Source organism: Semicossyphus pulcher, unplaced genomic scaffold (genome assembly GCF_022749685.1).
Source record: "Semicossyphus pulcher isolate SPU_LCO1_2020_fin unplaced genomic scaffold, fSemPul1.0.p SCAF_21, whole genome shotgun sequence".
NCBI classification, from domain to species: Eukaryota; Metazoa; Chordata; class Actinopteri; order Labriformes; family Labridae; genus Semicossyphus; species Semicossyphus pulcher.
The window spans coordinates 17,568,452-17,623,728 of NW_027211695.1; the positions used below are offsets into that span (position 1 = coordinate 17,568,452).

Here is a 55,277-nt window from a genome sequence, read left to right on the forward strand (position 1 = left end):
ACCTATTTTTACTAAACTTAAACCTTTTATCTCACTTTTCAGAGAGAAAAAAATAGGCTTTCATAAAACAGTAGACTACTGAAAGTGCTTTATCATGACTCTAAAGTACAGAACCAAGACAAATTTACTACTTCTTTTTAATACCCCCGCTTTTATATAAGCTACTCAAACAATTTTAAAAGCCTATTATACACCTTAAAGACGTTTGTTTTGTGCATTTTTCTACGCTAAACAAAAAAAGACCTTGAAACATTTCCCTTAAATCACGGTTCACTTCCTGGTTTCTAGGTTTCCATGGTAACTATGGAACCTGTCAACAAATCCGGAAAACGGAGACGAGAAGAGAGAAGCAAAATGAGGTAAATACTGTTACGAATATTTAAGCTAATATGTTTATTTTATGTTCCTTAAGACTAAATCTAAAGTATTATATATTAGCCACGGTAGCTTAGCGGCTTTATTTTGCTATATGGGCCATTTTGACCGTTACATTCACTCCAACGCAAATAAGCTGACACATAAGTTGTGTCTGATTTTGCGACATGCTAAATACAATTTCGTCGAACTAATTGACCTGTTAAGTCTTTTTAAAGTTAGCTTAAATCTTTTTTTGTGTCTTGTGGTATTAAAAGTGTAATTTTTAGTGTTAATTTGCTGCCGTTTTGTTTGGAAACTTACCCACAGAGCTGCTCCAGACGGGCTCATGTTTCCAGCTGTTGCTGTCGGGAGCTCAGAGAAGCTGGATGGCAGCGTGAACAGACAGGTAGTCTCCTTAACATTACATATAGCCTAGGCTACTATTATGCTGATAGATATAGTGTATGTAGGATAACTTCTACAGCATTTACTTGAAGGGATGTACCTACACATATTATACACAATTAAAGGGAAACAAGTCAGAAAAATGGGTTTTAAATAGCCTCGTTACTGAAAAGAAAGGGTAGCTTGATAAGAAGGGAAATAATCAAACACACTTTCCGCTAAAAATGAACTTAAAATACTTGATTATAGTTAATTTAAATATTATGCACCTGTCTTGACCTGTCATGGCTGGAAGCAAACAGGCAAAAGAAGTCAAGCCATGAGGATGAGAAAGCTTGTATAATACTTGAGGGACATCTTTAAAGAAAAAACATCCCATTCAAACCAGAGAACATCATTGAGAGGACTCTTTGTGCCTGTTTTTGGGTTTCATCCTCCAGGGGCTGTCAGAGCTCCACATGGCCTGCCTTTACGGCCAGCTGGCCACCGTTCAGCTCCTGCTGGACTCTAGGCCGGAGCGGATCAACAGCAGCGACCAGCAGGGTCGCCGGCCTGTCCACATGCTACTGTCCTCCCGGAGCTCCCCCAAAGCCTCCTCCTGTCTCAGATACCTCCTGGAGCACGGGGCTGACGTCAGCGTGTAGGAGCCTTGACTTGTTTATTATCACTTTGCGCAGATTTATTTTCCATTATGGGTGTTTTTAGGAATTCTGTCAGCTGGATCCAGTCGCTCCCAGCTGTTAATTTTTAACAAAATAAAAGCTTAGAAGATAAGCAGAGTGCAAAAGTAAAATCATGATTGCAATGAGATGCTGCTGCGAGGGATAATGATGGTAATGATGATGATTATGATGACAAAGATGATGGCGATGAAGCTGGGAGGACAGAGGTTTTTTTAAATCACTTTTGCTGTGATTACCAGGACCACAGATTCAGGGGCGACCCCGCTGCACCTGGCTGCCTCTGCGGGCCTCCTGGAGTGCACAGAGATCCTGGTGCAGGCTGGAGCAGATGTGTCGGCCCGGGACAGCATGGGACTCACCCCTCTGGATTTTGCACGCATCTGTTGTCACAGGGAGGTAGCAAGGTAACTGAATGAATGATCATCACCGTAGTTAAGGTTTTCACAGATTTTTCTAACGGTCTCTTGTCTTTTGATGTAGGTATTTGAAAAGCTGCATGTGGCAGGAGGATAAGAGGAAAGAAATGCAGGAGAGGAAGCAGGCTCAAGCTTTATACACCAATCTTGTGGAAATGGTCAGACTGAATGATTGTAATAAAAAGGTAAGTTTGCATGTTGTGGAAATTCTTCAAACATATCTAAGAAACACACTTTCCGTTTTCCTTTTCCAGACGATGGTGAACAGGAAAGGTTTCCCTCTCCTGAAGGATTTCACCCGCCGAGCCCAGGTTAGCAAGTACCACACCAAGTGCCTCTCATCAGATCTGAAACCTACCAAGCACCCACAGAAGAACCAAGAGGACGGGACTAGTAAACCTCCAGCCTCATCCTCCAGGCCCTGGACCATCTTCCTGGGCCACCAGCCTGAGAAACCCCCAGTGGGAGAGCCAGACCTCCGAGGCAGCGTCACACTGTGGAAGGACATCAGCAGGCCGCCTCAGTACTCCACTAAGTGGGACAGCACGCCTCGCCCTGCCCCTGACCTGCCTCTGGATGTCCTTGAGAGGGTGTTGTTCCCCAGAGAGTTCCCCTCCAGGATCGCCTCCCCTCGGGACTTTGAGCCGCAGGACATCGTGGAGGTCCAGCACAGAGGATACCCCCAAGGGCGGAGCACCTCCCCCTGGACAGAGGTGGCCATGCACCTGGTGGAGGTGCTGGAGTTCGGACACTACTGATGCTCGGATCCTGTACTGGAGGAGCTTGGTGAAGTAGGGTGTTGAAGACATTTATTAAAACTCATCTGGCATTCAAATATTTCAGGAAGCCATTTTCAGATTTATAATGATTCGTAGTTGTTATATTAAATTAACATGTAGGCATTATAATTATAGGGTTAGGAAAACATGTATAGATGTCAGGCAGTGTCCTCTGTACAATTAGAGATGTTCTGATGCCATTTGTACTTCCTGATTTCAATCCTGAGACCTGTACCTGAGTATCGGACTTCTCTAATACCAGAGTGATTAAAAAATATACTTATTACTGGTGGAAAAACACTTATTGCTGACATGTTACTCTTCTTACAATGTAATGGTGTTTCTTTGATAATTTACCTGAAGCCTATTAATTTATTTTCCTGGTAATTGCATTGGAACACTCGTACGTACAATCTAAAGGGAACTAACAGGCACACAAGCAGATGTTCCCTTACAAAACAACCTGCCAACACTCCACTTCACCTCAAAGTGACAGAATTAAAAATGTCACACACTCCAAAAACAAACGTTGAACGAAGGGGGTGACTGAAAGGTGAGAAAACCTGCGTGAACTGGGTCACCTGTCACACGTGTACCCCTACACTTCTACTGATCCCCCCCAGGGGGAACCGACTCGGGATCCAGGTGAGGGCTTGTCAACAGCAGGTGTGTGACTGCGAGCTGTGGCCTGTCAGCCGAAGGTGTGTGTGTGTGAGTGTGTCGGATTTGTCTTTTTCTTTTACTTCATGAAGCACTTCACACGTCAAAGGGGGTCAAAGGTCACACTAGTCTCCACCAGGTGCAGAGACACACACGATTTGAGATATAAAAATGCTGGACATTCTGGCACACACACATAAATCTTGATTAAAGGTACAAGTAGGATTTTTCCTGCATTTTGTCAACAACAGATTGAAACTGGGCCCCTCCTCCTCCTGGGCTCTTCATCACTAGAAGCTCACTCCCACTCTCTCGTGCGAGAACACGCCCACCCCGCTGAGCTAACACCATCACGGTTACCTTTGCGCTAGCATGCTAACCGCCGGTTAGCTTGTCCTACCCGGTTTGAGGCACCTACCTGTCCAACCAAAAGAAGGCCACCTCTGCATCGCTCTTTTGCCATGTTCGCCGGTCTGAATGGGGCTCGGTTGCTAATTTGAACCACTCCCACACTCACCTGTACATTGCGATTAGCTCAGGGAACCACAACCGCGCCCCTCCTGAAAACGTGCTGTGCAAAGCAAAACGACAGAATAGATGCAGAGGGAAGGGTCTCACAAGGGTCAGCACACACTCAACAACACACATGTATAGCTGCCTATAAGTGATGATTTATTTTATATTTGTAAAAGTCTATTTTATTTTTATTATACCTTTAAAGTTCAGGTTTAAGTCACACCGAACAGGTGATGTTTTATTTTGAAAAGACGAGGTCTTTGCATTTATTTCCTTGAACCAAAAGCTGAAAAGAACCATTTAATCGAAGTTATTTCAACAATCTTTTTATTATTATTACAGTTGTGTGCATATCAGCCTGCAACGAATCGCACTCAGTAATTGGTAAAAAGAATTTCAGCCTCTTTAGAAGAAGTACGTCTTTCATCAAACCACTCGGAGCAGCTTTTGTCCCCCCCGACACCTGTAAGCTTTCAGGAGTCGTTGCACAGGTTTGATCTTCAGAAGCGTTTTCGCTTTGATGTTTTTCTTTGATGTCGGGTTAAACAAACGATCAATGTAAAAAAACAAAAAAAAAACAGTTTATTTGTGGGATTTTAAAAACAGTCCAAAAAAACAGAGTGTGTTGCAGCTGGTGATGAATGAGTAGACGAAAGACGAAGAAAACACTAAAAGAGAAAAGGTGCGTTTTTGTGGCCAGGTGTAAATCATCCAGAGGATTCATTTATTTCAGAGTGTTTGAATTGAAGAGGTTATCCTATCTAAGTGTCTTTATTGCCGTCTTTTCATTCATGTGATGCTACAGGGTCGAGAGTACTGAGGGCACGTCTTACCTTGAAATATCTCCATAAAACAGAAGCTGTTGTCTTCATTTTAATTGATCTTAACGAGCGCTTCTGTGGCACAAATTGGCACCAAAATCCAAAATCTTAGACGTCTGGATTTAGCCAAAAAGTACCAAAAGCTTTCACATTTATCTTATATGAGCCTGTCATGTGAGGAGAAAGTGTTTAACTGTTGAATTTTTTTTATGCTACTTTTGTGTATTAAAAGTAGAAGTGTGAGACCTACAAAACACAGATATTAAGACGACAACTGATGGTGATTTATCCGCCAAAGTCCAACGTCACGTGTATTTGTTGGTTGTTAATGTCAGACTCTGCACACACACATTTTAATACCAAAGCTTAAAAAATGGAGGAGTCCAAGATGACGATAAGAAAGCGTTACGCTACGAAGAAGATCCTCTCAGTGAGGTTTCTAGTAGATGTTGTTGGCAGTCAGTACACACACAGACAGACAGGGAGACGAACGCGGCCTGTGTAAACTCATCCAGCACGAAGCTCTGTCCTGTTCATTGGTCCGTCCTCTTCCTGTGCTCTTCTTCTTCTTCAACTTTGGCCACGGCTTCGATTTAGTCCCATCCATGAACACATTTCATTTCACAGTCCTTCCTGCTTCCCATTAACGCACACACACTCACTCACTCACTCACGCACACGCGCATGATCCTCGAGGCTGCACCCCGGGTCCGAGCCCCTCAGTACATTTTCTGTCGGCTGGGCAGCACTGCCTCCTTTAAGAAAGAGAAGATGAGGAGGATCCCAGACCTCTTCCCCCTCTTGCCCTTCGTGAAGTAATTAGATACAACATCATCTAGAGGGGGAAAAGAAATGATTACTTATGGATAAAACATATGTGCTGTGCAAAGTGACAGGGAGTAAAAAAACGTGTAATCTGTGTTCAAAAGTTTTCAACAAAGGTACATTAAAGCTCCCAAAATGGGGCACAAATCAACGTCCCTGGAATATATTCAATCTAAGCTATATGCCAAACAAGAAATGTTCCTTTTAAGGACCACCCCTGTAACAGATATAGGACTGCAAAAATGTCAGAAGAGCAAACTAAAATTTGCAAAAATGTTGGTACTTGACTTGCCGGGTCGAGCGGCAGAAGAAATAAATGTAGCTTTAATTGAAAGTAAAAACATTTTTATCATGAATTTATGGCATATGCACTTGCCGTGTTGTTTCCACCCTTCAACACATCAAAGGCAGAAGAACGCTTATTTCTACTTCTACAAATTCTACGCCACTACTACGCTTGTAGTCCGAGTAATATCGACCAATCACGTATCAGCAGGCTGCAGGGTATGCAGGAAAAACAGTCCGTGCAGAGAGCAAAAGCAGGAGGAACGTGATCCGCTATAATGACATCCCGGCTCCCATCAGCGGCTATCTGACGACGATTTAGCTTCTTATTGATCTCCATAAACAGACATCTGCATGCTAACAGCTAATAATCTGTTCTAGATCTGAAATTCAACTTGAGATGAATTCCCTTGACGCTGTGTCATGAAAGCCGTTCAGCGTTTAGATTTCCCGACGTCCTCGAATGCATCAAATCTCCTTTCAACAAACGAGCATTTTAAAGGTAGTTCTCTTCTCCTCTTGAGGACAGACCTGACACAGCTTCATTTTTACATTTTACAAATCTGCATCATGATGATGAAATTTCTGCAAAGGTAAGACGCGTTAATTAAAGTCAATCACAAGAAAAACTGTATCTGTACACAATGCCGTACGCAGAAAAGGAAGTCTTATCTAGAAGTCGTTTATCGCTAACCGCTGGCTGCACGCCCGGCATGTTCTCAGGCGCCCCCAGAGGCTACATCGTCGTCAGACTACAGCTGATGGGATCCGAGGTTGGAAGAACGCATTCCCAACTTGAGAAATGGGACCAGCCGAGGAGCACGAGCACCAAATGACCATTAAACAATTGGTTATGAAAATCTTGACAGCCACCAAAAGCAACAGGAGATTAAAAAAGAGCTCACCTCCTTGCTGCATGGTGGACGGAAGCACATTTTCTCCCGCTGACAGTGACACGAAGAAGGCGAAGGGGATCACCCACAGGCAGATGGTGAAGTATGCCAACACCTTGATGTCAGTCAGGACAAAAAATGCAATTTTATAAGTGAAGTAAAGAATTTAAATGGAAGAAAAAACTACTTTACAAAAGCCTGAGATGAGATTACCTCTGAGAATGGATAATATTCTTGTGCAAAGTACTGGAAGGCCATATAATGGTTCACCACCACCAACACTGGAGAGACGAGACAAAGAAGGATTGATGTTTGAAACAGGTTTTGTTTGTTGTAAAGATTAAAGAAGCCAAAGCGAGCGTACTCACCACAGGAGAGGATGAAGTTTGGGGAGCTGAGCAGGATGTAGGGGAACGTCTGCAGGAGGCCGAAGTACACCAGGTTGGTGAAGAGGCCGACTCCCACCATCAACACTGGGAAGCCTTCAAACACATAGAGACCTGCCAGCACACCTGTGGAGAACTGGACACATTCACACAAACATCAGCGCTGTTAGGATCATATTTAACAGCAGTATGTTCTTAAAAAGAAAGACTCTTTACTCACCAGGATCATGTACTTTATTATTCGACTGGTGGCTACTGTGTATTCTTCTATTAGTTCTGCCAGGTAGTACAGGCCAGCAGCTGGGAGGAGACAGAGAGACAATTACAGCCAGATAATGTCAAAGATTTTCATTTAAATAAATGTCTGTTAAGTCATCAAATCTATCGCTGAATGAGGTAACACAATGGTGATTGAGCCTATGGCCCACTGATGAAAGCCTTTGCATTTGCAGTATTACAGACTGGATGTCTGTGGCAATATTTGCGGAAAAAAACACAAGCGGCGCCCAGTTAGTGATGCGTTTTCCATCACCCAGCAGTGGTTGGTCTGCCAGAGAGGGTAGGCGGAGCTAAGCGGCTGCTTTTCCGCTCTCTGTAAGTGTTGCGAGTAAACAGTAATCTACTATGGCTGAACAAACAAAGAAAAGATGGATGACTACAGATACAACTTCAACAATAAGTGAAAATCCAAAGTAAAGGAGGGGCTGAAAGCTAAGTAGCAGCTAATGTTATACCCCTTTCCCACTTAAATTCAGCGCGTTGATGCAGGTTTTTCAGACCTGGGAAGACCCACTTATAGATGCCGATTGTCTCTTTTCCCATTGCTAGTGGAATATTCTTCTTTCGCTCTCTTTTCTGCTGCGTCACCGTCTGACGTCACAAACGTGCCCGAAACATGGTTAATAAACAGTGAAGATGTTACGGTGGTTAGGTCTTTATTGTATCTATTACTCATTCAGTCTGTGTATCAAACTCAGCGCCGACAAATTTTGAACGATGTTCGAGCGCTGCTCGGATGGAGACGGGCGGAATTTGTAGCTGAGATGATGAGGAGTCACAGAAGTTACAGACGGAGCATAGCATCGTACCGGGAAGGGGGCGGAGATTAGCGTGTCGACACAGGTTTTGTGATCCCATCAATGCCGATCGGAGTGCTACTACTACTCATTTAACCAGGGTCTGAATGCCGATTGTAACCGTTCCCACTAAGCAAAAAAGCTGAGTAGGTTTTCTGACCAGTGGGAAAGTGGCATTGGTTTTCAGGTTAGGATTCCTGCAGAGGTTTTTAACAGTAGGCGAATTTTCCACTCCAAAACGAATGCACCCAATAATCTAAACCAGTCAAAACACTAAATAAAGCAAATTCTAGTTGAAAAGCTGCGTCGCTTTAATCCTCTTCTGTGCAAACACGAGAGAGAGAGCACAGCAGCAGTTATTTTTTAAAGCTAACACAGTGGTATCAGATCGGTACTTAATAAAAAAAACCTCAATACACATCTATAAGTAACATATCAAAGAATAAGAAAAGAACATGACACCTGACCAGAAGGCGAGAAAACGTTCAGTATTTGACATTTTTATATTTCTGGTGCTAAAGACAAATTTCCGTCAGAACCCAAAAGGCATCGACATCCAATAGTTTGCTCTTATCAAAAGCCAGTGCAGCCAAATAATATCATAACAGTGGAGTAAGTTAGTAAAAAAGAAACAACGCAGACGTGACCAACAGCTATCGAGCTCATGAGGAATGAAGCCCAACGCGGCCTGAAAAGATCAAACCAGTCAAAACTCGAACGTCTGCGGGCTGAGCAAGGTGAGCAGAGGCTCTGAGAGCTTCATCATCGCACAGAGGCAATCTGTGCTTTCTAAAGACGCGGTCAAAAGAAACAGGGAGAAGAATGGTGGCTGCAGATTGCATCGCTCTTTTGACCTCTGCTATCAGACACACAAAGAGCCTAAACTTTGCTCCTCCTGTCAGCAGTGGACAGATGAGCACAATAAATAAAACGCCAATAACAAGAAAAAGGGCCTTTTTAAAAAAATCATTGCTGCTTGATGGATTTACCAGAGAAACCTAATAACAAGAACCTGCATTAAAGAGAAATGTTAGGATTAAAATAAAGAAGCAGTTTGTGTTTTAGCAACTTGTATCCTTGTTTGTATAAATTAGTAGGAGGTGGAAAGACACTGCGTATCGATCCTGAATAAGGAAAGTCGGGCTGAAGACTCTCACGGGTTACACATGCTCTTTCACCTACTTCTGGTTAGCATTGCAGTTACACAAAAGCAGCTTACAAGCAGCAACAAACCTCTATTATGTCCCCATTTCTAAGTGTTTATAAATGTATCTCTTGTCTTTATTATAGAGTTCATTAAAGTAAGTATTTACTAATGTTTTGCAGATCACTACTGGGCTGTGGTGGTGAAAAATCCTGCTGGCTCTTTCTTTTTGGTGATAACGTAGTAATAAATGTCAGTAATCCTTTGATAAATGCTCTCAAAAGTCTAAGAAGCACATTGTGCCGCAATAAATGTTAATAGGTTAATATAAGGGCACCTTACTGTGGAACAGCCTGCCAGAGGAAATTAAGCTAGCACCTAATTGCCTTTACCCTGACCTTATTATTTTAACCAACATTTGTTTTTAATCTATGTTTTTAGTTGTACCTGTACACCTCATATACATATAACACATGATTTGTTTGATTTGTGGTTGTATTTGTTTTATGGAAAGGTGCTATACAAATAAAGTTATTGTTATAAAAAGAATAAATATGTATGTAGCTAAAAAGAGATAGCAAATGTAATGCTGCTTAACCGTTCAACAGTCAAGTCAAGAGACTGTAGGACCTGATGAGTCAATATTTGTTCTTATGACTGGATTAAAAATTAAATATAATAATATAAATATAAATGCTTTTAAAGTCATGATTGACCATTTCTCCTCCTTGTCCCTACAGGATAATAAAAAGACTGTTTACTCGTTTCTCCTGCTACAATGCTGCTATAGAGAGTACAAAAGTAAACGTAACAAGTTTGACTGTCGTGTGAGTGACACTGACGGAGCCTGACAGCTGCAGCAGGTGTTACGTGGCCAGGTAACTAAAAGGCAACGTGGATAGGCACTTCGCCAAGTTTACAACAACAGTTTTAAAGCACACTCAATTCGTGTGAACTCTACTCTAGGTTAGCCTTACGACTTACCTACTGTATTGTCTAATGTAACAAACGACAATGCCCCAAAGATAACGGCAGCTACATTTGAAGTAATATTGGCTTGTTCGTATTAGCTTGAATGCTAACATTACCTTAAAGTACTGCTGCTAAATCTTACTAAATCTTGTATTTTCTGCTTGTCAGACATTTTAACACACTAACGGTATTAGCTGATTAATCGGCTGATTGATTACGTTGTGTCGATAAACCACAAAAGACTTAAAAACTAGAGAACGCTAGCTAAATGCTAACTACATGTTAGCAAACATTACATTCAGCAGATGTGTCTCATATGTCCTAAGTAAATAATTTAGAATTAAAATTCAATCAACAGTACAATATTTTTTGTTAATGGTGTACAGTCTTGACAAATGTTATTATTTTAATAGTCTTCGTTGCATATAACTTCCTTTGCTTTAAAGCTAGCTAGCTGTTCAGGTAGCTATCAGTTGCTCTGTGAATTAACACGGGTATCTTATGTATTCTTGAGGTTGAATTTCTGTTTGAATTTGCATTTTTATTATTAACCCATGCTCATTGTAAATCCGTGCCACATAAACTAAAAATGGTGTAACTTCACCTGCACACCCGGTCCGCTAGCATTAGAAAGCAGCTAGCAGCTCCGTTAGCACCTGCAGGGATTCCCAGCGTTCACTCACCTATTGCTAGAGTGACGAAGGATATCTGGATCACCAACGACAGCCAGCTGAGTAAATAAATAAACCACATCTCTCTGCATATGAAACAACACACAAAAAATATGAAAGGTGTACAGAAAACAGCTAGTTGGCTGCTGACTAGCAACTGGAGCGCCGGTCAAAGTTCCTCCCCTGTGTTCGCAGCGCAGGCTGAGGAGAGCAGAAGAGAGGGGCTTCACTCAGGGAGGGACGGGTTTGTTTTTGTTTTAGCGCCACGTGTGGTTGGAGGAGAAGTCTGACTGAAATATACAGGGTGTGTTGTAGCTACGACCTACTTATATGCGCTCTCATGTGCCATTACATATTCATACTGCTGTCCGTGACATCTGACCTTAAGTGTCTTTAAATTTATACTGGGATATGTGTCGTATGTGCTTGTCGTTGTACCACGCTGTAGTGTGTCTACTTTAACTGCTATTATACCATAGACTGTTTATGGTTCATACCGCAGGCTATGTATAATATTAAGGCAATATATCTTAGCAATTTTAAGCTTTAAGCTACACACAAAGACAACATTTTGTCATAATATCATCATAAATACAGCAATTATGAATTGGTATATGTTGTAATTTTGACCTAATATTGCATTTTTATTATTATTCTTTTTTGTCTTTCTTTTACTGGCAGAAATGGGCTCCCATATATCAGGCAAGCAAACCTTTTACGTAAGTATTATGTGTTGCACTTTACTTTACACATAGCTGTACCAGTTCAACAGCTAACAAATGCTATATGCTAAGTTTATCTCATGTTTAGACATCTTTCAGAGTCTGAGGCTTCCACTTTCATGATAAATATGCCCTAAACTCTATCTTCATTATAATTTTGTTTACTCCAAACTTCACTGTCGCTTCAAGGACTTAATTGGCAATGAGACCTGTGCGCTCAAAGCTCTCAGTCAATTACCTGACGGATGTTGAGAGTGCATCATCCCTTGTCCTTAAGATTTATCCGTATTTTATGAGATAATATTTGTGGAATCTAACAGCTAGGACCACTTTGTTTCTTCCCTTGTAGGATTTTAATTATTCCTATTAAGTAGTGTAGGGTTCAATACCTCAGGCATTTTCCACATCTCTTTGTAAACCAAGTTCATAGATAAAAACATAAGGTATGATTAGGATGGCTCCTGTCCAATTTCAGTGACCCACATTTGTGCTAACCCATTAGCCTCTTTGTATCAGTTTCAGACCCTCCTGTCTCTGTCATTATCTGTATGTCCCCATCTCTCTCTCTCTCTCTCACGCACACACACACACACACTGGCTCTTATGTGCATTGATTCAATAACACATTGAGGGCAGAATACATCACGGCATCCCAAAAGCTGACACCTTCTGAGATTGAGGAGGAAAACAATAAAAAATGCATGCTGGAGAGTGAAAAGGCCCGGACCTTCTCGTAAAGAGAGCTAAATAAAGTAAATATATAATGTGAAACAGTGTGAAGAAACTAAAATGGTGTCGGAGTCAAAGGTGGGAGTAATTTCATCCCCTCTTCAAACGCTTTTAACAAAGGCAGACGGGCGGGTGGACGGATGGCGTGGTGTGAGGGTGAGGTGCACGGGGTCGTTCATGCATGCATATATACAGTATCTGTGGCGAGGTGAGAAAACAAAAGGCGACCTGCCGCATTTAAAGATACTTTCAGGAGGAGGTGCGCAGATCACCTGAGGCTCTTAACTCAACAACACCTCTGAGAGCTTTAATGTGCCTAAAAAAACATGGCCGCCTCCGTCCTTCTGCTGGATCGAACTTTAAGAGGCGGACACCTAGGGGAGAGAAAAGGGCGAGGAGGGATCGTATAACCTAAGTGATTTTTTTCATCTATATTCTGTAGCTTAAAAAACCCTGCACTTAGATCATCTCAAACCCAGGCACCCAAATAGAACGATGTCAGGCGTTACACACGGCTGAATGAGTTTCATTTCCCTTCACACGCAACAAGTTCATGAAGCAGATCTGGGTTAAATGGTTCCTGAAGGAGCCTCTGAAGAAAAGCTCAAGTCAGTGTTTAACTGTCAAATAGAAACCAAGACAACATGACTGACATTTTATTGTAAAAAAAATACAAACAAAGCAATATAAATCACATAGTGCACATTTGAAGATATAATTGGTTCATTTGAAGTAAAAAAAAAAAAAAAGCTCCTTTCATCAAGTATCTTCAGGAAAAAACAGCAATGACGATTAGACGTCAGCGACGTATAAAAATGCACTTCAGTTTTCTTGGCTGATGATGAGCGCTGACGCTCTGATGCGAGAGTCTCTCTTCTCTCTGTTCTGTTTCAGCCTCCGGAGCACAGGGGCGCTGCCGGTCTCGCCTGCCCAGAGAACGTCTCCTCCTGCTGGGGCACTCTGTGGACCTGATTGGGGGTCTGTGCAAGAGATAACCAGATCAAGATTAGCTTGGAGCATTTCTGTTGCTATTTTTCACTCTTGTATCTTTTCCTTCTTTATATATTCAAAAGTATTTGCACCATCTTTTTAAAAGCCAAATGTCACATTGCATCACTACAGGACCAATCTGGCGACGATATCGACTCTGAGGACAACGGCGAACATGCCGGGCGTGTAGCCAGCGGTTAGCGATAAACAGTCAAGACTTCCTTTTCCGCGAGCTGCATTGTTTACAGAAAAAGAAACCGTTTTTCTTGTGGTGTACTTTGATTAACGGCTCTTTCCTTTGCAGAAATCGTCAAGAGAATTTATCTCAAGTTGAATTTTAGATCTAGAAGAGATTGTTAGCTGTTAGCATGCAGATGTCTGTTTACAGAGGTTAATAAGAAGCTAAATCGTTGTCAGATAGTTATTACGGGGCATTACGTTCGGCCTGCTTTTGCTCCCCACACAGACTGTTTTTCCTGCATACGCCGCAGCCTGCTGATACGTGATTGGTCAATATTACTCGGGCTACAAGCGTACTACAAACAGACACCAGAACTTGCCTTCCCTAAAGGGGGCGTCCCTGCGTACAGATTCTACATTCTTCAAGCATTCAAGTTACTCTACATTTCTATGTAGAATCTGTAAATAGAGATTACTACAGGACAAATATATATATGTATATCTTTAGTAAACATTAATGCGAGAGAATAAAAGATGACATGTTTTAACAAAGATGTAAGCAGCTGAAAAATGAAGCCAGCGTGGAGTGACTCCCCACAGAGAGTGAAAACTCCCAGCTCTACAGCAGGGATACAAATCCTCACAGCCTGGTGCAAAAAATTTTTTGTCTTTATAGCTTATTTCTTTTACTGTGGCCAAATTTTGTGACTGACCTGTTCATACTAAGGCTTACATTTGTGCATTACTCAGGTCATGTTGCTAGCTGTCTGTAAGGTGTCACCTCAGCTAATCTGATTCTCTGAAGTTGACGTCTGGGTTTTCCAACCTCTCATCTAAATATGGTCACTACTGGCACCAAAAAAAGGAGATGGCGACCGCAAGTATTAAGATAAGATAAGATAAGATAGACTTTATTGATTACAACAGCTCAAAGTAAAGGACAGGGTAAAACATCATTGGGTGGTGTTACAGTTTCTACTTCCACAATCCAAAACTTTCAAGCACCCAGACCAGTAACCTGTCAACACAGAGCAGTTACAGGACGCCTTACTGTGTGTTAAAGCGAGGGAGTCCCTGTTCTCTCCGATCGCCCTCCTCCTCCTCTGGAGCACCTGCAGCAGCTCTGCTTCACCAACTTGTCGGCCAACCCCTGTTCTGGACGACACCTTCCGAAGGGGCTGACGCTTCATGTTGTCCTGTGTGTGGGAAGATGTTTCAGAAGCACTGTTGCTTTATTTTATGAGCACATATAAGCATAGAAGTACATTACCAGCATCCCTTTCAGCTCCAGGACAGCTGACTTTCTGTTGTCACTCCTCTGGTCCTGACAGAGATTTGGGAACGTGTTAGAAATATGTATTACTGTGTCTTTATATTTAAAACAGGTATGAAAATAACTCACCTTCCACGCGCTGTCGTCTTCCTGTGAGCAAGGATCACATCATACATCATAAAATTCAATTTACATCCAATGGGCAATAAAACAAATGAAACAAACATAAAGTGTCTTGGTGAATAAGACTGGTCCACCTGTATTCTCCTCGTGGGCCGCAGGACGATTCCTTTCTTTATCCTCTCCATCATTTCATCCACCGCCTTCGCCTTCTTGTCCGACACGGCGGCTGCTTCTTAAACAGCAGAAACAGACTGAATATTTAAGACAGCATATTGTTGTGGTGCTCTGAAAAGTCACAGTAATATACGTTCAGGGAAATGTATAGTAAGAAATGCATTTAATCTATATGTAAATGGATTAAAATATGTTGTTTTTTGGACCTTCAAGATAAAACTCGGCTTCAGGTTCATAAGTCTGCTGTTGCAAATGAATGTGTGATACTCACTGCTTTGATCGGCTTTACTGGCTCCTTCTTTTCTCCTGCTTCTCAGGAGATCCAGCGAGCTTGGCACAGAGAGAGAGAGAGAGAGAGAGAGAGAGAGAGAGAGAGAGAGAGAGAGAGAGAGAGAGAGAGAGAGAGGTCACATGGGTCATACTGTTATTACCAGGCATCTGAAACTGTATTGAAACATTCATGTGAAACTGTCCACTAAACGTGAAACCAATTGTTTTATCAATAAAAGGAAGCGCTGGTTTCAGTTAAACATACTTGATGACAGTAGTGGGAGGTGGAGGAGGAGGAGGAGGAGGAGGTGGAGGAGGTGGTGGTGGTGGTGGTGGAGGCGGAGCTGGAATGGATTCTTTCTGTGGTTCCTCCGTTTTATTCCCGCCGTCCAATTTCTCTTGTAACTGTTTGGCTACAAAGGAAGATGGTAAAGGATTGCATCTGTTCATCACTTTAAACATCAAGGACACACAAAGCGTACTGATCAATATAAAATGTAAAAACTAGAACGAGACGCTCCTTCAGAGAGAAAGGTAACCGGCCCTGAGACAGCTGAAACAACAAGCTGCAGTGTAAGTAATGTAAGCAAGTGGCCGCCAACACCAGCAACCCTCCAAATATATGTAACCCCTTTAAAGCTCTCTAAGGAGCAGGGGCATAAAGCACCGTGCAGAGGGTCGGGATGTAAGGAGAGGATGACTCATCCTCATCATCATGGTGACAGTAGTTGTGAGAAGGTTGCAGTTTGATAGAGCGTCCAGAATATCATGTTTTGTGATTAAATAGTACGAACATTAGTGCTAAATTAGACACAGAACTTAAAAAGATGAAGAAGAAGTCAACAACAATTAATTTCAATCAAACTATCACGGCAATCTCAGATCCCATCGGCTATCGTGTGACGACGATATAGACTCTGGGGGCGACGGTGAACATGCCGGGCGTGCAGCCAGCGGTTAGCGATAAACAACTTCCTTTTCCGCGTGCCGCATTGTTCACAGAAAAAGAAACCGTTTTTCTTGTGATTGACTTTACTTAACGAGTCTAATTCAACATCGTGATGCAGATCAGTAAAAAGTCAAAATGAAGCTTTGTCAGGTCCGTCCTCAAGAGGAGAAGAAAACTGCTTTTAAAATGCTCGTTTGTTGAACGGCGGTCGGATCAATCTGATGCATTCAAGGACATCGGGAAATCTGAACGCTAAACAGCTTTCGTGAAACAGCGTCAAGCAAATTCATCTCAAGTTAAATTTTACATTTAGAACAGATTGTTAGCTGTTAGCATGCCGATGATGTCATGCTTCTCCTGCATACATCGTAGCCTGCTGATACGTGATTAGTCAATATGAGTCGGACTACAAGCGTACTACAAACGGAAACCACGGAAAGTCCACGTCCCTGTAAATAAAGATTAGTCTCATGGTAAATATGTCCTGTGTTGTTTGACCCATCCGCCTAATCTGACCTCCTTCATAAGGATTTTTGTTTTCTGCTCATTTAACTACGTCACCTGACTTCGATGGCCAATCAAAACATTATGTAAGAGGATGTTGGAGGGTACCAAGGCATCAGTGTTTGAAGCGTAAGACCACCAACCAAGCAGCTGTACTTGAAGAGGCCATTTGTGAATAAGAACTGAAACCCTACCTTTGCATCATAAAACGTACTGTGAGGAGTTTTAACAGTTTTTAAACAGACTAAAATGAATAGTGATGACCTACAAAAACAAACAAGACCATGAGTGAGAAGGTGAATTAATTCTATATAGTAGTAGTAATGCCTGCTACTGCAGGAGGAGACTGACGGACGTACAGGACAGAATCAACAAAGACAAATACCCCTTTGTCCACAGGGGTCGCCAAAATCGACACGAATTTAAAAGCTTTCGACCCTTCTTCTGTGATTAGCATTAAGCAGTACGTCCCCACGAGTAGATACCTTCCTCCTGTAGCTGTGCGCTGGTGCTGTGAGCCTCACACAGCTGACTTTCTAAGGCCTTCCTCTCCTCCTCACTCCTCTCCAGCTGCTTTTTCAGCTCCTGCAGCTCGGAGACGACGCTGCTCTCCTCCCCAGCGCTCTGACTCTGTTTGACCTGAAAGAAGCAGGAGGACACAATGAAGAACAGAAAAAGTGGACGCCAATTCTGCTCCTTTTCATCCCAACTAAGACACACCTGGCTATGGTAACAGCGCTGTATCTCACACAGGGCCGTGTTGATGGTGGAGATTTGCTCCAGCGCCTGCTGCAGCTGCAGGCCGGCCTCTGAGCTCTGCATCAGCATCACGCTCCGTCTGTGGGCCTCCTTCTGCTGCACCAACATCTGACGAGACAAACACAAATCACCTTTTGACATCTTGAACACATTTTTAAGATGATCTGCGTCTAAGAAAATGGAAGAGAAAGACAGAAAAGACAATGAAGCACAATTAGAGGGGAATAAAGTGAGGTCTGAGCGGCTGCTTGTTCATTTTCCCCCCTCCAGGAGGTTGTCACGATTAAAGACAAGCGTCTGACTGAACAATAACACAGAAGCCTTTTAGAATTACTCCTCAGCTTCATTAAGAATCGTAACAAAGCAAACAGGACGATGAAGCTGTGAGACAAAGGAGAATTTTCCCTGCATCAAGATAAGTGGCTGACGAGGAGAAATGTCGAGCTTTGTCTCGATTCTTCTTCTATGGTGGGACAAATAAACACAGCAGTTGTACTTAGACATTGTGGTAAGAGGGCTTTAAACAAACCTATTGTTCTTTTAAAGGAGCTTTCGTGATGTTTAATATTGTATATGCAGGTAAAACCCGGTTACATTAGATTTAACACACGCTAACACATGCTTAAAGGGGCATATCTTCTAAATGGATAGTCTCATATTTTCATGGGTTTCGCATGTTTGGGTGTTAAAAGGTCGCCTCTGAAGTGGGCCATTCAGAACAGCTGCAGGTTTCTACATAGAACCTTGCTTTCATTGAAATCGACCAATCGTCATTCACCTCAGGCTGCCTTCTTGCACGAGCTTACCATTCAGACACCTCCCGGCGATTCTGGCTCGAACATATAAGGCGGAATAAGCGATCCTAGAGCAGCCATGTTTTCTGCAATTTTAGAGTGACAGAGGAGTGCTGCTGCTCCCCCCGCGTGAGGGAGGGGCTACGCGGTCACTCCAAATACTGTCAGCCAATCGTGGCTAAGGTCTGACCTTTGAATGGTAAAACAGCTCGTTCATTTCAGGAGGAAGGAGAGGCTCCGACAAAACATTTATACAATTTTTTAAACGAACTTTACCGACATGCTTATTTCACAGTTAAAATATGTCTCCTTTAAAGAGAATGTTAAAGGGCCAGTTCGCTGATTTTCAACCTCAGTCCTCAACCAGACGACATAAAACACGTCATCCAGCGGAGGCCAGGCAGCTTGCTAAACTACACTTCCTCAATCTAGGACGCCCGCCTCCGATGTCATGTCTCGTTCAAAATCGTCAGGTTTGAAATGTCGACTGCAGACCTGAAGACTTTTAGACGATCCACCGGTATATTCTCGTCGTATTTCAGATTCTGTCCCGTTCTGAGCCATTACCGCTGTGCCGTTCCTTTCAGAGTGAGGGGCGCAATGCATGCTGGGTGTTGTAGGAATGTAGAATGGGCGAAAGCACGAGCTGTTTGTTCAACTTTCTTCACAGCTATTTCAAATATTATTGCTTCTATGGATTACAGAGAGCTCCAGCTTTGACTGACAGAGGCTTTTTCCAGGGGCGAACTGCTCCTTTAATGTAGCTCAGGAGCTAGCCTTGGCGCTAAATTAAAATAAACAAGGTTGAATCGGTCAAATATTAAATAAAAAGGAGACTAAATGGGATGCAAAATGTGACCAATAAAAGAGGCAAAATGTTTTTAAATTGAGATTTTCAATGTTAGAAACAGAAAAAATGTTTAGTCTTTAAAATCGCTTAATTCCCAAAGATGATACAAAGAACGTGATCTCTGCTCTGTACAGATACTCTGTAGAGCGGCAGAACAGGAAGTGTGACAAAAAATGGTTTTCATTTCCCAGATTTCCCTCATGAGAACAAACGTAAGCCGCAGGTTTCAGTCAGTGTCAGCGAACGCATCGCGAGGCTCCACGCTCCAAAATTACACCGCTCTAATCTCCCCTCTCCCTTATTAAGCAGGGAGCAATTTTCACACAGCAATTAGCACAATTATTTCATACACACAAACACACAGCCCCGGCCGCACACTGCTACACAAAGAGACAAAGACGCACACACAAAACACAGCTCCAAATTGTTTCCTGTTTGAGGCCCTGCGTCATTATAGCAGCACGCACCGCGGAGGAGAGGTGTGAATGGTTGCTGTTTTCAAAACACATGAAAACAGACAAATAGTAGTGCACACAAGAGGCATTCAGCGCAGGGGGGTCTTTTACCGTGAATTGAGAGTAAAAGGGGCTGAATTGTGTGAGCGGTTGGGGGTCCTTTTCACAGGTAAGGACCCCTGCGAGGCGGCCCATTGTGCGCCTGTCCGGTAAATGGAGGACGCGGCGCACAAAGGCGACAATTGCTATATGCTCGGCACAACATAAAGGTGTCAGGCAAAGACAGGTTGTGTTTAAAGACCACTATTCTCCTCCAGCAGCAGTGATGACCGCTAATTATAGGCGAGGGAGGGGCTAAATGGGAAGGGAAGGGGACAGAGAGGTGTTTTTTGAAAGAAAAGGCCTTCATTATGGGAGCAGCTGGGGCAGGACAACTCTGTCGCGCGCGCGCGTGTGTGTGTTTGTGGACTTTAAGTGAATTGGTGTTTTTTCCCCGAGTGTGTGTCTGCTTTTGTCTTGTGTGTGTGTGAACGCCTCGCCTCACACACAGAGTGACCAAAGTGTCATCGGTGTGAAAACAGAGAATGGAGACCCCTTCTCCTGTCCCGCCACATCAGCCGCACTGTGACAGCACGAGTGTGCGTACTTGTGTGTGTGTGTGTTCCTCCCCACCCGTCCGCGCGTCGCCCGTACCCGCCAGAAGGTCAGCGCCGACACTCCCGCTCCCTTCCCGTGGCACGACCTGTCACCCTCAGTGTCCATAGGTGTGAATGTTTGACAAAATGTTTTGGGCAGAAAACACACACGTACACACACACACGCACGCAGGTCACGCGCTCACACCTGGTGGGCGAAGACTTCAGCGTGCGCCCGGAGGCCCTGCTCCAGCTCCAGCTTCTGAGACATCTCTGTGAACTCCTCAGTGACAAGCTGGGAGACTGTGAACACACACGGAACACATACAAAGAGGAACACACACACACACTACATTAAACGGCATTTAGGACTTTTTTTGACTGAAAAACAAAAAAATCTCAGTTACTTTAAAAGTCATTTTTGGTCAATTTGACATGTTTTTAAAGCTAAAAATACCTTCTAAGTCCTTAATCAAGCATCCTAATAATGAAGATTTGCCGCTTTTCTGTATATTAAACTACATTAAAGTAACACAAACATGCGCTGTAATAGAGTGGCAGCAGATATCTCACATAGACAGAGACAGATATCTCCAAACCTCATCAGATAAAATTAAAAAAACGCCCCTAGTAGTGACATTGAGCTTCTAAACTTGGGTTATGATTAGTTTTTTAATTTCTTTTTTGTTGGAAAAAAACACAAGAAATTGAAGTAGTATTACCCTATATTAACTTGCACATATTCACCTAAAATTATAGATGCTTATTTAGGATACATTTCAGCAGCATATTGGCTTTTAAATAGTCTTTAAAGGGGGGTATTATGCTCTCACTGTAGCTTAGCATAATTTACAGTTAAAAAAAAAACTCTGTGCAGGCCCTCATGCAGCCTCTGTCTGAAACCACTCAGTCAGCTCTGTCCCTTTAAGAAACCGTCCCCTACAAGCCCGCTTTCTTCTGATTGGCCAGCTCTCCGTAGCCTGCTGAGGCTGCACTTTGTGACGTCACAAAGTGCAGCGTGTAGAAAAAAGCTGTGTGAGACCTGGCGCTCACAGCAGCCTGCAGACTGAGCTGAGAAGCCTGGGGATCACTCCAGCATGCTTTTACCTACAGATTTGAAACTTCACCCACGTTTAGTCTGAACATCCAACAGACAACAGCATAAAAACCACAGTAGACACGCAGTCATTTCTCTCTTCTTATTAAATACTGTCTTCCCCCTTAATTGTTTGTATTCCACCTTTTGTTAGTGATTTGTGTTGCTTTGTTTGTTCTCACTGGCTTTGCACTAATAAGAAAACAAAAAAAAGTCTGGACATCCAACATTGTAACATTATATACGTGTCTTAAAATGTGAAACAGCAGAACACCCCCTCTTTAAAAAGCATTAACAAACCTTCATCTGCATTACTTGACTAGAAAAGTATATTATCTTACTTTCCCCCCCAATAACCTTCTAATTACTGGTTATAGCTAGCAAGGAAGGAAGTTGTTTTACATGAAATCTCCCATATAAGTTGGTACAATAATAATGAGCAAAAAATAGTATGTAATTAATGTACAACAGCTTCCTTAATTACAACAAATAAGCAGTATTTAGGAGGTCTTTAAGGGGAATCTCGTAATTATTTAATGGTCTAGTAGTAAAGAGTCATTATGCAACTAATGTGCATGCTAATGAGCGGCTAGTTAACGGTTAATATGTTTACCTTCATATAAAGTGTTTCCGTGGAAACAAGGGAAGGCCCTCGGACTCACCTCGCTTGATTTTATTCACGGTCTTGCTCTGTTTGTTCATCCTCCTCAGTATGGCCTCTTTCTCCTCCACCTCCAGAGCCAGCTGAGAGAACAAGTGTGAAGATAAGGTACACCCACACACACACACACACACACACACACATGCACACGCACACACACAGTGATGTACCTGCTCTCTGAGTTGGACCTGCTCCTTGGTGAGATCTTCCACTTGTTGCTCCAGCTGCAGCTTCTCAGCCAGGAGACCGTCTACTGAGGCCTGCAGCTCTGACACACACACACACACACACACACATTACTTATAACTGTTATTGATAGTTTGGGCCCATATATTTTCATTATTTTATTTTAACTAGGAAGAAAAAAGAGAGTAAAAAGAGTAAAGCTACATTTTTTAGACTTAGTCTCATGAGCAGCTTTTGTCTGACCTGCGATCTTTGTTTGACCGTCCAGCAGCAGCGTCTCCTCACTGCTTTCTCCACCAACATCGACCTCATCACTGTTAACCGCTGGTTCAGCCTCTGGGTCATCGTACAAGTCAGCCAAGCTTTCAGGCACCTCGGGGATGAGCGGCATCAGCATCTGGCTCTTCCTCTTCAGGACTTTGTTCTCTTTAGTCACCTAGGCGAGAGAAGGAAACCCTGTTTGTGATATTTTAATCTGTTAGCATGAAAACGACACAAAGGGAAGGGGAGGTTAGAGTATGCAATGAGACGTGAGGTCTGTAGAGACACATCTTACATCCTTCTCTAGGGAAAGGAAAGGAAAAGGATATAGCGATGTTAAAGAGGTAAAGAAAGCGTTTAAGCAAAGAAAAAGAAGGACAAAGGAAAGGTCACAGGGTAGGAAATGACAGAAAAGAGGATGGTTTAAAGAAGATAAAGGAAAGGTCAGGGAAGGACGTATCTTAAGAGGAGCCAGTGAATAACATACTAAAGAAAAGAAAGAAGAAAGGAAAGGTGATGGAAATGAGTGTTAAGGATAGGACATAGGAAAGGACATGTAGAGACAAAGCAAATTGAATGACAGGAAAGGACATAGGAGGTGAAATGATAGAAGAAATGGTAGGAGAGGAAAGGACAAGACAGGAATAACAGAACGCAAAGGAAAGATTGTTAGAGGAAAGGAAAGGAAACGATGGAAGAGGACGGGTCAGGACAAGAAAAGAAAGGAAAGGAAAGGTAGGACAAGAAAGGAGGGGGAAAGATTTAGCAAATTGAATGACAGGAAAGGAAAAGGAAATAGGAAAGGAAATCATATAAAAGTGGTAGAATAGGAAAATGAAGAGGAAAGGAAATCAAAGAATAGGAAGAAGAAGAAGGAAAGGCTATATGACCAAAAAGTAAAAGGAATGGAATGCACCTTAGAAGTGTTCATACTCCATGGTCCAATGAAAAATGGCTAAGGCTGCATGACGGCGGAACCGCAGCGTGAAAAGGGGTAAAGAAACTATTTGCCCTCTGGACTGGAGGAGCCAGATATCAAACCATTTACCTTTCAACAGGAGGATGACCCACTCTACCTCTTAACCACAGCCGTCCGCAGAGTGGCGGAACAATAAGGATATGAAACGAAAAGATAGAGCAAAGAAAATGATAGGAAAGGATATAAGGAAAGGAGACACACAACAGTAGTAACAGGACATACTTTAACAGCCAGCATCTCAGCACTCTCCCTGCAGGAGCGCTCGATCTGGAACTGGATCTCCAGAACGTTCATCTCTTTCAGGAGCTGGTTGGAGACTGGAGAAGAAAAGAGTTGTTCGTCATCTCGTGGTCATCTCACAGAAAATAAAAGAGAGATGTAGAGGTTTATAATATACCCCTACTCTGATCCATACAGCGATAGTCTCCACCCCATTAAAGCTCCTGTGAGGAACTTTTGGTTTGTGTTGATTTTTGCGCCCCCTGTGGACAAAGCCGTACCTCTTATCTCTTTGCTTATTTTGCCCTGTTCATGCTTAAGTGTCGGTTTCTAACAAACATCTCATACTGCTTTCTTTAACAGTCATATGTATCACTCACTTTAAATGTTCGCCCTGGAAAATGTAAACAAAGGCCGCGTGCAGTTAATCACTTCATCTGACGTTTACCCCCTGCCAGCTGTTTCAGGCATTAAAAACAACTATAAAGAAATAATCAATCTTGCCGCTGATGGTCTGGTTTGCTCTTGTAGTTCATATTCAGGCATCAGAATGTTTTTTTCTATGTCTTAACCAGCGAAAAACTCTCCTGTAAGGAAACAAGCAGGTAAAGAAGAGAAATGTTTCTCACCTTCCTCCAGTTTAGACAGCCACTGATTGGCTTCATCCCTCTGCTTCTCCAGGATCTCGCACTAACAATCAAACATCAATAAGCAAAAAAAAAACAATCCAAACACGAGAAAGAAGATCAATCATGTCATGAAAAATGATTCTATCAGACGGTTGAGGCACCAAGATTGCATTTATCCTTGTTAATGTAATCAAGGTTGAGCTCTTAAATCAGCCTTTTTGTTACCTTTTTCTTCCTTTTTATACTTTAATTTAAATATCTGATTAAAATTGTGACTTTTTTGTTCAAAATAAAATGGGAAAAGGTGTTTGACATCTGCTTGAGCAGGATATTCAGTGTTTCTGCATGTTGAAAGGCTCTTATGCACATTAAAAGTGGCAGAATTTGACTGCCTGTCACTAAAGCTGATACCTGAATGTCTCCCTCATCCTCAGAGGATAAACCATTCTCCCCATCAGACTCTGTGGGGGGGAAACAAAATAGTTTAATCTTCACATGACAGACAGATTGTCAGATGAGCCATGGCAACAGAAAACACAATAAACTGGAAGGCGATGTTATCAAAGATCCTCACATCCTGTCTGTGGCAGAACAGGAACTTTCAGAGGCCTTGTGAGGGAGTTTAGTGAGAGTAAAACAGGAAGTGAAATCACAGAAGGATCCTACAATAATACTTTTCACTTTCTGTGGCTTCTGACTCACAGCAGTTTCCACAAACTGAGAGCTTTCAGTTCTTTAAGGAACCAGTCAGCTTTCTTGCTAATAGTAAGATAAAAACGTTGGTGATGTTCTCAGAAATAGTCCAGCACGGAACCACAATGTGTTGTTTTTATGCAGATTAAACAAACAAAATCATTTGTGAGATTAGGATGATTTGGTAGGTACTTCCAGAGAGCCGGGCTAGCTGCTTCCCTTCTTTGTGTTAAGCTAGGCTAACTGGCTGCTAGCTATAGCTGCGTAGATATGAGAGTGGTCTTAATCTTCTCATGTATTTATCAGCAAGAAAATGAACAGCATTTTCTAAAATGTCAACTTGCTTTTCCTGCATAGCAAAAGTGTAGCCTAGCTTAGCATAGAAACTGGAAACAGGGAAACAGCTAGTCTAGCTCTGTCCAAAGGTGACAAAGATCCACGATCAGTAAGTCACACATTTTAGAAGTCACTTTGCCTGATCAAAAAATATCCTGCACATAGGTCCCATTTGTTCATGCTAGGCTAGGCTAACTAGCTTCTGGCTATAGCTACATATATAACAATGAGAGTTGTACTGTTCCTCTCATGTAGCTTAAATCTCATCAGGAAAAATAATTAGCATATTCCCCAAAATATCAAACTGTTCTTTGAACTTGAAGAAAGCACAAATATTTAAAGTGCTTTTGGGCCTTTTTAAAATCATTAAAGAGTCTTTAAAATATTCAAATAAATGTCAGCATTTGAAAACTATAAAATCTGCTTTTATTGATTAAACAATTTGCATATAATGGGAGTATCCTATTGTAATCTTACATTTTTATACACATTAAACCAAATTCTGAACTAAAAGCCCCTAATTATCTTACACTACAAATCCACAGTAAATTACATGACATATTTACACACAGGGAAGCCTTGAAACTGCACATGCCATCATGTGACGAAAATAAGTATCACGACCCAATTTTGTATCCACATTATGAAGTCATACCTGCAGCTGCCCCGTCCTCGGCTTGCACCCACATCCTGTGGTCTGCACACTTTCAAGTCTTTGTTAAACTATGTGTCTGCTTGTGTCTGAGCAGTAGTCAGCGTATTCTGTAGGAAGCAAGCAGGAATCTCTGCTTAAGGACTCCCACACAAGATCAGAAAGAGGAACTCTTACAAAAGACTTAATCCTGAATGTAATGTGGATTTTTTGCCTAAACATATTTTATTTTTAAATGCTAAAAGGAGGCCATTTTTATAACAACACAGATAATGTTATAAGTGAGTAAGAGGATGAGGTGTTTGAACTTTTACCCTCCTTTCTGACAGTGAAAAGGAACATGTTCTGGTCTCTGAGGGACGACGCTGTCTCTCTACTGCAAGATCAATGTCACTCACGTAGCCGGGCAGAGGCAAAGCTGCTTTTACTCCTCTATTAGCATCTGTGCTCAGAGTTCACGACCTCGGGAACATCAGGCCTGCCATGGGAACCGAAGTCGAGGTGATAATTCAGGAAATGATGAAGACAGGTGGCAGAGACGATGCTGATGACACACATTCCTCTGCCACATGAATAATTTAAAAAACGTCTTTTATTTATTCACCTGCTTTTCTTGAGTTTATTTCTAGGAGGACGCAGAGTTTGTTCAGCGCTAAGTGCTACTAGCATTCTTAGCGGCTGATTTAACAGTCAGGACAAGGTCAGATGGAGAACGGTATCTTACACACATTTGTGGTCAACAATGTGATAAACAGTTTCAATAACAATGTGGTGGCTATCATAACCATCTGTACGTCTTGCGTCTTTGACAGCTCTTAATCTTCCATAACTTTAATTGAGGGCCTTAACATAACAATATTATACGTTTTATTTTGGCGGGAAACAGATGAAACACGTTGTCAGTTTATATTTGACTGATATATCTTCATAGTAGTTCTAACGCTTGTTATTGGAATGGATTCATTGTTTGTGGTTGGAATTGATGCAAATTCGCGAAATAAAGAACATCCAACACATTCTGACTCCCAACTGATCAAATGTTGGGGCTTTCTCTGGAGCCCTTAGCTTCAAAATATGACAGTTTAGGTACCACGCTAGCATAAGTTAGGCATGTGCAGGGTTAAGCTAGCAAAGATAAATAAGCAACATCTGATTAGACTCTCAAATAAAGCAGCAAAATATGCTAGCAAAAAACATAATAAAGTTAAATTTTCAAAATAAAGCATGTCCACACATTTTATGACTTAATGACATGCATCAACAGCCCTTTTTACACTGCCAGTTCGAGGCGGGATTATTAGAACTCACGGGGGCGGAATGGTAGGGGGAAGTCGGTGTCTGTGTAAACTGCCGGCAGGGCAGCACAGCGGCGTGTGTGTGTGTATTTGAAGAACGTGCTGTTTGTTTACACCTCACGCACGTTTTGCTGTGCTTGGTCCAATGTAAAATGGCAAAGGCTGCATGACAGCGGAGCTTTGTTACAACGCTGATGTGGAACCGCAGTGCAAAAAGGGCTAATTATTAACATGTAATTAATGTACTAAACGGTTGCAGTTTGGTTAGGTTTAGGCACAAGAAGTCATGTAACTAATGGATGTTACGTATCTTATGAAGAAGTAAACGTTATAAAAGTCTCCTAGCTCAAAGTCCTGTGTTTGTTAGCACAAAATCAAAACAATAAGCCAGACAGCGCCTAGAAACGCCACTAGTGGCGAATGAAAAGAGACGCATTATCGGAGTTAGGCCACTGACCAAACTGACAAGAATATCACCAGAATAAAACTTGCCTTTAAATGCTTTTTGTCTCTGAAAACTTTATTGCGCACAATGTCTTGGCACAAAAAAAGTGGAGAAATCGTATTAGCTACAGTCACGTCCTACTGGGGAATAAACAGCAAGTATGGGATGTGTTAACGGCTGAAATGAAAACGATGTAACTGAAAAGGGTAATTTTCAAGTGAAATGAGCTGCTGCTTTCTAGATACAAGACTTAAATGTTAAATTGTGATATCGGCTGCAACATTTCCTTTTATTTTTTTATTTCACTTTTGCAACATTCCTGTTTAAATTTTAAGTTACCTTCACCATGCACATGAAAGTCTGCACAGCTGACCAATAAGAAGCTGCAGAGTGACGTCCCTGTGATTTAATGAGTCTTTTCTCTCTCTGTGTGTGTTGCTCTCTTTGAGGCACCACCTGAGCTCCACACTCCTCCAGCCGTCATCCTGACCTTTACTAATGATTCCTCACCCCGTTAATAAAAGGTGAAATTGTCACTTAACATTAGCTGTTGTCTGGTGTTTCTCGCAGCCGTCCTCATTAATACTGAGCCTATGAATTCTGGTTAAATGGAGACAGGTTAGAAAGCAGCCAGCAGGGTTTATTTCTGAATCATCACAAAGACTACAAACATGGCTGGTTTTGGTTTTCAGTGAGCCTTTGACCTTTTGATTATTTGTATTGATTAATTTGGAGAATGTCTGCTTTTAATCTGTCGAGCCATTTTAGAAACAAAAACATTTTAGAAATATTTTCAACGGTTCTTGGTTTTAATCAAACACATAAAGGCATTTTTATTAATATAAAGATAATAATCATTTGAATATTATCTTATAATGTAGTTAAAACAAGCCTTAATGTTGTCAAATAGGCCAACAATGAGGGCTCTTTAGCAACCTAGCGTGAGTTCACATCCAGCAAGTTGTATTAGGCATTTATAGCATCTAAACATGTAATACCCGTGGTAATCTGTGGTGTTATATAACACAATACAGTCTATAATTAATAATAAGTCACAGTCATCAGGAATTCATACTGTATAAATAATCAGCTCAGCTGTGCCTCAACATGCCTACGTGTACTGCAGCATGTATGCGGAGATAAGGTCTATTTTTAGCTTTTACTATTACGTTACAGTTACTGCAGAGGGCATTCAAGCGCGTTCCTCTAGAACAAAAGCCTCAGAGATCAGAGAAAAAAAGTTACCCGCAGTTTCAAGACGAACTCGAAAAACGGGAGGCTGTTATTCACTCGTAGATTAACATGTGAATAGTGTCAGTGTGTGCTGTGAAGCTTGGTGCTGCTCAAAAAGTTATTGTCAGAAGTGGGATTCGAACCCACGCCTCCAGGGGAGACTGCGACCTGAACGCAGCGCCTTAGACCGCTCGGCCATCCTGACATATATATAGTACACATAGTCTATACATGTAATAAAGGGCTTATAACACATTATAATGTTATTAAGCCATGAAAAGAGCCTATGTGTTAATCATAGAACTTGTAAACAACTCTAAGTACTCTAACTAGCATGTCATTGGAAGGAAATCTATTTTGAGCTACAACAGTTACATTACAGTTATTGATTCCTTCAAAATAAAAGTCTCAGATATAAGAAAATAAAGTTAAGTTTGACCTAAAGTTTACTGTGACCTACAAGAAAAGGCCGGTTAACAGTCTAAAGTTTCAACAACAGGCAATTATGTTATTCTGTCATGAGGTATCATGTACTCTCTGACAGTATGAGGGTTACCAATTAGGTGCGGCTCAAAAGGGTGCTGTCAGAAGTGGGATTCGAACCCACGCCTCCAGGGGAGACTGCGACCTGAACGCAGCGCCTTAGACCGCTCGGCCATCCTGACATACAACACACACAACACACACACTTTAATTAATTAATATTATCATACTATGATACAGTGATATACAAATTATACACATTTTATTTTGGTGTTTTAGCAACCTTTAGTGTGTCCACATCACTATTGATAACGCTTTACTTTTATTCCCCCTATTAAGCATTCATAAGCAGTCTATAAACATGTAATAAAGGGCTTATAACACATTATAATGTTATTAAGCCATGAAAAGAGCCTATGTGTTAATCATAGAACTTGTAAACAACTCTAAGTACTCTAACTAGCATGTCATTGGAAGGAAATCTATTTTGAGCTACAACAGTTACATTACAGTTATTGATTCCTTCAAAATAAAAGTCACAGATATCAGAAATTAAATTTAAGTTTGACCTAAAGTTGAGTGTGACCTACAAGAAAAGGCCGGTTAACAGCCTAAAGTTCCAACAACAGGTAATTATGTTATTCTGTCATGGGGTATCATGTACTCACTTATGGTATTAGGGTTATGAATAAGGTGCTCAAAAGGGTGCTGTCAGAAGTGGGATTCGAACCCACGCCTCCAGGGGAGACTGCGACCTGAACGCAGCGCCTTAGACCGCTCGGCCATCCTGACATACAAAACTCATACCACACACACTTTAATTAATTAATATTATCATACTATGATACAGTGATATACAAATTATACACATTTTATTTTGGCGTTTTAGCAACCTTTAGTGAATCCAAATAACTATTGATAACACTTTTCTTTTAGTCTCCCTATTAGGCATTCATTAGCACTATATTAACATGTAATAATCGGTTTTAAACACTTAATATTGTTAGGTTCTGAAAAGTGCTTTGTTCATCATGTACTTGTAAACAACTATAACTCCTCCTGAGGGCACCCACACAGTGAGTCTGATGTATTAACAGTTAATAAGTGTATATTTAGTGATATCATAAAACAAAGACACTGTTTATTAATAAACACTTTAAAAAGTTCCTGTACCTGTATATGACTGCACAATAGTGTGTAAAAAACCCTTTATTACACATCTGTATGTTGCTTATGAATGCTAAATGGAAGTAGTTAAACTGAAGCGATATCGAACTATTCTTTGGCGTTTATTTTAGAAAAACCTGGGGATGTTGATTTAGTATAAAAAGCTCAGAATCTATAGTGTTATAACACATTTTACAATAAGAAGAAATAAATAATAAGCAACAGTTGCAGTGAATTTCTATAGCAGAAATTATCAGAATTGCATCCAGCTTGGCTCAAGATGTCTACATTTGCTATGGCATGTCATTTGAAGGAAAATGTATTTCAAGCTACAACAATTGCAGCTATTGTTTCCTTCAAAATAAAAGTCTAATGTGAAGTTGGAAAAGGAGTTTCAACAACTTATCTCAGGCAGGAATTCATGTTTCAGACGTAAATATGACGTATTTAGTGACAGTAAAAGGGTTATCTAAGAGAGGGTGCTCAAAATGTTGATGTCAGAAGTGGGATTCGAACCCACGCCTCCAGAGGAGACTGCGACCTGAACGCAGCGCCTTAGACCGCTCGGCCATCCTGACTGTATCGTCGCAACCGGAAGTATATAAAATAAATTGTACACATATTGGTTAGTTTCCGATTTCGCCACCATATCAAATTTGTGTGTTATGAAGTATGTTTTGTTATGTATCTACAACGCTGTTGTCTAGAATGTGTAGCATACATTAATCACAGAATTTAACTACAGCTGTATTTCATTTTAAATAACGCTCGATGCAAAGACACTTTTAGCGCTCTCTTAGCTCTTAACACGGTGCACAATAATGTCACATACCGTATCAACAGCTCTAACCATACAACAACAACTGACAGTTCAATGTGAGAGTCCATGTTTATGATCATGTATTTGACGCCATGTTTAATTAAAAATTCAGCTCCACTTTTTGAAAGAATTTAACGGACGATTTCCTTTCCTGTATTGATACTGAAAACTGAAGACAGAGGAGGAAGTGCAGGCAGACTGTCTTGGCAGAAGGCGAGGGTTGGAATCCACCCAGCGCCGCTCGGTGCAGACTCAGCTCAAACACATTGGGTTTGATTGTTAAAAGCAGGGGCTTACGATTTTTGACATAATAAACAATAACAAATAAATATTACTACAGAAGACCGAGATTCACGCATCCCGGATGTAGAATAGAAAGGCCCGTTGCCAAATGGACAATGCAAGCACAACTTATACCATACTTAAATGAACATATAAAATGCATACAAAAATACACAACAACCACTTACAATTGAAATCAAGTTCAAATCCACCACAAATCTGTGGATTTAATCAATACCGATATCAGTAGCGATATTACAAAGCAGATGCAACTCACCTTATGGAAATAGCAACACACAGCTCCAGCTAGCTAAAATCTGCCTGCTAGCTGTAGCCAGCGTTAGCCCGCGGCAAATAGCACGTAGGCACATAGCACGTAGCTTCAGCCTAAGATGCTAACTTACAGTATTAATGCAGTTCCTTTAGTCAGTCCTCTTCTTCACCGTCGTCCGCATCGTCCTCGTTATGCTCGTGATGTTTGGCATCACAATGACGTTACCATGTTAGCATTAGCATCCTCATTGCTGGAATTAGCCGAGTGTCGCCACCAACATCATCGACGCCTACTGTTATCAAAACAAAAGTAACGCGGTCCATAACCCACTGATTAGCACGAACTTTTGGTTTGTCACCGAAACGATTCGACACTTGTAGTGACTGCTAGACTAGAACCAGTTAGACTTACGCATGTTTATATCGTCTCACACAAACCATCAGACCTGCAACGGTACTATCCAACCAATGAAAGATACGGTTAACGGTCAACGTCACTTACGTCACTGAATGATGTAGATTGAAAATATGATTATATTACATTTTAATTTATATAAAATGTCATCAAGACATGTTAATGTATCCACATATATATCTCGCCATTATATATATACAATTTGATATTTTAAAAATATGTATTAGAGTTTTTAATCACAAAAATTACTGGGAGGGGCGGGGCTTAGGGGGCTTCCTTTTTTCATCTACATTTTTCATTAGCTTGCTTCATTGAATTTGCTGATTAATTCCACTGAAAGAAACATTCAAATTGCTAGTTTTTATGGATTTATAAGTCCATTATAAAATATTTAACTTCCATTAAAAAATAATTTTCATATTTGTTGGTATTTTGGTATTTGTAAGTTGACCACCAGCAGGATCGATTGCTTAACGTGGTTGATAAAATAACATATTTCTCCTGAATTATTATTTTTTATATTTTTTATTAGTTTTGCGGAAAAATATGTCAAAGCATCCAGAAAAGTTTTAAAGAAAGATCTCCAAGTGAGTTATTTACTTCTATTAGAGGCATCACAGCACTTCTAGCTTATTTTGCTGTCTTTAAGAGTTACACTTTCGACACTATTTAACAATCTATTCCTACTTTAAATTTCCTGTAGGCCTATGTATTCTGTAAACAAAAACTTATAATAAACTTATCGATCTATTAGCGTAAAAAACAAAAGACACATGCATAGAATACAGGGAGAATAAAATAAAGAGAAAAAACAAAAGATTGAAACAGTTACAGTGTGGTTGCAGTGCAGGTAAAGAATGAAAAAATGAATGACATTGTTTTTATATCTAATTTAATTAAGTATGTTCCACTGCTGTAAAAGGAAAAATCAGCATGGTAACAGACAGTAACAACAATAATAAAAGCAAAGTAATAAGTGTGGACACCATTCTTCTTCTTCTCTTCATTTTAATGAGTCGTTACAGTCATTAACAATCAGGATTTCTCTTCATACAGGCACAACTCCCTTAGCTTGTCTTCAGTCATCTTTATGTCCATCCACATGTTTAAAAATAAATGAGGCAGCTGGAACTTCTAAGAATTGGAAGAAAAAGTTGACTGATCTGATGTGTTGTTTTTTCTACAGGGCTTGTGTGTGAAATTAGCAACAAAAAAAAAAGTCAGAAATAGGGAGATTATGAGGCAGAGAGCGACACAAACACACTCACCTGCTCCGGCTTGGGCCTCCTCAGCACTAATGACTGTGTGATTGGATTACCCGGGCTTTTCGCAGCACCGCAGCTGCAGCCGACGGAGAAGCTAACCTGCAAAAAGGTCAACCTGGGGTCAACAAGAGGTCAGCAGGGGTCGCGACCTTTTGCACAGGACAAGGGCCTTGGGCAGGAGCACGGGAGCGCAGCAGCAGAGGCAGCGAGAGATTGTTAAAAGACGAAGCAAAAGAGGACGTTGTTTTTTCGGTGGCAGATGGATCAGACAGGATCCATGTTTCTGGGAATTCAGAGAAGAGGATACAGCGAGAGGAGGAAGAGGAGGAGGGGGAGGGAGATGGGATGCAGTGTGACAGAAGAGCCTTGCAGACACTGCTGGCCTCCCAATGACTCCACTGTACGCTTAAATTACAAACAAACATGGCCGCCACTGCCAGATTCATCCACTTTCTCTCCCCTCCTACACTTATCTCTCTCTCCAGCATAGAAGCATGTCTGAGCATGCATTTTTTGGCCTCAAAAAGCAGAAGAATATCATTATTTTAAACCCATAGTATCCTAAAGCTATCTTGTAACATAAAAAAAGACATACAAGCCTTCATATGTTGTCCAAATATACTATTTTTGTGGTGTTTTATGTCAGAGAAATATATTTTTTAAGACCACAAAATATCCTTGAACCATTGGATGTCATAAAAGCAGTCCAATTAAAGCAACACACACATTTTGTGAGGAAAAATATAATTTTCCACGACCCTAAAATATCCTTTACCCATCTTGCATGAGCCAGCAGGGGTTTTGATCAGCATTAAATGAGATACTCAATGTGTAGGCCGTGATATGACACCAGCATGTAGTCACGGATTCATAGTGCGTTCATGTTACTGTATTTCATGAGTGCACATAAATAAATGAGGCTGCAGGTGTGAGTTGGAGCCGTCACCGCTGAGAATAGCAGCAGCGAGCGGTGAGTCAGGTCCCTGAGGGGGATTTGTCTCTGCATTGGTTCAGAGCGGAGGATGATGACCGAGTCTATTAGAGGGAGTAAATGACGATATTCGCCTGTGATTAGTTCCTGAGCACATTAACACGCAGATTCACTCGCTGATACAGAGCAACAGAGGGGGAATAGTCACAGAAGCTACTGATGCACCATCCTGCAAACGTGTTTTACATTGTATTGTACTTTGTTACTACCACTGTGGCGAGTATGAACCCTCTTTTTCTCCAAAATGTGTAAATATATGTGGGAGAAGTACCCAGAAAGATTCTTGGTCCTGTTCAAATATTCTCCCTTAAAATATGTCCTGATATAAATTTTAGGGTTTTTTTAACCAATGTTTGGTGTGATGATACTTTGGTGACTTTATTGTCTTGAAAAACATTAAAGGTTTTGTAGAGAAACACGTTAATACTCCTTAAACGAGGCATCAATATGGCAAATTCAAATAAATGTACAATTAAACTCAATAAAATTCAAAAGAATTGTATTTTAGTCGAAACATGCTACAGAAAGTTTGGTTCCTTTGCGTGTATATAATCTTTATAAAGTGTATTTTAGGATGAACAATGCAATTTAGAGGCTAAGATATAATAATTCAACTTTATAATTAATTTATCTGAAATATTTAGAACATTTGTATCTATTCTTACAAACAAATCTAAACTTCTCAAGGCCTGTGTCTGCTGCGACTGTGCCTGAGGCCTCTCTGCACAGATGCAGGTTGTGTTGTGTGTGTGTGTGTGTGTGTGTGTGTGTGTTTTCCACCCTGAGTTTTGTACTGTAGGTGTCACTCTAACTCTGTAATCTGCCACCTGTTGCTCTGCTGCCTCTTCAACAGGTCCTTCCCTCTGTGCTGACCTTTAAATCTTTTCACCGCGGGGGAGGATATTTGAGCTTTAATTTGAAAGGAATGTAAAACTAATATTTAAAACGTAAGTTTTCTTAAATAAGAGGAAGAAAGTTTGAGAATTACGTGAATTGGGCTTATGACAAAACATACTGTATAAACCAGACTGTTTCTCCTTTCATAATGTTTTATTTACTTTTTATTGTGAAAGCTCAGACATTACGGGATTCATTTCCTGTTTTCTAGCACTCACGTGTGCTTTTAAATTGTACAAAAAACGTCTACTGTGTCTGTTTCTTAGCTCACGACAGACTAAACTCAAAGTCTGTAAGAAAAAAAGACACACACCAGCCTCTGTATGCCCAACAAAAACACCAGACACTCCGTCAGTGGCCTCCGTCGTTGGCCTGTGCTCCGTCTCCTGTAACGGCAGCTATCTCACCGTCTCACAGTGATGATGTCAGCGGGGGAAGCCGTCTGCTGAACCCGGCGCACAGTGGCACAGACGCCCGATCACGCACCGTCTGCGGGGTCATAAGGGGAGAAGAGGAAGCGGGGTGTCTGCTCATGAGGGCACACAGTGGCACTGTCTTACACACACACACACACACACACACAGTCAGCAGACAGTGGCCTGGCAGAAGCTGACACACTGATACTGATAGAGGCAACTGTCTGGATGGATTAATGGGAACTCTCTTTGACAATCTGAACAGCATAAATAAGTAGCCTTTTAATGATCACGTTTTAACTCCTTACACAAGTCATCACATGTTTTTGTTTGTTTTCTCTTTAATAAACTTTTAATCTGCTAATTTTTTAGCAGTGTAATTGTGACACCGTTTGACACGATCGCTCCGGTCTGATTACTCCTGAAAGCTGCTTTTAAATGCAGAAACATTTAGCCAATTAATTTCTGCTTAAATGACAATCATCTCATTTTAATTTTCTTTAATTTGGTTCAGCAAAAGGACGAGATGATTCAATCTGTAATTTACAGACACACTGCAAAAGTAAGTATAAGTGAGCTTCTCTGTTAAAGATAAGTACCTGCAGACTCTCAAAGGGCAAAGGTCAGGACCAGACTGTCCACATGTGTGTACGCAAGCTGTAACAAGGGTCTCACCTGGTGTTTGATGGATAAATGAACCATTAAAATATAAACTGCTGCTGCCGGGCTGAACTCCTCCTCACATTCATCGCTCTGTTCTGCTTTTATCACTCGCTCAGACTGTGTTCTTCACTTCTCTTCACACAATACTTTCTCAGTACAGTACATCAATTCTACACGTTTACAGGTAAAACATAGTCCTTTAGAAGTAATAGTCCTGCTTAAAATGTTTTGTTCAATCTGTAGGAATACTCCTGAATTTCTGAATTTGATGCAAAGTTTCAGGAGCAGGACTTTACACCTCAACCCCGCTTCTTCCAGCATTCCCATGAATTCAAACCTACCCCTCTCCTCCTCTTTCGCGTTTGCATTCTGCACCCCTCCCTCTCACCCTTTGCTCTTCGTATATTTCTTTCTGTCCTCCTCTGTAGGGCGCTGAGGGGGTTTGTCGTACCCGGGTGCTACAGCGGATCCCCGGTGAAGCTTCCCCAAAACGCCGAGCATCATTATCATCGATGTCATTTATCAATACATTGTTAAATCGCATCCTGTTGATGGTGTGGTCCTTGCTAGTGAAAAGTTAAAGTAAAGTACCCACTTTACAGGGTAGTCTATTTCAGTTTGTTATATCACACCAAAATTGTCTAAAATAAGATTATTGTAACAGATTGTTGACTCGTAAGCAGCTTTTATTATTTTGTATTACTTGTCTAGTCGTTTAATTTACAAATACAACTTTATTTAAAGTTTTAATTATTATAACTAGTATATTAAAGTGGTAACCAAAGAGTAGTGGAGGTACTAAGAAACACAAAACAGAAATACACGTTTTCACCATCCTCATATTATCCCCTAAATCAGCCAATCACAGCTGACGTGTAGATCTGTCGCTGTTGCTATATAAGGCCATAAACTGGCTAATAAAGTTTTATATTAAAGTTGTAGCGATGTTAAACAATCCTTATTATAAACCTGGAAGCACAAGGCGAACGGAGGAGCTGGGAGAGGCCTCAAACTTTGGCCACACCCACTTTTCTTCCTCTATTTCTGTCCCTCGATCCCGCCATCACTCCTCCCTCTTTCTGTAAATTCTCACTCAAATATGTCTCATTTTTTGTCTTACCTTGTAGTTCCTGTTCCTCATCCTCTCATTTTCCATCTTCTATCCATTTTGTCCTCTTTTTAATCCTTTTTTTTCTCTTTCTTTCCCCCTTTTCTTCTCTTAAATGATGAGGATTTACAGCTCGTTCTCACCTCTTAAAGTATTTTCTTCCTCGATATTTCCCTCCTCCTCCTCTCTCAGTCTTCTTCCCATCCATCCCTTTTTTTTCCCACCTCAGTATTTATTCACTCTTCATCTTTTTTCCTACCTCTCACTCCTTTCCTCCTCCTCCTCCTCCTCCTTCTCGGTGCAGCTGGTGGGGCCCTTCCATTAGTCCTGACATGCAGAGGCACTGATTCTGTAAAGGTCGTGACCCCTCGCAGCGGGCTTCGCCGGGGCTTAGTCCTTCACACTCACACATCTGCGTGCCCCGGGATGCCCGCTGCATGCACAACACACACACACTGACCTGCACACACACACACACATATCTGCAGACTGGATGTACATAGTGACACAAAAACGCAGGAAATTCACACACACACATCTGCGGCCTGCTTTCATCACGCTGACAGGACTGAACCCCTCCCTCGATAGCACCAACTGACCGCACAGCTGCTGCGTTTGTAAGTGTGTGTGTGTGTGTGTGTGTGTGTGTGAGTCAGGGAAGAAATCCTGCTTAATTGGACTGCTGCAGGCTTGGGAAAGACCCTCAGACACTCTCTACACTCCTCTCTTTATATTGTAGCTCGTTGTTGCACACCTGTACTCGTATGAACCTGCGTTTACGTGAGGAGCAGCAGTACTTGTACAGCAATCTCAGACTCCAATTAGTTGTCGGTACTATCAGCAAAAGCAACAGGTGGTTGTATGTATCGCACTCAACAGGTGTGTGTCCTTATATGTACGGCACAGGCTGAGATGAATGATGTTATACTAAATATGTTGCACTCCAGGTCGAAGATAATCACAACCGTAACTTTTAGCTCCACTAATTATACTTCCACAACTTAACTGAAACTGGACTGTTGTTGCCTAGCAACACAAACTGCTGTGATGTTGATTAACAGTATTCGGAACACGTGGCTGAGGCGGAGTGATACACACAGTGAAAAGTCCCAGTGCTGTTATACTCTATATCAGCACTCATGGAACGCCTCTTATCCACTCAGATTACTTGGTCAGAACTAACTGTTGTATAAAATACTACATTGAACAGACCCTTTAAAGTTTAGATCAACACATCTTTTGAAACCTTCAAAAACATAATAATAAAACCAATTATGATAATAATGTTTATATGTCATTATTGTTTTTAGGTTATAAGTGAAGTGTCTTTCCAAAAAAAAAAAAAAAAAATGTAAATCTTCAAGACATTAACATTAAAATCAACTGAGTCGACCTGAGTGTATTTAATGTCATAAATTAGCATATTTGGTTTTAACACTTCTCTCATGTCCCTGAATGCGGTTGGCACAGCTTCCGGACAAAGAATGAATAAAAACTACAGAAAACCTGAAAACATATTACCGCACAACCTTCATCAGCATGAATGCATTCAACCAATTTTTAGTTTTAGTCAGTGATACATTTGTAAAAAGAAAATTATTTGAATGTAAAATATTTGCCATGTTACCCATTTTTAAACACATCTGACCTCCTGCTGCAATGTGGCCTGTGGTGGATTTGCAGCACAGTTATTTCTGTTAGAATAAATGATTCCATTATGTGTTTTAAAATGTAATTATAATAAAGTTATAGTTTCATTTTTTATATAATTTTCATTTTCAAGTTATCGTTTCATTTCATTTTGTATTTTACTCTGAAAAGACAAAACGTCTTAATGTTAAAGTGCTGCCGTTAAATTCAAAGAATAATTACTACTGCTAGTATTACCTTTAATATTTCATTTTTATTTACATACTAATTTGATTGTAAAAGGAGAAATCTAGAAAATAATCAGATGAATCAATATATTATAGTATTTTTACAGTGTAGTATTGGTACTTTTACTTAAGTAAAAGATCATCGGGATACTTCCTCCACCATCCAAATGAAACATGAGAGAAAATTCCAATTAGAAACTGTTCTGTAGACTCTTTTTTTTGAATGATAATTAACCACAACAATATCCCACGCAAAGTCTTACAAAAGAGCGTCTCAGTGAGTCTAACATATTTGCACCCAGGGGTCCATCACAGTATAAACGTTCTGCTTTCACCTCAGCACACAAATCTCCGCCTGTTTGTGAATGAAAGCTGCAGATCTGCAGATTTCCGACTCTTCCCACCCTGTTCTTTCCTCCCTCTGTATGTCTTCATTTCCTTTAACACAGTTTTTCCACCACTGAACATCTCCAGCTTTCCGCTTTCATCTCAGTCATCTCCCCCCTCCTCCTCCTCCTCCTCCTCCCTCTCCCTCCTCCCTCTCTCAGCCTGTCGCTTCTCACTGTAACTGGCAACTTTGCTTCTCTCCCCTTTTGTGGCGGGGACAAAGGGGGCCGGTGCCCTCTCGCAGGCTATGTTACAGGCTGTCACATGAGGCGGACACTCTTGGACGGCCCAGCGTTATCTGCTGTGACAACTCAGATTACTTCCACAGCCTCCCATCTGATCAGCACATCCAATTCAATTAGTGGCAATTAGTCCTGGTCCCCTCTCCCCCTCCTCCCCCCTCCACTGCCACCACCCTCCTCACCCACCCGCTGCGTCTCTCCCAAAAAGCAAAGCTGCCGAGCTTTGAGCAACTCGCTCAACCTGGCAGGCTGGCTGGTGCACAACTTTGGAGCGACTTGTAGCCCCCCCTTCAGCCTCCAATTACCCTCGCACACACACACACAATGACTCATTCACACATTCATACTCATATTCAGCGGCAGAGCACATATTCAAAGTGACACATCACACAGAAACCACAGTTTTCTGCACACAAACTCCCACAGATCCAATTCAGGGGAAACACAGATGGATGTACATGACTGCAATGCACAATCGAGGCGTAAAAAGGTTTTGAAAGCACAAAAGTTCCAGCCATTATCTATACTTTCTTCAAAATGTGATATGTAATGTGGAGGGTGTCGAAAAAAACTCTGGGGAAAAACAGAATTATCTCGAATCTTTTAGGCCATAACGGGGAACTTATTTCTTAGCAGGAAAGCCCCAAGAAAGCCTTTGTATGCTAGCTAGCATGCACAACAAACTAAGTTAGCTGCTAACTAACTAGCAGAAGCTAAGAGCACATAGAATCTAGTGAAGCCAACATTTCACTAAGTAGTTGGTGGAGACCTAAAGGGAGCTAAGAGAGACCGAATGACAGTAAGATGTGTGAATGCTAGCTGCCTTGCATGGTGGCAAACAAAGTTAGCTTCTAGCATAAAAAAAATACAGGAGCATTTCTAAGCTAAAGAGGCTAATACTTCCAGAAGTAGTTGGTGGAGACCATAAATGGAGCTAAAAGAGACAGAATGACAGTAAGATGTGTGTATACTAGCTGCCTTGCATGGTGCCAAATAAAGTTAGCTGCTAGCTTATAAAAATAAAGGAGCTTTAAAAGGCTAATATTTTCCTTACTAGTTGGTGGAGACCAAAAATGGAGCTAAGAGAAACTGAATTACAGTCAGATGTGTGTATGCTAGCTGCCATGCGCGGTGCCAAATAAAGTTAGCTGCTAGCATGTAAGAAAAAAAAAAAGTAATTATGAGCTAAAGAGGCTAATATTTCCCTAAGAAGTTGGTGGAGACCAAAAACGGAGCTAAAAGAGGGTGAATTAAGTGACCAAGAAAAGCAGAAAAGGTGTGTAATATTTGTCTACTTCCTCTTTTTAGAAGGTTTAAGTTACTTGTTACTTGTTAAGTTACAGATTTCAGTCTGCATAAACACTGATTTGTGTGAATTATCTCATTACGTTCATGTTTCACCATCCAGTGTTGAATTCACACAACGAAACATCCAAGATTCAACATTCAAACACCTAAAATACTCGAGACAAAATGCCCAAAGATAGTCTGCACCAATGCCCTCTGGTTTGTGGGACCCCTTTGTGTGCCGCCCACCCCTTCTTCCCCCCCTCACTGTGGGTCCGCGCACACCTGGCCTTCGCAAATTAGGGCCCTGGAAAACCAGCGAGCGGAGAGAAAAGCGGGATGCGTGGTGGAGCGAAGGGAAGGGAAGGGGGGCGTTTGGTCGACGGGGTCTTTCAGCATTCCGATGGAGCAAAAAGTTAATGACGGCCCTTTTGTGTTGTGAGAAAGGCGGCCGGAGGAGAAGTGTTACAGGGAATCACGGCCTGTGCCAGTGAGCAGTGACAAAAGGGGGCCGGCCATAAGCTGCGTTGAGTTTTTACCATATTTATATCGCTTACATGGTCGCTTTATGTAGCGCTGAAGAAGTGCACTCAGCCATCGTCGCTTTTGCTAACAAAGTAAATTTGTTCGGAGCGGCAAATAATGAGAGGACTTTGTCATCCTGAGAAAACACAACAAACACTGACAGGCCCGAGTGAGTTTTTGGTGTTTTTGACCTTAAAGAAAAGAGAGTATTTTAAAATTCTGGATATTTTTTGATCTTATCCAATCATTTCCTCACTCCTTAACTCCCTCTCTTGCCTCCCTCGTCATAAAAGCCGCCCTAACACGCCCGCCTTCCCTGCAGGCCTTAATGCATGCTGACAGCTTCCCTCCGTAATTGGTGATCACACCCAGATGGATGCTTCCTTAATTTGCTGTTCCCAATAAAGCCGTGCAGCTCAGGGGAAGCGGGGCAGCAGGGGGAGTCGAGCTGTGGAGTTGGTGGTGGTGAGGTGGGATCCTTGATTTGTTGGTTATAGATACAAGAGCAGTAAACACCCAAGGCTGCGGGCCCGACAGTTTGACCAGGCTTTTGTTCACACGTCCGTTGAAAAGCAGAGAGAAGAGGGGGGCCTTCCTCCGCCTCGGCCCCCTCCTCCTCCCTTCCTTCTCCCAAATAATCCCGTTCTGAGCCCCTGTTCCGTCTCTCTCACTAGCTCCCTCTGTTTTCAGTCCGGCCCGGAAATGCTCTGCGTGAGCACTGGAGGATATGTGTGTGTGTGTGTGTGTGTGTTCGTGTGTGTGTGTGTGGGCGTCTGGGTTAGAGCCCAGGAAGTGATCCCTTGTGTGCATATGTGTCTTTTCCCTTTTCATTGACTAACCGGATTGCAGAGTCCAACTGAATGAAGTATGAATGGAGGCAAAGAACAGAGTGAAGTTCCCGAGGTTATAGGTTACGGTGCGGGTAGGAACCTCGGTTCATGTGTGGTCGTTTTGGCTCTATTAGGGAGGACACAAATAGGGTGACGGACTGGGTCGAGATGGAGACCCCCTGTTACTAATGAGGGCAACCTGCAGTGACCCCGGGGGGGCAGAGGGTCAAGCTGAGCCTAATGGGATGATCCAAGTGAACAGTTCAAATCAAGACTTAAAAATTGGTCATTTTAAAATGTGCTGCTCTCCTGCTCTTGAATAATTAAGCTCAGCATATTTTGGGATGCAAATTTTCAAATCAAAATATAATTAAAGAAAAAAATATATACCAAGGTTAGTCCTTATAGCTTTATAAATTAAAAATGTGATGAACAAAGTAATTCATGCCTCATGCTTGCATCTAAATAGGGCAATGCTAAAATGATAAGCCATTTTAAAACAATGCAGCTCCTTCCATGACCATGATTCATGATTCAAAATTTCTGCCTACCTGTTAGCTTTAGCATGTCTCACCCATGTTCCTCTGCAGGGTTGAATGATTAAGGCCCCGTGTCCACAGAGCGCCTTTTTCTTTTTTTCAAATGATTCCAATGAGGACAGATTGTATGCGGCTGCCTAGAGAAAAAGCGCTGCACTCAGCGTCTTTTTTCAGAGCGCTCCGCCTTTTTTGAGCGACCGCTCCGAGTTGAAAATCCCAAACATGGAGGAGCAACTTGTTGTGGCCGTTTCTGTCTACCTGGAGATGAACTATATGACAAAAAAATAGAGACTGAAAAGCATCTGTGGGAGCAGATCGGACACTAAATGTTGCCGGTAAGTGTTGTGCTTTTATCAGCGTACACGTTGTAAGCTTGTTGTTAGCTGTGTCTTAAGTTAAACTTATTGTTGTCATAGAAACAAAACCCGAGTGCAGCGCTTCATCCCAGCGCTTTTCTGCCAGAAAAAGGCGCCATGTGGACACGGAGCATAAGATTCCTATGTTCTTTTGATACTGCTAAAGTGTGTTAGCGGATAGAGTTAGCTAGCTACAGCTAATAAAATCTGCTAGCATTAATCAGAATTTCAGTCGGCTAAAGTCAGCTACAAATGAAATACAAGCCCTTGTTTTCTTTTGTGTGAAATCAAAGAATTTACCGGAATTTAATGCTAATGTGCTATATGTAAACGGTCTGTTGTCACACTCAGGTTTGAGAAGCTAAGATTCTGTTTTGGTGACAGGGAATCCGACAAAAAGCTACCATTTCATCACTCACTTTGTGATTGATCAGCAACTGAAAAGACAATGAAGAGTTGAAATCCAGATTTAAAGTTAAAACAACATATTTGATTCCCGTTAGCTACCATTAGACTAAAGCTAATGTTAGCATTCAGCCACTTGCTAGCTAAAATTACTGTTTGATAGTATCACTTTGGAACGGGAAAGGCATAAATTCGTAGCTAACGGTAATGCTAGCTAGCTAGCGGTAATATTAATTAGACATTGGTTGAATGTTTGTTTGTTGTTGGCTGATGTGCCTTTATTGGTTCTTAATGGGTAACAAAATATGTTTTTCACATTTAAATACGGCCCGATTGGAGTTCAGATTTTTACTACTCAAAAAGCAGTGAAATTATATTAATTTTCAGATTATTTTCTATGTATACGGATGAATAAAAGACGGTGGCAGCTGTGTGAAGATGATAAATTGAGGCTTAGCTAATGCTCAATTGCAGCACTTAGACAAATCACCCTCAAAGCAAAAAAAGGCATAAAGCACACGTTCCCAAGCCACGGACATGGAAAATACAGTGAACACGGTACAATGAAGGGAGCAGAAGACATTTCTGATGTTGATAAAAAAAAGACAATCACCCAAAATGCTTTAGAAATGAAGCAAAGCAATCAATATCTGACTAAAGAGACAGTGAGGAAAAGTTCATTCATATGAGACGAGTACCATTAAGCTTTCGATGAGCTCCTTAAGACTCCAGTGTGGCAACAAGTGACTGGCATTTAGCCGTACAAGGACATATACACTCTATTAAGATTGTCTTATACAAAACCTTAAGTACGTTCTTCTCTCTACTTTTTCTTTCAGACTACATGCTGCATTTTCCACCAGCGGCTGCACTCTGCTCATCATCACCTCACCTGTTATTACGAAAAGCACTTTTGTGCTGCTGAAATCTAGCGGCGTTCAAATGTAATTAGCTATTGTCAATTTGCCTTGAATGCGTCACCTGTTCAGTGAGTCTTAAAGTATGTGATCATAAAAATATAAGAAGCTTTCAGGGCAAAGCTTGCATTCATTAGTCAAGGAAGCACTCTTTTCTTTTAGACCAAAGAAGAGGAAGGACGCGAGAGACGTTATGTCGGATTTAAAAGCAGAGCTTATCAAGTTGACTCAGAGGGAGTCCGAGATTTTAAGACTGTTTGCGGTGGTTAATGGGGAAAGATCAACGCTTTAGAGGCGAGGTGCATTGTGTTCAAGGAGACAAATGAAGGTGCCGTCTTGTGTCCTTTGGGTGCGATCGCTGTCTGAGGTCCACTGACCTAATCAAGGAAGATGGCCGCCTCCACAAAAGCAGCTCCATACCCAAGGCCGAATGTACCAAGCCAATTTACAGCTCTGTCCACTGATTCACAGCACAATACAAAACAAAGCGGGGACGGTCTTAGTGCACTCGCTGCTTGTTTCACATTATATTACAGCTGGCCTACCTGAATGCGGGCTAAACACTCGTAAATGCAGAAGAAGAGGTGATGCTAAAAAGCAGCCTGTTCCGGTTTGGATGTACGGACTAAACAAGAGAAGGCGGGAGAGGCGTCCTTGAGTCCTGCGGCGACAGAAAAGTGTTAATTGAGGACTCTGGGTGTTGAAAAGGAGGTTTAGGTGGCAGAGGCAGAGTCATCCGTGAAAAGAGGAGCAGAAGGGCAACACGACACGAAATCTCAACTTTTTATTCCCTCAGCTGCGCGTCTTTGTAGGCGTTCATTCATCTCTGTGAAAGGTTGACAAATTGAAAATGGGAACAGTGCAGTAATGTGTTGTAATGTGTGTGTACGTGTGTGTGTGTGCCCGTGTCACAATGCCACAAAATACAACTTTAATGGCTCACCTTTCATTCTTCGCTCTAAATGCCTGTTTGTCCACATGTTGGACCCGCGTCAGGTTTGGATTGGACCGAAAGTATGCTGTAGAAATGTTTTCACCCTGCGAGCTCGTTGGGTTTTACACAAGAATGCTTCAGCAAACCTTCAAACGAGGTTAGAAAAAAACACTACAATATGAGAGCAGGTTTTTTAGGAAGACATAATGTTATATAATTGTGCTTAAAATACTGGATTTCTATTGTTTCTCAAAATACGGTCACTGATAAAGATGCAGATTCATTTTTGGCAGTCCAAGCAACAAATGATCCAAAGAAAAAAACACAACAAGTAGCCATGAGGAATCTCGGCGCTGGGTTGACAAAGGTTTCACGGGATCGACTAAGACGAACTGGCCTGGATGGAGGGAGCACAGAGAATACACACGGGGTAATCAGACACAGGCGAGACTAACAAGACACAGGTGTAAACAATAAGGGTGGGGCACACAAAGGCGGGAAAACACACAGGAGGAGGATATAGAAATATATCAGATAAAAGATACAAATTTAAACACTCACACTAAAATAAATAGAACTTTAAGTTTAATACAGACGATTAAAAAAATACTAGCTCAACTTTTTGGGCACAGTCGGACGAGACCCCGTTGAGACTGAGAAAAAGATCTACGTGTACGTCCTTTGTTCCATAATCCTCTCATATTAAATATTATTTGAAATGATTTAAAGCTCCAGGATACTTTTATGGTAATGTTACAGTGTGTTTAATCTTAGACCCATTTGTTTAAGGTTCCTATTTTCTTCTGATGTTGCTAAAGATTGAGTTTTAGCCAAGTTAGCCTTATTAAACTAGCTAGCTACAAAAAATGAATTCTGCTAGCATGAATCAGCATTTCTGTCAGCTAAAGTCAGCTAGAAATGAAATAAAGGCCTTTTTTTAGTATGTGTGAAATCAGAGACCCAATGTTTGTAAAATGTACATGAATTTTTAGTCGTAAAAACCACCGCTGTTATCATTGTAAACCGCTAATGTGCTATGTGTGAACAGTTTGCCTCATTCACTCTGTCGCCAACATTGTCACGCTCAGAGCGGGAAGCTAAAATGCTGTTTAAGTGACAGGAAATCTGACAAAAAGCTATCGTTTCATCGCTTTCTGATTGATCAGCAACTGAAAGGACAACAAAGAGTTAAAATCCAGAGATACTATATGTCTGGCCATATTTATAGCTAAAACAACATAAAGCTACTGTTAAGACGACAGCTAACGTTAGCATTCAACTAATTGCTAGCTTAAATTACTGTTTGATAGTTTTACACTTTAGAAAGAGAAAGGTGTAAATTCTTGGCTAACAGTAATATTAGCTAGCTAGCAGTAATAGTAGTTAGATATTGGTTGAATGTTTGACTTAGCTTCTGGTACTTAATGGAAATAAAATATGTTTAGTCACATTTAAATACGGCCACACACATTTAAATTCCTGACAATGTTACAGCGTGTTTAATCCTGTCTCCTACGAAACAGGGTGTAATTTAGACAAATTTGTTTTGAAAATACATGACAGCTAATGTTAGCATTCACCACTTGCTAGCTAAAATTACTGTTTGACTGTTTAGAAAGGGAAAGGTGTAAATTCATAGCTAACGGTAATGTTAGCTAGCTATGTGTGACATTAGCTAGATATTGGTTGAATGTTATTAGCTGATGTGACTTATCTATTGGTACTTAATGGGTATAAAATATGTTTATTAAACTCCTGACGATGTTACAGTGTGCTTAATCATGTCTCCTACAAAATAGGGAGTATTTTATACAAACAGTAATGGCTGCCTGGACTGTGTTTGTTGGTGAACCAGTGTCACTGCAGTCCATGAAATAGTCATTAATGTAATCAATAGGATTTGCTAACATGGTGACGAATTTTCCACTTTCTTCTTGACAGACTGCACGTCTTTGAAACTCATGTTTTTCAACTGGAAATATATTTTGTTCGTGCAAAACTAAAGTCTTAAGTTAGTTTATGTTGTAGAAACAGTAGTAAAGTCTGCGCGGGGTGACGGTGCCCATAACAGTAATAAATGCAGCTAAATGGAATTCAGCTACCTGTAGAGTACATTTTAATGGACATATTCCTCTCCATAGTCTCTATTCTCGAGGGTTTTTTTTCTGTCCCGACGGTTCTTTCTCTCTGTCTTTTCTCTGTAAGATTTTCCGGGTCAGTTTTGGTTCTCAGGAATGCAGCTGTGAATCTTTACACAGAGCTTAAGCCCGACTCTTGTGTGAATCGTGTCAAAACAAGCAGACATCACTTAGTCCACGAGAGCTGAGAGAGGCAGGCGGGACGGGGGCCTCTGCTGAGCTGTCCGGCCCTTAAGGTCACCTGGCAATTAACCTCTGACCGGGCAGCGTGTCCTCGCCCGAGGTTCTCAACGTGTCTTTCACTCTGTCATTTTGCACTTCCTCGACATTTCTCATCGTGAAGAGAAGACGTATTAAAAACAGACTAAACTACTGGTTCATTTTGCCCTTTTTTTCGTCTAGTTGCCTTCCACTTCTCTCCTTTAACCCCTTTCTTCGTCTGCTCAGCCAAACTAATCCAACTCCTCCCTCGCTCCTCTCTCCCCCCCCGACTACGCGACCCTTGACCCTGCGCACCTCTTTGAATGTCACATGACCGTGCAGGTGTGGAGGGGTCTCTGCCCCGGCCAACCCCCAATTAGTGACCCTAATTAGTGGAGGGGCCCCCCTGCTGTGCCGCTGAGCTGCTTTATAGGAGGAGGAGGAGGAGGAAGGGGAGCAGAGGGAGGAAAGGGTGGGGGGCTGCAGGACAGTGGAGCATTCCTAAAGGTCTGCAGACCCTCCAGAATCGCACACAAACACGTCCAGCGTGAGGTTCAAAGAGACACAGAGCCAACGTGGAGCTGAGATGCACAACAAACAGATTCTGAGTGCTGACGTGGAAGTGATCTGAAGCTCGCTCGCACACAGGACGGTCGACATGAAACAAACATCAGGTGCACAGGACAGAGAACATGTCGGGCATCCTGGCGTTCATTTAGTCTTACTCTTGGACACTTTTACTTGTTGGCTCATAAAGAGTTTGAGTCTTTTGTTTATCATTGTTTATTGATGTCTTGTGAGCTGAGGGGAAAAGTATCTTTAACAAACATTTCAAAGGTTTTACTCTAAAAACAACTGAATTATTACAAACAGGCATAAAGTGCGTTTAATGCTTGATGAATGAAAAGTCACTTATTGGAGTTCAGTCAGTTGTGAGGTGAGTTCTTAGACATTTGGATTTTCTGAAGGAGTTTACTTTAATGAACTTGATATTAAGAAAAAAAAATTGGGATTATGATTTTTATTGTTTCCTTCAGACATCAGAGACATTTTACTAAGCTTAATTCTGTAAATATCTTTTTGTACTATTATCACACTGACTAAGGCTCTGTCTCTTGGCATTTAACCTCTATAAACTTTGTATTGTATATTTCCCTTATATTAAGTTCTTCATGCAAAGTTTGACGTACAGTAACTCACCCACTTATGAAAATAAGACAGGAAGATGAAAATAAGTACATATATACATGCATGGACACATATATGAAAGTATATAAACTAACAATACTAATAATTATTATTACATTACATCAACAATAGTATGTTAAAAAAAGAAAAAGTGAATTATTTATGTAGTTTACTAAGTGAATTAGTAGTCGTAGATACTAGATGTATAGATAAACTGAATTTCCCGTTGCCTTATTACAAACTGACTAAAAGGCTCAGATATATTCATTTAAAATAAATAATTAATTATAATAATTAATAATTGTTTAATCATAACTGAGATCTTTCTAGAAAATCTTTTCTGCCTCACATAGATAAAAATATTTTTGATCTTTTGTATATAATTATAGTTATTTCATTATTCCAGTCCTTAATTAACAGGCACCTCCTGTTGATCACTCAAGCTATATAAACTCTTACTAAATGTATTGTTTGTTTTTGTTGTTTGTTTGTCCGTATTTGTGATCGTTGCTGTTGTCTTGTTGTCGGTCATGATTTATTATCGTTCCTGTTACGCACTTTTTACTTGCACATAATAAATATTTAAATAAATAAAGGAGCTATAACTCAATACTTCTTTCCCTGTCCGTTCCACAGACAGAGCTATACTGTATTTATTGGTTAACATGTCTTTTTATGACACATTACCAATAAAAACTTTCAAATAAAACCACTCTCAGACCTGTTGCTCCTCCGTGGAGGCTGTTTACCTCCAGTTTGCTGCTCTGCAGCGGGGCAGTTATTCCTCCTGCCGTCCCCTCCCTGCTCCTCTCCTCCTCTAAAACAGGCCACCCATCTGGTCTCCTTTCTACCGGCCCTCTCGCCTCTTCCTCGCTCACATAAAGGTGCCAATCACTATAATTGGCACCCTGCGGACCAATTGTCCCGGCTGGGAGAAGAGGGCCTCGCTGCAGTCTGGTAACACGGGGGGACGTATGTGCGGTGTTACCTTTCCAGCTTAGTAAAAACCTACACATGACCTGTTCACGTGATTCTGCTTCTGACGTGTCATACGAGGAGTTTTGATAAGTAATCATGGAAATGTGAGGTAGCTGAAGAGCCCGTCAGTCCAGCTATCACGGAGCATGTCGTGCATTACGCGGGCCTTTTTCTACGGAGGCCCAAAGTGTCCACATTTTCACGGGGTGGATTAAGTACACCAATCTTTTTTATACTTTAAAGTATCAGTCTAGGAATACTTTGCTGCAATTTTAAGTAAGAGTGCAAATTTGATAATTATGCTCAAAGTAGCAGAACAAAAAGTGGTAATTATGCAGAAGAATAGGCATATATGAAATTATTTATGCATTAATGTTTAGCATCAACACTGAGCTAATGTTGCTAATTAGCTTGTGAAATTCCCTCAGGGATAAATAACATCCAACTTTATACACCCCATAATGATATTATTAATATAACCTCAAGGGCTTATAGATTTCAGTGATAATAAGTTAGTTAAAAACAGCTAAAATGGTCATTTCATTACAATGGTTATATTAGTCTAAACTGCAAATTTTAGTAATGTGTAAATGTTAAAGGCGTTTCTATGCTTCATATTCTTTAGTTGACTTCTTATTGCAGATCCTGCTTCATGACTTCACTGTGTCATTGTAACTGTATTAGATGCGATTTGTAACCCAATTCAGCTTGGTATCAGAAAAGGTCTGGAAGCAACACAGTCTTCTTACCGTGCGTCAGACATTATTTTTTTGAAGTAAACAGTTTACAACTATGGAAAGTTGTCTCGTCACTCACGTGACTAATACTGTGTTGTCTGCTACCAACAAGTGGTACAGTAATGACTAAGAAAGAAACATATTGAGGGCCGCTACATGACTTATATTATTTATTATTGGTTATATTTTGTATTATTTATCTAAATCAGCAAAGTAACTGGTTACTCTTTTCAAATAACAATTTTGCCCTTCAGATTGTAATTTTTTGGGGGGTTAAAATAACACACAAATGACTTGCACTACCTTGAAGAAATAATCACTGTCGTCATTGGTACACCACAAAAAAAGTTTTGAAACCCCAAAATATGACACTTTAAAGGGACTTGTCCCCAAATTATTACCAGACTTTTATTTTTTATATTTAGTCTAAATGGAGTTTAACTCCATTTTTTTAAATATAACGTGCCATATTTTGTTATCATTCAAAAGGATAAAATTAAAAGTTATAAAATTTTGGGGTCAAAATGGAACAACATGGGGTTTAAATCCAGTGAGGCCCCTTTCTTGCTCAGAAAACACTTGTAGTCAATTACATGTTTCGCACATCTGTTTCAAAACAGACCTTCAGGTTTGAAGGTCGAGTACCGAAACGTTGCAAATAAATATCATTTCTGCAAGTTAGACACTGTGTGGGAGTTTATTGTAAAACTTAAAGTTTCACCAGCAGTCCTGAATAAAAACAGTGTTCCACTAATATTTTTATCAAGCAGAATTGCTTCTGATTGACTTGAAAGTATTTGATTCTGTTTGTACAGAATCTCATATTTTCATCCAATTAAAGTCCCAAGGGCGCGTCCATTCAGCCCGTTTGTGCCACCGTACGGCCCACAACACAACTCAAAATATTTAAAGTCAAAGCCTCCGCATTAAAAGACCTGAAAAGGTGAAATGCCCAACGCCTTCATCTTTTATCCGCTCGCTGATGGGAAGGACAAAGACGCCAAGGTTTTTAATAAAGCGGCGAGGGAGCAAAGTCCAAAACGCTGAATGGGAATAGAAAGAGCCGAGACGCACATGTCCGACATGGTTGCAGAACTTGTTGATGATTACAGAAATAAAGTGAATATTTCTCTAAAAGCTTTGACTTCTTTTTGCTGTTATAAAAACAAACTTTTAGTTTGGAGTAAATGAAGAAAACAGAAGACAGGAGGCAAATTACATAGACATATATTTATATGCATATGAATAAAAATACATATACATATTGTACAATATCTTGGCCGAGCGTGAAAACAGCTCTGTCAGCCCAGAAACAGAAGTAAGCCTCTTTAAATAAGTGCAAAATGTTAATGAGACAAAAACTGTAAAGCATATATAAAGTCTTTTTTTCTGAATCTTCCTTCGCGGTTTGTTTTTTCCTGTTTAAATCACATGGAGCGGACATGGAGATAACGTGTGCAAAGACCCATTCATATATATTCATATAGAAATTTATATATATGTACATAGAGCTTGTTCAGCATAAGTAGAAGCTGGTGCCGTTAAGTAACGTTTACTGCTTAAAGAAAAGACGTTATGGCCTCTGCAGGACCTTGGCTGTGCATAAAGAAAAAAAAAACCAAGCATTTCAAAATAAAAGCTCCACACAATCTCAAAGGACTTGAAAATCATAACGCAGAAGAGAAGGCCTTCTGAAATGGTGGTAAACAAGTGCAAGATGTCACAGATTGCACACATCGAAAGCGACACTTTTTATCCACTGAGGAATGAGAAGAAACTGCCTGAAAAAGAAGCGAAAGAAAGAAAAAACAGAAGGCTTTGTTTCACGGATGCAAGGCTTTACAAAGCATCTTTCTGTCGCCCGGACGAGAAGTGGCATCTCACTTCATCTGGTACACGATACAGTAACTGCAGATTTACATTAAGAAACACCACCGTACAGTGACAGGAAACAGTCAGTGCTGACTCTGGAGAACAAGAGAAACATGGTTTGTAAATGCTTAATGTCACATTTCCTGAAAATTAGATCAAGTAAGAGCAGATCTGGAGCTTCTTTCTTTAACCTGCAGCAGAAACTTAAATATTCCTGCTAAAAAATGGGGTTTAAGAGACTGTTCTGCTTACGAATACGACCCAAGAAGGAAGAGGAGGGTCTGTGAAAGTGAACACGAGAAGCAAGCCTCCTGACCTCTCAGCTCCATCGCTCTGCTCAATATTTGATGCCCCAGCGAGTGAATTATGGATGGTGCTTATAGAAAATAATACAGTGTTCAACAACAGCACAGGTGCAGCGCTGCAAAGAGCCGCGAGTGGAGAACAGGGTGTTTTCTTCTTGCTGCAGGGGTCTGAACACAACAGCAACAAATCACCTGCGAGCAGACGGCGCTACACGGGTGCAAAAAGGCCCCGAAGAGCCGACAGACGGGGAGCTTTTCATCGGCTGAGGTCAGAACCCGGATACGCAGCGCATGGGAAATTCATGTGCAGCGAGGAAACATGCTCGTGTCTGGTCTTTACTTTAAAATTGATGTCAAATCACCTCTAGAGAAAGAATTAAACCTCAGAATGAAGCGAAACCTACGAGTAAATAGATACATGTTGTGGTGGAAATGAGAGGCAGCACGCAGACCAGAGAAGGAAGTCATCTGACGCGCAAATTGGGGGCAAATTCTGGGGCAAATTGCTTCAATATGAGAGGAGAAACATGGAATAAAAACTGCTGCAGCAGCTTTTTCTGCAATGCAGAAGAAATGAGCCTCAAAGTGGGCGAATTTCAGATCTTTAGGTCAAATCAATCAGTTACAAACAAAGCTAAAAAAGGTAAAACTGGCTTTAATTCTTAAATATATATTTAAAACGACTCCAGCTGCTCTAAATAAGGAGTGTTACGGAGCCAAAAGGAAAACGGGAGATACAGGAGGAAGTGTAAAAACCTACCAACATAAAGTGCTTTCAATGAGGGGCGAGCAGAGGGGATCTTAGCCGAGATAACTGGGCAATCTGAGGGTCATCGTCAAACATCAAAACGGGGAAAATAAAGCAAATTTAAAGAAAAACACAGAATCATTAAAAGTACTACATTATGCATGTGATGAGGCAGATTATAGCGGTCTAAAAATGTGTTCAAAGTAGACGTTTCCTGTTGAGGTTTCTTGTGATCATGGAAATGAACCGATGGCCGAAAAATGGCCGACTTGAAAAGGAGAGAGATAAAAGTGTTCGGGGTAAAACAGCAGCAAACATTACAGGTGTTGAGGCTCAATGTGACGACCATTTCTTTCGTCTTAAAAACAGTGACGTCTAGTTAATGTTCGGTCATATTTGACAAAGAAAAACAGCGAATCGTCACGTTTATAGAAGCAGGAAGCAGACCATATTTGGTATTTTGGCGTAAAAATTTAAAGTCATTAATCGTCGCGGCTGTAACGGATTGAAATGTGTCAAAGTCTTATTTAACTGTCTCGAAGGGAAGCTGCGACATCTGTGACTAAATGATTGAAAAGTTAAACCGGGGTCAGAGGTCATCTCTCTGTGACCTCCACTTGCCTCAGTGGTTGAAGGATCGGATAAATGCTTTGGCAGAATCTAACCAGCTGTCTCTTCTTCCTTCTCGTGTTCTTTTACGTTAAACTATCGGATCTAGATATGTGATGTTTGCACCATTTGTCCAGATCCTACCACAGATTATTCATACACAAACACAACCAAATAAAGAATTTACATAAAACTACTGCTGGACACCAAACACACTGATATTTAAATGCTACGATTCTTTTTTTTTTTCTTCAGTGTTTCTTCCGTATCGTGAAAGCACATCAACTAAAAATCAAACATGGCCACTTGTACGGAAAATGTACCGGAATGTGTACAAACTGCTGTCTTTGAAAAACCGCCGCCCTCATTCAGACGCTGATTCGGTCTGAACGTCTCATGTCAAGTATTATTTTTTTTCCTGAACAGTAAATGAAGGCCTGT

The 55,277-nt window shown here is 41.1% G+C and overlaps 3 protein-coding genes and 4 non-coding genes across 9 annotated transcripts; 1 reads left to right on the top strand and 6 right to left on the bottom strand.

Annotated features, from left to right (window-relative positions):
- Positions 1–337: 337 nt before the first annotated feature.
- On the top strand, positions 338–2,619 carry ankrd53 (ankyrin repeat domain 53). The gene is made up of 6 exons (XM_069671713.1): positions 338–359; positions 685–763; positions 1,203–1,402; positions 1,685–1,849; positions 1,926–2,046; positions 2,116–2,619. The coding sequence occupies exons 1-6, from the start codon at positions 355–357 to the stop codon at positions 2,617–2,619; spliced, it is 1,074 nt and encodes a 357-aa protein (XP_069527814.1). The 5' UTR covers positions 338–354.
- A 1,529-nt stretch (positions 2,620–4,148) lies between these two features.
- On the bottom strand, positions 4,149–11,058 carry tex261 (testis expressed 261). The gene is made up of 6 exons (XM_069672504.1): positions 10,902–11,058; positions 7,247–7,326; positions 7,009–7,162; positions 6,854–6,921; positions 6,653–6,755; positions 4,149–5,472 (listed from the first exon to the last, which is right to left on the bottom strand). The coding sequence occupies exons 1-6, from the start codon at positions 10,969–10,971 to the stop codon at positions 5,357–5,359; spliced, it is 591 nt and encodes a 196-aa protein (XP_069528605.1). The 5' UTR covers positions 10,972–11,058; the 3' UTR covers positions 4,149–5,356.
- A 1,922-nt stretch (positions 11,059–12,980) lies between these two features.
- shtn2 (shootin 2) lies at positions 12,981–26,097 on the bottom strand. 3 transcript variants are annotated; one of them, XM_069672396.1, is made up of 17 exons: positions 26,012–26,097; positions 24,739–24,788; positions 24,328–24,388; positions 23,702–23,796; positions 22,483–22,675; positions 22,224–22,321; positions 22,055–22,136; positions 20,505–20,599; positions 17,524–17,670; positions 17,289–17,442; positions 15,616–15,763; positions 15,352–15,410; positions 15,041–15,135; positions 14,913–14,933; positions 14,781–14,834; positions 14,562–14,706; positions 12,981–13,320 (listed from the first exon to the last, which is right to left on the bottom strand). In XM_069672396.1, exons 1-17 carry the CDS (start codon positions 26,043–26,045, stop codon positions 13,163–13,165), a joined length of 1,689 nt encoding a protein of 562 aa, XP_069528497.1. In that variant the 5' UTR covers positions 26,046–26,097; the 3' UTR covers positions 12,981–13,162. The 3 variants fall into 3 exon arrangements, with proteins under 3 accessions (XP_069528497.1, XP_069528496.1, XP_069528498.1); XM_069672395.1 differs by having other exon boundaries at positions 15,041–15,138; XM_069672397.1 differs by lacking the exons at positions 24,328–24,388; positions 24,739–24,788; positions 26,012–26,097 and adding an exon at positions 23,883–24,294 and having other exon boundaries at positions 15,041–15,138.
- Positions 26,098–29,103: 3,006 nt separating this feature from the next.
- Positions 29,104–29,186, bottom strand: trnal-cag (transfer RNA leucine (anticodon CAG)). Its single transcript has one exon. It is a non-coding gene; the product is annotated as a tRNA-Leu (tRNA).
- Positions 29,187–29,563: 377 nt separating this feature from the next.
- On the bottom strand, positions 29,564–29,646 carry trnal-cag (transfer RNA leucine (anticodon CAG)). Its single transcript has one exon. It is a non-coding gene; the product is annotated as a tRNA-Leu (tRNA).
- A 527-nt stretch (positions 29,647–30,173) lies between these two features.
- trnal-cag (transfer RNA leucine (anticodon CAG)) lies at positions 30,174–30,256 on the bottom strand. The gene has a single exon. It is a non-coding gene; the product is annotated as a tRNA-Leu (tRNA).
- An 870-nt stretch (positions 30,257–31,126) lies between these two features.
- Positions 31,127–31,209, bottom strand: trnal-cag (transfer RNA leucine (anticodon CAG)). Its single transcript has one exon. It is a non-coding gene; the product is annotated as a tRNA-Leu (tRNA).
- Between the last annotated feature and the right edge of the window lie 24,068 nt (positions 31,210–55,277).

Excerpts from the sequence above, each read along its gene's own strand:
- ankrd53 (XM_069671713.1), top strand. Across the intron at positions 764-1,202 it reads ATGGCAGCGTGAACAGACAG|GGGCTGTCAGAGCTCCACAT; the intron begins GTAGTCTCCTTA and ends TTCATCCTCCAG. Across the intron at positions 1,850-1,925 it reads TGTCACAGGGAGGTAGCAAG|GTATTTGAAAAGCTGCATGT; the intron begins GTAACTGAATGA and ends CTTTTGATGTAG.
- tex261 (XM_069672504.1), bottom strand. The coding sequence starts at position 10,971 with ATGTGGTTTATTTATTTACTCAGCTGGCTGTCGTTGGTGATCCAGATA. Across the intron at positions 6,922-7,008 it reads AAACTTCATCCTCTCCTGTG|TGTTGGTGGTGGTGAACCAT; the intron begins GTGAGTACGCTC and ends TCGTCTCTCCAG. Across the intron at positions 6,756-6,853 it reads AATATTATCCATTCTCAGAG|GTGTTGGCATACTTCACCAT; the intron begins GTAATCTCATCT and ends ACTGACATCAAG.
- shtn2 (XM_069672395.1), bottom strand. The coding sequence starts at position 26,045 with ATGTGGGTGCAAGCCGAGGACGGGGCAGCTGCAG. Across the intron at positions 22,676-23,701 it reads CTGAGATGCTGGCTGTTAAA|GTGACTAAAGAGAACAAAGT; the intron begins GTATGTCCTGTT and ends TCTCTCGCCTAG. Across the intron at positions 20,600-22,054 it reads CGTGAATAAAATCAAGCGAG|TCTCCCAGCTTGTCACTGAG; the intron begins GTGAGTCCGAGG and ends GTGTGTTCACAG.